Genomic DNA, 70,222 nt, shown 5'->3' with positions numbered 1-70,222 from the left:
ATAGGAGAGTTTCTACAAGGGACTTCTCCAAAAAAATCCCCAAATGGGGTTTCTGTTATTCTAAAACAAAAACCCCTAAATGCAGGTGAATCCCCCCAAATATTAGGGGACCTGGGCTTGGTGGCCCACACCTATAATCCCAGTGGTTTGAGAGGCTGAGGCAGGAGGATTGCAAGTTCAAAATCAGCCTCAGCAATTTAGCAGAGTGCTAAATGAGTTAGCAAGACCCTGTCTCAGGGAAAAAAAAAAAAAAAAAGAAAGGAAAGGCTTGTAGATGTAGCTCAATGGCAAAGTGCCCCAGGGTTCATTTGGGTTCAATCCCTGGTAACAACAATAGTTCAAAATACTAATCAGGGGGATTTACCTACAAAGGCTGGATTGCCCTTGTCATGAACAACAGGACAAAAGAAATTGTGCCCAGGCATGTCTGAGAGGAGCGGTTGGCGTAGGGAGTTTAAGTAAGCGTTCAGGGAGCAAGCACTGTGTGAATGAGCTGCGCTGTGGAGTCACCCACGGCACCAGGTGTGACCTCAGCCTGTGACCTGTTCTCTGGGAACCAGAACACCCCAAGCTGTTCTAGGAGAGGGGGTGGGGTGGTGGGGTGGGGTGGGGGGGTGGTTTCTAGTGTTTCATGACATCTGTGAGCTGAATCCTTTTGTCACGATATTGTTGCTACTTCCCAAGAATGAGAGAGGATAGGTTCCTTTAGTTTTAGACAGCTTTTCTGTTCTGTGACCAAAAGCTCTGACAAGAACAACTGGAGGAGGATCTGCCTCCACTGCTCGGGGCCTGAGGTGAGGCAGACCATCATGGCGGAAAGACGGGGCAACCAGAAAGCCGAGAGGGCCGGGGAGTACTCTGCTCACCAGGGACAAAATATGATCTTCCTCCTCCAGCCACACCCCACCTGCCCACAGTCACCACCATGTTTAATCCAGTCCAGTGGATTAATCCTCTGATTCGCTCCCACAATCCAATCATTTCATCTCTGAAATTTCTTGTATTATGAGCTTTTGGGGACACCCTACATTCAAATCATAACACCTCCATAGAGAAAATCAGAGAATTTAGAGCTGGAGGGTGTGACCCCTACCTGGCCCAATTTCTTCAATTTCTAAATGATGAGTATGGGGTCCCAGGATGGGAAGAAACCTTCTTTTATATTTTCAATTTTTTGTAGTTGTCAATGGACCTTTACTTTATTTATTTATATGTGGTGTTGAGATTCGAACCCAGGGCCTCACACCTGCCAGGCAAGCGCTCTGCTACTGAGTTCCAGCCCCAGCCCAGAAGGAACCTTCTTAATGACACAGTGTGAGTGAGTTGGGCATGGGCCATGGGTCCTGGGGTCACTATTTCAGCAGGTGACCCTAACCCTGCTGAGGCTCCCCTTGGTCCTGTCTAGAGAGGTTGGATGACGTTTTTCTCCTGGGCACCAGTTAGTAAGCTAGAGTGGGACTCAGCCGTCTACTGACTCCATCAGGGACATGGAACTCATGTGTCCTCGAGAACTCACATCCTTTGTTTTAGACATGAACAAAACACACCGCAGGGCTCGCCTTGGGTCTGACCCGTCCTTGAGTTCGAAGCCAGGCAGGATGGGCAGGTCCTGGCACATCTCATCCTTATTGATGGTGCCAAGGGCAGTGATGCTGTCTGGCTTGGGGCTACAGTTCCCCAAAGTGACCCTACTGATGGGTGCCCCTCTCTCGTCAGCTGAGGGGGGTAGGTAGACATATGTTTGGACCGAGTGGTGACATTCTGGCAGGTGGTGTGGGCGGCTGTGTCGGGCACCTGAAACCATTTCCAAAGGTTGTGCAAAGTCCCAGGGATCATTGTGGGAGACCCCAGTTTTAAGGGGTGGCTGACCTTCTGCTGTGCTTCTGGGGGGTTTGAACTCAAGCAAGGTGGTGGTTTCACTGGTGACAGTTCTATTTATTTCTCTTCTTGCCTGGTGTCTCTATTTTTGAACCTCTTCTACGGGTATGCCATTAACTTGCCCTTCTGGCTCCCTCTCGTTCTTCTCTTCTCTTCCGATGGGTCTCTGGGCAAAGGCGCTCCAATGTGTCTAGCTCTTGTCCTCTCTCTCCGTAGAACAGTGACCTTGGGAGAGCTGCAGAGCTCAGGGTGTACAACGACTGCCAGGGAGCACGTTTAGCCGCCTCACTGCCTTACAGAGACCACCCCCATCATTCTTCACCTCCCTGACTCTAGGGACCCCCACTCGCCCACCTCTGCTCCTCCATCTCCCTTGGAAGCACCTGTCACCTCTGCACAGATTGCAACAGAGCCCTGCTCACTGCCATTGGTGACTGAATGAAATCTGTTGTCATTGCTGTATCTAACGTCCAGTTTTCCTCTGAGACTGGTATATTTCATGCCTCGGTCTCTTCCTGCATTCCTTCCTTCCTGACCAGGCACCTCCTGCCCTCCTGGTGGCCTGACCTCTTGGGATCCCCACTTCCTGCCAATAGTTGTTCCCTCTGTGATGTGGTGAAGAGGACAGGGATCCTGGGTCTTTCCTGAGCTGCAGGCTCCTTGTCTGTGAATCCCTGCTCCGACTCCGGATGTCGACTGTGACCCTGTCCCCTTCTCTTTTGCTGCAGGTCACTAACACAGTCATGACATTAGTGGTGGCAGCATTGGTCCTGGCCATTGCTGTCGCCTTCAGGACTCTGCTGGCCAGAGCAAGGTGTCGTCTTGACAGCCCCAGCGAGGTGGGGGAATTCAGCCTGCAGGAGCAGGGTTGGTTGCTGGGGTTTTACTGTGGTGATCGTGCATGCATTTGAAGGAATAAATAAGTGCTGTCCTTCCTCTTGTCACTACCTGCTCCTCCTAATTACAACAATGATTAGGAATCAATGATTGGTGCAAAATGAAGGCCGAGGGAGGTCTTATTTGGGGGAAATACAGATAGTACCTGCCTTCCTTCTGTACCCCACATCCCTGCTCCCCACACCTGAGTTTTGTGTTTATGGGTTTTGGTTCATTAGTTTGGTTTGGTTTTTTGAGATGGGGTTTTGCTATGATGCCCAGGCTGGCCTCAAACTCCTGGGCTTCAGCCATCCTCCTGCCTCAGCCTCTGGAGTATCTGGGACTGCAAGTGCATCCTCATGCTCCTGCCTTGCCCTTTCTCTTTAAGTTTCTAAACACTCTCTTTGTATCCTGCATACGCTGTTTTGTTTGACATATTTGGAACTGTATTGAAAAATGATGTGTGGTGGGAGAGAATGTGACCTTCCCAAATTCATAGGCTGACATCTCAACCCCCAAGGAGATGATCTTAGTAGTTGAGGGCTCTGGGAAGAAACCAGGTCATGAAAGCAGGCCCCTGGTGAAGAGGATTAGTATGCTTACCAAGGAGGCCCCTAGAGGGCTGGGTATGCCCTTCCATCGTGTGAGAATGAAGAGGCGGCTGTCTGTGAACCAGGAGTTGGATCCACACCAGAACTGAATGTGCTATTCGGGTCTTGGGCTTCTCAGCCTCCTGCGGGAAATAAATCTCTTGTTGTTCTTAAGTTATTCTCTTATAACATACCAAACAGATGCAGAGAAATGGTATCATGCTGTGTCTTGCTTTGTGCAACGTTCTTCTTTCAAAGTCATTTCCATGATATACATGTATTGTTGTCTAGAACTGCAATTTATTAATTCGTTTTCTTTTTCCATGTTTTTTTTTTTTTTCCCGACAGCGGATTGAACACAGGGTGCTGTACCACTGAGCTACATCTCTATAGGAAACACTAATAAAAAATGGTTGAATAAATTCTAGTAGATCAAAGCAGTGGACTTCAATGGGTTCACTTAAAAATGGGGTTCCGAAGCACATTTGTCTATCTGGGATGTTTGTTTTGACATTGTATTAAGAGAAAATCCACAATATAATATTGGAAAATACTTGGAAATTATCTTCTTATTGATTTTCAGGAGCTCTTTGAATATTCTTGATATTCATCTTTAGTCAATTATAATTGTTTAGATATACAGTCAGCCCTCCATCTCTGCAGGTTCTGTATACTCGAATTCAGTCAAGCAAAGATTGAAAAAAAATTTTTTTTTTTTTAAATTAGGTGCTGAGGGTGTAACTCAGTAGTAGAGCATTTGCCTATCATGCAGAAGGTCCAGGTTGGATCCCCCAAAGTGCAAAAATCAAAAAATTGTGTCTTTATTGAATATTTACAGACTTTATTTCTTGTCATTATTCTCTAAACAATACAGCAACTGTTTACATAGCATTTGTGCCTTGATCTTGGACTTCCGGCTTCCAGAACATTCAGAAATGGAATTCTGTTGCTTAATCCACCAATCAGTGTTATTTTATTACGGAAGCCCTACACATGAATGCATCCTGTCTCTTTATTTCTTAGCAAACAGAACTGAATCTTGGAGGAGGAAAGGGTCACAAGATCTGCGATGCTGAGGCTGGGACCAGGATCCAGGTGTGGGGATTTTCATGCAGAGCTCCATGTCCTTGCTCAACTGGTCTCCACCTTTGGCTTTTCCTCCCAGTGTATGTAGATACTCTTCCTGAACACACCCCTGATCCAACTTCCCCATAGAAGCACCTTCAGCTGCAGGATCTGGACAAACTCCTGGGCTCAGTACCCAAAGCCCTGTCAGTTTTGCCCTGAACCGAAGCTTCGCAATCATTAATGTGCTCCAGAATGGCCTGGAGGGTGTGCTAACATGTACATTCCCTCCTGGGCCTGGCCTCTAGAGAGCCCTGTTCCTGGGGGCTGGGGGAGACTCCCAAATTTTGCATTTGCAACAACTTTCCAAGTGCTGTGAAGGTTGCCAGGGAGCACAGGCTCCAGGACCCTCGTGAACTCTCACTTCCAGCCCAGGAACTGCTGACTCTTGCCCCATGCACTTGACCCTTTGCCCCAGAGCTGGTCCTGCCAGGAATTCTACACTGCCAAGTCAGACACTGTGGTCAGATCCAGGGACCTCCCAACTCAGCCTAGAGTTGAATTTTGCTACTCTTTTGTGTGTGTGTGTGTGTGTGTGTATGTGTGTGTGTGTTTGTGTGTGTGCCTCTGAACTATGCAGGAGGACTGGTTTCACTGTGGTATTTTTGCACATACACAGAAACACAGTTTGATCAGTTTGACTCCCTGGTAGCCTTTCACCCGCCCCTTGTCCCTCCCCTGCTCTCCTCCTTTATCCTACTGGTCACCCTTCCATTATCCTGGCCTCCCTTCCCCTGTTTTTTTTTTCCGGTAGCCTCCATATGTGAGGGAAAAGATATGAATTCTTATTTCTTAGAGTCTGGCTTATTTTGCTCAAAATTATGTTCTCCAGTTCCATCCATTTTCCTGCAAAGGACATAATTTTGTTGTTCTTTGTAGTTTAAAGGGCAAGTCTTCCTGAAGGTTGAAGAGGACTGAAGGGCTCTCCTAAAACACCGAGGTCTGGGCCAATCTCAGACACCGGGCTGCTGTGAGACACTGCAGGGGTCACCCTGTTTGTATTCAAGTGAACAAAGGAAGCCCAGAGAGGTGAAGAGACTTGCCCAAGGGCACACAGTGCATAGGTCAGGGGCTGAGCAAGAATCCAGGTCTCCCAGGTGCTGCCACTGCTCCCCCTGCAGCTCCCTGCCTTCCCTGAGCTCAGGGGCCCTGCCTCCCTCCCCTCTCTCACTGCTCCTTCTTTTCTTTTATTTATTTATATATTTATTTTTTGTGACCTCAGCTGGTCCTTGGTATTACAGCGGTTGCCGAAATAGAGTCACAGGGGACCATAAAACTTGGAAAAAGAAGAGAGGAGAAAGGGCAGGGAAATGAGGGAAAGAGATGAGACCTGGTGGCCAGGGGAGGAAGAATGGGAAGCCGCCCCAGGCTGTCCAGGAAGCTGGGGGCGGGGCTGCTGCGGGAACCTGCACACGTGTCCCAGCCCTTGCTCTGACCCAGTGAGGACTCAGGTGAGCCCCGAAAACACAAATCCTCCCAGTCCCAAAGAGGCCACTCTCTGGTTTCCCTCCAAGTGACCACGTGCCTCAGACCCAGGGGCCCAGTTCCTTGGGGGCTTAGTGCCAGCGTCCCACCCCGGACGCGACACGGAGTTTCCGCGGGCCACCGCAGTCCAGCCAGAGCAGCAGGCTTTGCCCTGCTTCACCAGAGCTCGGCGGGGTGTGGCCCTGCAGGTGGCTCGCTGCCCCACAGATGGGCTCCAGGTGGCATTAGGACCCTGCAGAGCGCAGGTGAGACTAATAACAGCTGGAGGAGCTCCCAGGACACTGAGGACCTGGCAGGGGAAGGTGAGCCCATCCAGGGGAGCAGGGCTCCTGGAATCAGGATCCACAGCCCCACAAGGAGTGGCCCTGTCCCTCATGTCACCTGGGGAAAACCTGGACCTGATTCCTGACTGCTTCATCCTGCAGCCGCCAGTCTTCCACCCGGTGAGCAGCTGCCCTCACCTGGGACTTCCTGGGTCCCAGGGGTCCTCCCTTTCTCCTGGGCGGACTCCCCCTGCGTGGGGGGTGGGGTGGTGGTGAGAGGACCTCAGTCTTGGGCCCAGCTTCCCCAGGACCTGCCCAGGGTTCTGGAAGGCTCTCTTGAGTTTAGCACAGTGGCTGAGCAGCTAATTGAATGTGAGTGACTGATGGACATTTTAGCTTGGTGAAGCCTGGGAGCTGAGGCTGCGCCTTACTGGGCTGGGAGTCCAGCAGGAATGGGGAGTGGGTGAGATCCTTGAAGGGGACCCTGATTAGTAGGAAGGGTAGCCTCATCTCCAGCCTGGAAGGGACAGTTCCAGGGGAACCTCCCAGTCAGAGATGCGGGGGGCCCTCTCCTCCTCCTCCTGTTCTGAGAACTTGAAGCCAGGCAATGCTTAGAGAAGGCTGCCCCCACCTCCCAGGGGACACCCCCACTAGCAAGCACTAATTATCCTTTTCCCTTAATTGGCCCTCTCCTCCCAAGGGCAGCTCAGTTAATTACACACCCTGCCTGGGCCTGGGAAGTGGAAACCACTGAACTTGAAGCCCTGCTAAGCTGTGGGTGGCCAATGGCATGCTGACAGGAGGGGGCCCTGGGCTCCTCCCAGGAGCCTGAATAATGGGCTGAAGCAGCTGCACAGGGCCCCAGGGCTACTTGCTTCCCAGGCTGGAGCCTGTCACCAGGAGGCAGCGCTGGGGACTCAGCTCTTTCTGGCTGGTTTGGGCTTCTGTGCACTGCTGGGAGTTGGCAGCAGTGCCTGAAGGCGCCCTGGGGATGCTGCCCTGTTCTGCTATTCACACTCCTTCTGCAAACAGCTCTGCAGAGACCTCACTGTGCTGGGCTGGGCCTGAGCCCAACAGAGGGAAAGAGCAGGCTTCAGCTCTGGAGGGGCTTGTGGCCTCCCAGGGAAAGCAGCCAGCCAGACCCGCTGCACCAGGGCCCAAGGGCCAAGGCAGCCCTGTGGACAAAGTGCCCTGGGAGGACAGGGGAGGGAAGGAATAACTCAGGCACCAAGAGGATGATGCTTGGAGAAGGCATCAGGGTGGAGGGAGGGCGGAGGAACAGCCAGGAGAGGCAGGGGGTTGGGAGAGTGTGGGGGGTGGGAGAAGGCCAGGAGAAAGGGACCAGGAGAGCAGCAGGGCCACTGTCAGGTCCCCGTCAGGGCTCCACATAGGGTCAGCTCTCAGCTCCAACTTGCCATTCTTTCTGCCTCCAGTTCCCACTCTGGCCATTAAACTGTCCCAAGAAACTTCAGTACCAGGCTCTGGGCACCAGGTGGCACTGAGTGAATGACAAGCCTCACTGGGGACACAGCAGCCTGTTGTGTCCTAAGAGCTGGGGACAGCTAGCTGGCTGCAAGGGAACTGAAGGGGCGTCCCCAGTGTGATGTAGCTTAGACTCCTCCATGACAGGCATTCGGCGGAGGATTTCAGAGGGAAGGACTTTTTCCTGGAAGGACAGGTTCTGTTTGGGGTAGGGAAGTGGAGTTGTCCTGTTTTTCCCTCCCCACGCACTGGACATGGGGTCCCTCCGGCCTTTCTCCAACCTGCAAGCATGGGTCTCTTCCCTCGTTCAGGTGATTCCGTATGTCACAACCATTTTTGGTGGCCTGCACGCAGGCAAGATGGTCATGCTGCAGGGAGTGGTCCCTCTACGTGCCCACAGGTAAGGGGGTGACCAGGGGACCTGGAACCCAGCTTCAGCAGTGTCAAGCTGGGGGCTCCTGTCTGCCTTTGGGATCTCTGTGGTCTCTGACCAGACAGCACTTGAGAGCCGCCCCTCCCCTCAGGTTTCAGGTGGACTTCCAGTGTGGCTGCAGCCTGCACCCCCAGCCGGACATCGCCATCCACTTCAACCCTCGCTTCCACACCACCAAGCCCCATGTCATCTGCAACACCCTGCACAGTGGACGCTGGCAAAGGGAGGCCCGCTGGCCTGGCGTGGCCCTGCAGAGAGGGGCCAGCTTCCTCATCCTCTTTCTCTTTGGGAATGAGGAGGTGAAGGTGAATGGAAGGGACAGGCGTCGAGGGGTCCTGAGCTCGTTTCCTTGCACCCATCCTTCCCTCAGCCAGTTCCCCCTGTCACCGTGGTGGGTGGCATTGTGAGGAGAGGACCAAGGAGCTGCCACACCTGGTTCCAGGCTCCCTGCATCCACAGGCTGCTGGACATCCATGGAGCCTGGGTGTGGAGAGGCCGCCTCTGCCACATCAAAGCCAGCTGACTCCTAGGCCTTTCCTTCAAGGGGAGGGGCGGGGGTGTGCTGGGGCTGAACCCAGGGCCTGTGCGTGCTGAGCGGGCGCTCTGCCCTGGGCTACACCCTGCCCCTCTAAGCCCACTGATGTCTTCACTCATGGAATCCACCCCACCCCATGAGGGGGCACTTGGTCCACCCCCATCTTACAGCAGCTGCACAGGACAGGGAGAGGGGACTTGTCCACTAGACTTTGGCCTCTGAGAGGACGCCTGCCAGAAAGATGAGAGGGTCTTCAGACAGCTTAGGCGGGAAGGGCGAGAGGGACTGAGGATAGGACAGCACCAGCCTCTTCAGCCTCGGTGTCCCCCCTGTCAGTGGGGACAGTGATGATGCTCTGGGCCTGCTGAGAGGAGAGGGGCTTCCTCGGGGACAGGGACGGGCACTGACGGGGCCAGCTCTGCCGTCTACCAGCTCTGTGACCTTGGAAGCTCTCTTAAACTCATCTGTAAGTGTCCTTACGCTGCAGAGCTGGTGTGAAGCCACAGAGGGAGTCTCCAGGTAGAGGTGCCTGCAGAGCTTGGGACACAGTTATGGGCCCAGCCAAGCTCAGCTGCTGCTGAGCCTGGCGCTGTCTGCCTCTCCAGGTGAGTGTAAACGGACGGCACTTTCTCCACTACCGCTACCGGCTCCCACTGTCTCGGGTGGACACCCTGGGCATATTTGGTGACATCTTGGTGAAGGCTATTGGGTTCCTGAATATTAGTGTAAGTCCTGGGCAGACCTGGGACCCTCACACTTACCCCAGAGCAGCAGACAGAGGAGGCCTGTAGGTCAGAAATAGCCCAGGTGTCCTATGTGAGGGAGGTACATGAGAAGGTGACAGTAGAAAGGGAGGCCAGAAGCTGGTGGCAGGAGTCCATTCTGACTGTGGGGTCTGGTTTACACTAGGAGCTAAGGACAGAAGGAAAGAACCGGCACGTGGGGCCCAAACAGGCTGAGTTCGCCTGCTCTGTCATTCTCTCCCGATGAATTTATTAAAAATGCAGAACTTTGTGACCTGTCACCAGAGAGTCCCGTTGAGTAAGTCTTTGGTGGCCTAGAATTGGTAGGTTCAACACACCAGATTCAGGAGCCACTGAGGAGCTGTGTGGGAAGCAGGGCAGGTGGGGGCCAGATGAGTGGCTCCTGGGCTTGTGGTGGTCTGAAGAATTGTTTTCCTCTCTTTCTGGACAGCCATTTGTGGAGGGCAGCAGAGAGTATCCCACTGGATACGTGAGTCTCTGGGGGCAAGGTTGGCCTTGTGGTTGGACAAGACTCATGGGGTCAGCCTCCTCCTCTCCCTGCATGACCTGCAGCCACACTGAGGCCCAGCTGGCCACCTCCTGCTGTGGTTGTCATGGATAGGACCGGCTCCTTTCAGCCCAAGGACAGCCTGGATGTGCCTCTCCCAACCCTTCTCCAGGGCCAGCTTAGGGAGAGCGGTGAATGGGTGGCTGGCAGGTGGGGCCAGGATCCATAATTCCTACTGGGAGATGACTTTTGCTTGGAGCTTTCAATCTTCAGAGTGACCCTGAGAGGTGACTGGGGTTCGCCTTGTGTGACAGAAGGGGAGATGAGGCCCATGAATTGGTCAAGGTGTGGGATGACTGACCCACTGGCCAGTTCTCCCCATTTCCCCAGAGCTGGTGGGCCTCCGGACGCAGGAGGATCCCACTGGGGCTCCAGTCGCTCACCTGTTGCTGTGAGACACAACCCCAAAGCATCCCCAGTGTGGAAGGATAATGGCAAGAGGGTCCCTCCCAGCCCATGACCAAGGGCTTCCTTGTGCCCCTTTCTTTCCTGACAGCCCTTCCTGCTGCAGAGTCCCAGGCTGGTGAGTGAAGCTCCTTCCTTGTGTCCCCTGGAGGTGTGGCCTCTTCTGGGCTCCCTCAGGCCTGGGAAGACACCTGGGTAGGAGGCCAAGGAGCTCCCTGTGGTGGGAAATGCCCTTGGTCTCAGGATTTCCCTTGCTTTGTGGGAGCCTGCAGGGTGTGGGTGGGCCAGGCAGCTGCAGCTGAAACTCCACCTTCATTTGACCTTTTCTCCATTTATTCTGCAAAAAGATATTTGATGTCCTCTGTGCCAGGCCAGTGCCAGGCTCTACGACAGAGGGACAAGCCGGTCCTAGCCCTCCATGCAGCCGCTGCAGCTCAGGACACAGCCATGGGAGAAGCACTTGGTGCTCAGACACTGGAGCACTGAGCTCAGCCTGGGGGCAGGGGACACTCTCAGCAGGCCAGCAGCAGGGGTTTAGTAATGAAGAGAGCTGCACTTCCTGCTGCAAGCCCATGGCAGAAATTCCCCTGTCCCCGTGCGCTTCCGTGGCCCCTGACAGTAGCCCTTGCAGCTGTTCCTAGAGGCAGGAGACCCTTCCAGAGCCTTCACAGCCATCCCCTTGTTCCTTCAGCAGGTGCCCTGCTCACGTGCTCTTCCTCGGGGCCTCTGGCCGGGGCAGGTCATCATAGTTCGGGGACTGGTCTTGCAAGAGCCAAAGGAGTAAGTATCCAATCAAACATCACCTCCTTTAACCTCCCAGCACTGCCATGTCACCCCTTCTTACAGATGGGAAGGCGGAGGAGCAGCAGGTAAGGTGTCCAAGGTCACAGAGCTTACGAAGGTCAGGCTGGGACCAGCAGCCCCACTTGCAGGAGCATCTTCCCTCCTGGTGCCTCTGGTCAAGCCACCAGCCCTGCATCTGGATCCCAGGGGAGACACAGACAGAGACCCAGAGAGAGGAGGTGGACTCCCAGAGTGACACATGCTTGGTTTAGGAAAGAGCCAGAACGCCCCAGAGAGGAGGGCTAGCTAGTACTTGGAAGCCAGGACTGGGAGGGAGACCATTAATAAATGGGTGCTTCCTGGCTTGTCCTCCAGGAGGCGCTCAAGTCCTGACAGTCTGCTCAAATCTAAATAGACCAGAGCCTGCCCGCCTCCCTGGAAGAAAGGCATTGGATGTTATGGCTTTGAGAAACCAGACTGCTGGCACACTTACTACCTGTGCAAACTTAGGGCAGTGGCTTTTCCTCTCCATGCCTTAGTTTCCTTATTTGTAAAGGGGGTAATAATAAAACTGATCTCAGGTTGGTTTTTAAAATAGTACATAATGTAAGATTGGAAAACGCCGCACCACACGACACAGATTACCAAAGAGGTTTCCGCTTTATTACAAAAGGCTTGTATTTATATAGGTCTAAGGAGAGGTCGCAGGGCTGAGGTAGATAACAGGTCGCCCGTTTATTGGCAAGCTCTTCCATATGTCAGTTCTGGAGCCCAAGAAGTTAATTCTAATTGGGGTTAAGGCTTCCCACCAGCAGGGTTTCAACATGGGGTTAAGGCTTCCCACCAGCAGGGTCTGAACATTGGTGCCGGCGCCAGTGAAGGAAACAAAGAGCGGAAAGAGGGCCGTTAGATGCCATGTTGGTTTTTTTTTTTTTTCTGGGATGCTGTTGCCGTTATGTTTTCCCAACACCTGACCCACTGTGGGAAGCAGAGAAGGGGAGTGGGGGCACCATCCTCTCCACTCTCGGCTTCATTTTCATGTATTTTTAACTTGCTGAGGGTGCTACACCCTGCCCTGAGTGCTCCTGGTCACACGTAAGAAGCTGGCATGAAGCACATCGTGGGTAGCAGGGCCTTGCAGAGCCAGGAGTGACTCTTGTAAACTGTGTGTGCTTGGGAATGTCACTGCACCTCTGAGTTTCCTTATCAGATAAAGGAGAATGTTGATGCCAAGGTGATGGGAAATGATAAGGTGTTCCAAGATCAGGACCACACCTCCCTCCCCAGACATACGGAGGGATATGGCCAGGTTCATATCCTGTCTCCAGATCATGTCGTTGTTATTAGTGACACAGCAAATAACCTGAATGCCGTTTCCCAAGGGCCGTGAATGCACATGTCCTCAGAAGTCAGATTGGCCACATGAGTAGGGAGGACCAGAGTGGGAAGGGTGTGAAGTGGGAGGAATATTTCCAGGGCCCAGTCACGACAGATCCTCTGGTGAGTTCTAAAGAGAAGTTGAAAACCCTCTTTTACATAAAGTCTATTTTTCAACATGGAGTGAATTTGAAATTGGAGAGTACTGTGCCCCACAGAACCTTCCTCCAGGCCCTCCAGTACCACCCCTGGGCATCCTTCAGCACCTTGCCTCCAGGCTCCTTCCCAACACTAAGCCCTTGCCTTCTCCTCTCCAAAGCTGGAAACATGTGCGGCCCTTTCCTGGTGGGGATCCATGGAAGTCCCAGAGGCCCTCCCCAGGAGGCTTCTACAACTGCCCCCCATCCCCTCGCATCCCGTCTCTCTTGCTCTCAACTGCTTCTGCTGGGATCCAGCCCACAGCAGCTGCAGGGCTGGTATTTCAAAGAGGGTCCCTTCAGAAGTCATGGAACAGAGTCTGGGGGTGCTACTGAGAGGAAGATGTCAGGCACAGAAAGACCAGCCCCCCAAAATCTGGAGTCATGAATCCTGGTTCACGTCCCAGTCTGAGGCCGCACTGTTGTTCATAGTAAAGCAGCCAGTCCCCTCGCTTGCTGTCCTCGCCACTGAAGTGGGCTCCTAAACCTCTCAGCTCGGGCCGTTTGTGAGGATAAGGCAAAGGCAAATCCTGGCTCCTGTAAGACCCCTATTGTACTCTAGGGTCTTGCTAGTCTTCAGGTACATTACCTTCTGGGTTCCTCCTTGTTTTCTGTGTGTGTGTGTGTGTGTGTGTGTGTGTGTGTGTGTGTGTGTGTGTCCTTCAGAGGAAAACTTTGTATTATGTAATAATAGTTTCAAATGAAAGGTCTCATTTCAGTACTGACTGTGTCCCAGGCACTGTTCTAAATTAACACTTTACATGTATTAATTCATGTAATTCTAACAATCCCAGAAAGCAGACACAGCACTGTTACCATCCCTAAATCTCCGTAAGCCGGCACAGAGTCAGTAAGTGACATGCTCTCGATCACAGGACTAGAAAGCAGCAGGGTTAGGGGGGAACTGCCCCAGCCTGGCTCTAACCACTAGGCAGCTTGCAAATATTGAAGACAACACTTGACACAGAATTAAACACACAGTAAAGGTTAGCTACTATTGCTATCATCATGATCACCCATTTTCAGGAGAAGGAATTGAGGCCTAGGCCAGGTAACACCCCTGACCTCCAGTCAGTAGACAGCAACCCGGGGATTCAGACTCAGGTCTAAGCCTCCTGTTCTCTCCACTCCTCTAAGCTGTGGTGGGTCCCAGGATCCAGCCCTGAGCCTGTGGGAGGAGCCCAGCCCTGGATTCTGAAGCATCTTCCCACAGCCCTGCTGCTCCCTCAGGGTGTGCCGTGGCCTGAGGGCAATGGAGGCCAAGCCCCTTCTCTGGCCTGTTCCTGCAGGTTCACTCTGAGCCTGAGGGATGAGGCCACCCGCACTCCTGTGATGCTCAGGGCGTCCTTCACAGACAGAACTCTGGCCTGGGTCTCACCCTGGGGATGCAAGAAGCTCATCTCAGCCCCCTTCCTTTTTCACCCCCAGCGATTCTTCGAGGTGGGTCTGACCCCAGCAGCCACATCCCTCCAGGAGGGAGAGCACAGCTGAATCCCCAAAGTGGTCGGAGACTGGGCATGTCCTGGCAGGGTAGAGGTCATGGGGCCAGGAAGCCAGGCCGGCCCAGCAGAGGGTACATCTAGGCATTGGCCCTCAGCTCTCCACGCTGATGCCAAGGTTCCTGTGCCCAGAAACTCTGGCATAATGAATGCAGGTGGGGCCCAGCATCCTTTTGTTCAAAAGCTCCCCCGATGATTCCAACAGGCGGCCAGAGTGGAAAACCGCTTCATGAAGCAAGCCCAGTTGTAGAAGGTCAACTAGGCCCAGGGTCGGTTAAGAGCTCTGTGGAAGGCCACAGTGCACTGGGGACATCTAGGCCTTCCTCTAAGGGAAGAGGGTCTCGATGGGCAGCACGGCAGGCAGGCAAGGGAGGGTCTGCCTGGAGTCCCACACCCACTCAGGCCCTCCGTACCAGGTGCTGCTCCTGTGCCAGGAGGGAGGGCTGAAGCTCGCACTCAATGGACAGCCGCTGGGGTCCACCAGCCTGGACCAGCAGACCCTGGAGAGGCTGCGGGAGGTCCGCATCAGTGGAAGCATCCAGCTCTACTGTGTCCACTGCTAAGGAGGATTCCAAGGGGACCCCAGCCAGTCCACTCCCAGGGCCTGTGGTAGGGCCCTGCTCTGCTGCCTTCATTAAACTGTCCTCCTGTCACCATCGTGTCAGGCCTGGTTCACTTCCGGGTCACAAGCCTAACTCTGCAGAGGAGCTGGGGCCCATAGCAGAGGAGGCACTGGGTGTGAAGGTGGCCCCAACTCTGCTCCTACACCAGGGGCCCGGATTGGGCTCCATCTTCCTTCAGGGCCTAGAGTCCACTCAGGCGGACAGGTTCTGTGGCCTAACACGAGGACTAAAACACACACTTTAAAGAATTCAGACATTGTTTTCACTCCTATCTAGAGGTTTTGGGGAAGTGGCCCCTCCTCCCCTGGAAGTTCCAGGCCTTGTCTTTGACATCACTCTGCCATGCCCAGGGCACAGGCATTGGCCTGTGGTTGGAGCTCTGCTGCTGCCCTGTCTAGGTTTCAGCCACTGAGAAGCCAAGGAGAGACAAGACGCCCTGATTTCATAGGCCCAGGCCCAGGATTGACGCACACCATCTACTCTCCCACTCCATGGGCTCACAGAGCCTCTGTCCACAGTGACACGTAGCACAGCTGCTCATGATTTTGGTCAAAATAAGTCACAGGGCCACACTTCAGAGAAGCACGCTAACAACCAGCCCAGAAAGGGAGAGAACCCCATGTCTGCCAGTTAGCCACAAGGTGCCATAGCTCCTGAGTACAGTCACCACGTGCCGCCGGAGCACATGTCAGTCACCTGGGTGCACAATCCATGGAGGTCCCACGAGATTGTCTTCCAGGCTGTGCACATTGTGCCGGACCATCTGGGTTTGTGGGAGGACACTCTGTGGTGTTCCCACGATGACAGAATTGCAAACAATGCATTTCTCGGAGCTTGTCCTCATCATTAAGTGACATGTGACTGTATTTTGCAGATTAAATAGAACAGGGAAAAAAAGGAAGGATATAGAGAATTTGAGTCATATAATCAAACAGCTGAGGTGAATAAGTACTTTTAAGACTTGGTACCCTACACACAGAGAGCAATGCTCTCAATATCCTGCCCTGTATCCACTTTCCAAGGCTGACCAGGAAAAATCTTAGTACTTTCCCCAGAGCAGAGGTTCCATAGCAAATATGCCCTGTTTATAGTCCAGTAAAACTTGAAATCAATGAGAAAGATAACTGACAAGTGGCCACCTAGAAACTGAGGCACAGGTTTCTGGATTCAGGTCCAGGTCAAAGAGAAGAAGATAAAAGGGTGGAAGAGCCAGGGACAGGCATATCCCCAGGCCCAAGCAAAGCAGGGAGCAGGCAGCTCAGCCCCGCCCAGCCTGCTGAGCTGGGCGCAGAGCCCGTCCTGTGTCCTCATTCCCTTAAAGTAAGTCTTACAACACCAAGGCCTTCCAGATGTTCTCAGCTGTTTTTGACCTTTTAATTCTCTACCAGAATTTTTGGAGTAAACCTTTCAGTTTCCACCAATATAGTTTTTGTTTGGTTAGGTTTGGTTGGAATTGAATTGACTGTGTGGACTTTGGGGCAGTGCTGGGAGCCATCAGCCAAGTAGGTATGACAAATTCCTTGCCAGCTTACTCCCATGCTGTCTAGTGGAAGGACTTCTGAAAGGTGACCTTGCTCAAGGACCAGGGCAGGATCCGTGTTTAGGGTGTTCCCCCTTTAGAATAGGGCGGTTTAGCATAATAGGAGATTAGGGTGTTCCCCCTTTAGAATAGGGCAGTTTAGCATAATAGGAGATTAGGGTGTTCCCCCTTTAGAATAGGGCGTATCCTGCTGCTGAGTTCCTCTTGAGTACTTAGGGTCAGACAGTATATTTTGGGAGACAGAAGCCCATGCGGATTGGATTTGGGCAGAGAGTGGATTTTGGGAGAAGTGGATTTGGGCAGAGAACGTGGATTCCCCCAGAACATGTTTGTAGACGGCCGGTGTGAGTTCGGGAATAAAGAATTGCTGTTTGAATCTACAAGCTGTGTGGAGACTCGTGATTTGTGCCCAGCCAGAGACTGCGGCATCTGGTGGCTCGTACACGGAACGTTTAAAAATTGGAAGTAAGTGAAATTACTCGCCCCTGAAGGAGAGCGAAAGAATGGGTGAGCATTTCAAAAAACAGTGTGTTCTTGTTTTGATTCATTTTGTTTTCATTTCAAGTTGCCTGTTCCTAGAACTTTCTCAGGCAAACTGGGGAAAATGGTTGACTCAAGGTTTTAAGTTGTTCTCCTCCGAGGAAGAGAAATTGTTAGAGAAAGGAGGCAACCCAGTAAGACCAAGAACAATTAGGGCATATGTTGATACAACACAAAAATGTAGCCCATGGCTTTTTAAAGACGAGTTATTAAATATATCAATGGGACCATCATGGTATCCTGTAGAAGGATTTTTCTTCAACAAGAAAGAGATGGCTAATTCTGTTTACTACATTTGTCTAAGATCTTGGTTTTTACAGACATCTGATTAATTTACAAAGCTAAAGTGTTAAAATATCAACCACTAAATATGAAATCAAGTACTCTTTACTTATTAAGTTCCATAAGGTAATATATTTAATCATTATGTGTGTTTTCATAAATTGGTGAATGGAAAAAAGTTTAATATTGCTTTGGTCTATGTCTTTGCTGAAACAAGGTTACTAAGTGTTAAGATTCTATCAGGTGTAATTTGCATACAAAGAGTATAAGAAGTTTCAGTTGGGTTTCAATTACAGTATTATAGTATCATAAAAAACATGAAAGTCTTTCATCTTCTTAAAGTGGAGTAATTTGTCTAAATCAGAAATTTTATAAAGGTTTTTTTCAGAATGTGAATTTATAAAAAGGGTTAATGGCTAGAAAAGAAATATTAAAAGATTGAAGATGTGAAAATATATTTTAATATGGAAGGTTAAAAGAAAAAGAAATGTTTCTAGATGAGATAATCTCTGTGTGGTAAAGTAAAGAGTTGTAAAATAAATGCCATTTAAAAAGATTTTGAGGAAACTAAACTTACTTTAAAAGCTTGAGAAAAGGGAAAAAAAAAGGTATTTGTACATGGCAGATTGAGACAAAGCTTCTTAATGGAGTAAAAAAGGCCTTTGGTTGAAGGGCAGCCATGTAAACTAATATTAAGCGATTTAAACAGAGTCTAAGCCTCGTTTAAAAGAGTAAAACTGTAGGTGGTGAAAAAGTACATTTAAAAGTACAGTATAGATGATAATTGGAAGGCTTTAAAAGGTTAATTTGAAGGTGGTTAAGATGCCTTCATGACGGAGGAAAGATTGCGTGATTCAAAGCCTAGTTAATCTTAAAAATTGGAAAGGGGTATATATCCCCCAAAGATAAACTTAAAATAACCCTTTTTACTCTAAACTTTTTAAATTTGGATTCATCAGGACTTAGTGCTGCGGAAAGGCATATGTATCCAAAAAATGTACATAAGCCTAAGGTACTTTGGAAAGATATTCTAACAGGACAATGGAAAGATCCTGACCCAGTGATTTTCTGGAGTCGGGGTTCTTTTTGTTTTTCCACAGGAAGAACAGCAGTCGATTTGGATTCCAGAAAGACTAACCAAAACGATTTCTACAGATCGAAAAGAAGATGATTTGACTCAAATCCATAACAGCTGATATCCAGAACTCCAGCTTGGCCATTCTTACATCTGCGACTGTGATTAACCAGGATGCTTTTTTCAATATCTATTTTATTATTGCATTTTTCCACATCATAAGGTTCTATTTTTATTTTTTGAGCTCATACAAACCTAGGTTAATGTTTTTCTGATCAGTTTTATTTTTTTGACTGTGGAGTTTTTAAACATTGCAATGGAGATTTCACCTAGGTAAAGCTACAAGGCCTTTATTATTATCTTATGTGTTGTACGTTTGTTTGCACATTTGTGTTTTGTGTTGTATGTCTGTGTGTGCGTATTTCATATATGAGGAGCGCTCATGAGAAAATGGATCCGAATTATTTTTTTTTATTCACGTGATTTAAATGGCTTAATTTAAATTAGGTAAACAGCTGTTAAAGATTGTTTTTAAAGGTGGTTAACAGATCTGCTTGTTTACTAATTTAAATCAGGTAAACAGCTGTTAAGGATTGTTTTTTAAGTAGGTTAACAGATCTGTTTGTTTACTTTCACCTTTCCTTTTCATTATATTTAATAATTCTTTTCAGGTTAATGTCTTTTTAGCATCATTGCCAGAATTCCTATCTTCATCCCAATGAATATAACTCAACAAGTATGCTCAATCAAGGAGTCAACTTACTTTGGGAGGAAACGGACTTTGGGAAGAGACGGACAGATTGATAGATTCCTCCCCTTTGAACTGCTTACAGAACTTGCCTGGACTATGTAACTACGTTTAGTGTAGCAAATTGTGGTAATGCTGGCATATCTTTGCTGATGGTGTCACCAGTGATCTTTGCTGATGGTGTCACCAATGATGCAATTTTTCCAAAGGAACTGTCAATTGGCTTGGTGTCGTGGCATTTCTGTATCCTCCTCCCTTCTGCTAGTGATGGTCTAAAATTTGGGGGCCAATGGCTATATGCTGGACCGGCAGTCAGTGACGGGTATGATCCAATTGCAGTGGTATCAACCTAAGACAGGAGACTGACGCCTAAAGGTCAGTTGCCTAAAGGTCAGTTTTCCGATGACGGGTAAGAACCATATGTTGAATTGGACAACCTACCAGGCGCGGTCCTTAAGCCACATTAACCTCACTCCCCCACTGGCACCAAGGCCAAATTTGGGGGCCAACAGAGGTGAGGCAAAGAACCTCACCCCCCCACTGGTGCATAGACCTATCCACAAGTATGGCTATATGCTGGACCGGTAGTCAGTGACGGGTATGATCCAGTTGCAGTGGTATCAACCTAAGACAGGAGGCTGACGCCTAAAGGTCAGTTTTCCAATGACGGGTAAGAGCCATATGTTGAACTGGACAACCTACCAGGCACGGTCCTTAAGCCACATTACTTGTTGTTTAATTAATCAGAAGGGGGGAGATGCTGGGAGCCATCAGCCAAGTAGGTATGACAAATTCCTTGCCAGCTTACTCCCATGCTGGAAGGACTTCTGAAAGGTGACCTTGCTCAAGGACCAGGGCAGGATCCGTGTTTAGGGTGTTCCCCCTTTAGAATAGGGCGGTTTAGCATAATAGGAGATTAGGGTGTTCCCCCTTTAGAATAGGGCGTATCCTGCTGCTGAGTTCCTCTTGAGTGCTTAGGGTCAGACAGTATATTTTGGGAGACAGAAGCCCATGCGGATTGGATTTGGGCAGAGAGTGGATTTTGGGAGAAGTGGACTTGGGCAGAGTGTGGATTTGAGCAGAGAACGTGGATTCCCCCAGAACGTGTTTGTAGACGGCCGGTGTGAGTTCGGGAATAAAGAATTGCTGTTTGAATCTACAAGCTGTGTGGAGACTCGTGATTTGTGCCCAGCCAGAGACTGCGGCAGGGCAGGGGACATGCATCTCTACATTGTTTTGTGTCAACCATAAACATAGGGCCTCAGCCAATTTATTGAGGTCATCTTTTATATGTATCAATTAAGTTTTATGTATTTAATTTTTTAACAGCACCTGGTACAGTAGTAATTATATTCATGTTCAGGCTCTTTATAGCTTATTATTAGTGCTTTATTCAGAATCTCAGGGTGCATTCTGACAAGATCATAGAATCACTGAAGTGGCACCCCCTTTCTCCACAGAAAAGCCCTCTTCACCATGGCTGATTTTAGGACTTTCAGCTAAAGAGTCCATTGTAGATAAACTTCCTATTTTCGTGTCACCCTGTTTACTTGGCCACTGGTCGAGAAGATACCAGCACTCCAGGTGCTGGACACCCCCTTACTAGTTTTCACAAACATATCCAGAATAGTACTTTGAAGAAATGTGCACACAAGGCCTCTGGCCTTGAGCTGGGCTTCACAGAGATGTCTACATTTTTAAGACAATTTACCAATTGGTCTCCATGGTGACAGCTGGCAGGGGGAGGAAAGAAAGGGGAGAAGAAGCTCTCCCCTTCTCAGGTGTTGTCCTTGAAGAGTGAACTTGCCCAAAACAGTGAAAGAAAAAGCTGCTTTTATGTGAACTTCTGCAGACTGTGAACTTCTGAGCCCCTCCCCTTACACGCTGGGTATAAAACTCTGAAACTCCCTGAACTCGGGGTTCAGGGGATTGATTGATTACAGCAAAGGCTGTACCCTCTGAACTTGGCTGTAGCCAAATAACACTGTTTCCTGCTCTCTTTGGTGCCTGCCTCGTTTGTCCCTACAACATCACAGAACATAAATTGCTCTACTCCACCCCCAGGACTTCCCCTCTCCCTCCTCCCCTCCCTTCCTCTGTTCCCTTTCCCTTATATATTCATATATATTTTTTTCTTTTTAAAAAGTATACTGGGTTGGGTTTGAGCTGTAGCTCAGTGGTAGAGCACTCGCCTAGCACATGTGAGGCATTGGGTTCGCTCCTCAGCACCACATAAAAATAAATAAATAAAATAAAGGCATTGTGTGAAAAACCAGCCTCTACCTCAGAGCAAAGCCTGTCCAAGGAAGGGACATGACCTTTGTCCTTGGAAAGACCCACAAAGCACTCCTAGGCACATTCCCACCCTGCTAAGTTGTTTATCTACAAATAACAGGAGAGATCTGCTGCTCCAGGTGTCCCTGACTCAGTCAGGCTAGGTGGGGACCCATAGCAACCCCCTAGCAGCCACCAATCAGCATGAGACAGGGAAATACCTGGGATGCCAGATGACCCTCCCAGTAGTTTATGGTGTTGGGAAACCATGTAGTTCAGCATGAACACCCCTCTTGGCTTAAACCAATCAGTTCAAATGAATCCCCCTCTTGTAGTAACCAATCACCCCTACCCAACTTGTTCCCGCCAGTGAATGTGCTAATCATGTTCTAGAGTTGTTATTTGATTTTCCTGCGGTGTGTGATGGTTTGCTAAGAGATGCCATGATGTATGTGGGGGTCCCTGCCTTCTCCAAAGAATGTATGAAACTGCTGCAAACCCTGGGCTTGGGGCCTCTCATCGTCACCAGTTGGTGTGTGTGTGTGTGGAGGACGGAGCTAGCTCGCGATAAACACCTCTTTGCTGTTTACATCGATCTTGGTCTCTGGTGGTCTTTTGGGGGTCCCGAATTCGAGCTTAACAGTGTCCATCAAAAACTAAAAAAAAAAAAAAAAAAAAAAAAAAGCAACATTAAAATGATGCTGGTACACAAATGTACCTGATTCATGAATAATTATCTTGTTTCTAGCAAAGTTGCTGGATTCTTTTAGTACTTCGAAAAGACAACCATACCACTTTCAAAAAATAATCTGATTTCTGATTTCTTCCTTTTAATCATATCCTCCCCGCAACTCAGTCTACCCTCCCCACTCCTTTCCTAAATGCCCTACATTGGCCAGGATGTCCTGACCACTGTTGAATAGCAGGCCTGTTAGCCGGCATCCTTGACCTATCCTTGACTTTAGAGAAATGTTACTAATATTTCACCATTAAATATGGTGATTATGGTAGTCTGGGGATAGAAAAAAGTTCTAGGACAAAAAAAATTTTTTTTGGCTTTTTTCAATTCACTAGAAGATCCCCCCTCCCCCATTTTTTAAAAGTCATGAATGACTGTCAGGTTTTATTGGATATCTTCAGCATTTGTTGATATAGCAAATTTAGTTTCTCTTCTTTGATGGGTGTATTCATCAGGAATGGCCGTCTGCAGGCCAGGGAGTTGGGAGAACCAGTAGCTGCGCAAACCCCAGAACAAGAGGGATCAACGGGGCTATGCTGAAGGCTTCTGGAAAGTCCCTGGAAAATCACTGGCACAGTCTGCTTTGCAAGAGTCTGATATCCTCAGGCAATTACAGCAGCAATCAAGAACCCGGTCAAGAATAGAGCTGGCATCTGTTGCTCTTCCTTGTTTTTCTAAATTTCATTCATCCAAGCCACCATCTTGATGGCCACGCTGCCCTCTCTTAGGGAGGGTCTCCCTTTAGTTCACTATCCCACGTGCCGATCATTCCTGGATACGCCCTCGGACACGTCCAGAAGCCTCTTAATCATCAGCATCTCTTAATCCATTCAAGTTGACAATTCAAATTAGCATTACAATCTGTTAATGAGATGAATCATGTTAAGAGGATCAAAGACCTAGATGGAAGACCAGAAGCTTCGTGACTGCTAGAGGAAAACACAGGAGAAACGCTCCAGCTACAGGTGCCCGCCAGCGCTTCCTGAATAGGACTCCTCTAGGTCTGGAAATAACACCAACAAGCATCACTGGACGCATCAAATTAAACAGCTTCTGCACTACAGAAAGATAGGGGTGGGATGGGAGCAGGACTCTGCCAGCTGCTCCTCTCACCAAGAATTGCTATCCAGAGAATATAATGAACCCCAAAGACTCAAAAAAGAAAAAAATGATAGTAACCAGTTCAATACACAGGCAGATGAACTGAACAGACATTTCAAAAACAAAACAAAACAAAACAAAAAACCGCCAACAATTATAGGAAAAAATAAGTCCACCCTCTTTAGCCATCAGATCCATGCAAATCGAGATTCCAATTGCCTGACCCTGTGAGAACAGCAATCAGTCATCAAGAATTCCGATAGTATTAGACAGCTGGTGAGGGTGTGAGGAAAAAGGATTCCTTACGCACTGTCGGTGTAAATTAGTACAGCCACTGCAGCAATCAATATAGTTTCCTCAAAAAACTAGAACTACCAGGAGATCCAGCTGTTCCACTCCGGGGTGTGGAATAGTTGAAGGAATTAAAGTCGACACATTCTAGAGATACCTGCATACCTGCGTTTATCAGGGAAGATTCACAACAGCCAAGTCAAGGAGTCAGCCAAGGTCAATGGATAAATGATAAAATGTGGTGTCTGTACCTAATGGAGTATTATTCTCGCACAAAGAACAAAATTATGCCATTTGTAGGAAAATGGACAGACCTGGAGACCATCAAGTTGACAAAATAAGTCAAGCTTGGAAAAATGTATCAGGTTTTCTCTCATATGTGAAGGGAGGAGGGGGAAGAAGGAAAGTAGAAGGGCAACCTTGGGGGTAGAGGACGGAGGAAGAGAGGGTCAGGAGAGGAACTGGGGAGTGAAATTGACCAAGTCGTGTTATATGTGTGTATGATTAGACCACAATGAAATCCGTTATCCTGTACCATTAATATGCACAGATAAAAAATTGACAAGACTCTCTAACGTTATCCTACCTTAAAGTTCCCAGAATAAATCCCACTGGGTGTTGATGAAAGTTTAATAAGTACATTGCTGCAGCCCCAGTCTTTTTTTCAGTCAGAATTTTTAGTTTTCAGCATATATGTGGTGTTAGATGTATGTCTAAGAATTTAATTTTTTCAGTTACTTACAGTTAGCTTTAGGTTTTTGTAGGTGGCCTTTAATAAGTTGAGGAGGCGATCTGCTAGTACTCATTTGCTAAGATTTATTTGTTTTAGTGCATGATGTGACACTTTGCCAACTATATTTTTTAGTAGAAAAACAATAGTTTATTATCATTTTATTATTTTGTGTACTTGTTAGTCCATTATAATTATACATGCAGTGGGGTTTCATCGCGACATATTTGTGTACATACATGACACAATTCCCCCGTGTTTCCCCTCCTCCTGTTTCCCTTCCTTCTACTCTTCAGGGCTTCTTTCTATTCAGCACGTATATTTTTTTTTTCCATTGATGCTGAGAATATTTTGAAATCAGGAGTGGATGCTGAATTTGTTAAAGGCTTTTTCTGCATCAGTTGATATGACCATGTGGCTTTGTTCTTTATGTGGTTAATGTGACATATTGCATATTTGATTTTCAATGATCGGGTCACTCTTGGGTTCCAGGGATCAAGTCCATGGGGTCATGTGGGAGTGTTCCTTTTGAAAAGAGCTCAGTTTGATCCTCTGATGTTGTCTGAGGATTTTTTACCTCTGTGTTTATGAGAGATGTTGATCTCTGGGTTTATTTTTTAATACTCAGTGGTCAGATTGGGATGCCACTGTAAATGGATGAGACGAAGTGTTCCCTTCTCTGTTTCCCCAGAAAGTTTCATGGAATGGGACTGTTCCTTCCTCGTTTTGCTGGGACAGCCATCTAAACCTGGATTTTATTTTTTCAGTGGTGATAAACTAAAAATGCACTCCAGTCAATACTTGCAGAACTATTCAGAGTATCTATTTCATTTAGAATCATTTTGGTCATTTGTGATTTTTAAGAAATTAGCCCATTTAATCCCAGTTCTTAAATTTTTATTATGGTATTATTTTTTTCTCATTTAATATCTGCCAAAGCTTTTCTGAAAGCCCCTCTTTCACTCTTCATATTGGTAATTTGTGTCATTTTTCCTTTTTGCCTCTGTGAGTCTCACTAGAGGTTTATCTTTTGTTCTTTTAGAAGAGCCAGCTTTTGGCATTACTGAATTTCTCTATTGTTTTCTGTTGCTCACTTTATGGATTGCTGCTCTTATCTTCATTTTCCCCTTCCTTCTGCCTATTTTGCACTTATTTACTCTTTTCTAACTTCTTCAGATGGAAACTCAGTATACTGATTTTCAATTTTCTTCTCTGCCAAAATATGCATTTAGTTCTATCAAGTTCCTTATCAGTCCTGCATTACCTAAACCACACATGTGTTGATAGTCTGTATTGTGATTTTTTTTTTTGTCATTTAAAATATTTTAGTGTCCATGGAGACTTCTATTTGACACATGGGTTATTTAGAAGCATGTTGTCCAACTGCACATTGGACAAGTATTGCACATTATTCTTATATTCTTCTGTTATTGAGTTCTAGTTTAATACCATTTTTGGGAGAAAGTATATGCTGGATGATTTCCTGTTTTTTAATTTGTAAGGTTTATTATTATTTCTTTTCATCATCTAGAACAAGAGCACATTGTGTACGTTCTTGGGCACTTGAAAGCAGTGTGTGTTCTGCTGTTGTGGGTGAAGTGATCAGTGAATGTCAGTTAGGTCCGATTACTCGGTGGTGGTGTTCAGTTCTTCTGGGTCCTTGATGGTTTCCTCCCATGAGGTCTATCAGTTACATGAGAGGAAAGTCAAGTCTCCAGCTGCAGTTGCTTATTTGCTGTTTCATTTTTCCAGATCCTTCTGACTGCACCTGTGTTGAAGCTGTGGATGCCTGCACGCTTGGGATCGCTGTGTCTTACGCATGATGGTTGAACATACCAGACTGGGGACAGGCACTGCTAGAGAGACCTGCCTACAAGGTTGGCTTTTAGCTGAGTCTGGAAACTGGGCAGGTCAACCGTTGCCTGCACTAGTATAAACCTTGCCCTCAGTGATCACAATGACTCAGCATGTCTAAACCACCTGTATGAACAGTGAGGTCTACACTGCATGCTGCCTGCCTTCTGGGAGTCCAGACCTCCAGTACAGGCCAGGCAGAGGGGAACTAGGTGACTCTCCATGGACCCAAACCATAGACTGCTACTCTTGGGATCTTCTTGGGTAGACAACCCTCCACACGTGTTGTCACGACACATTGATGAAGAAGTTGAGTGATCCCATGTGAATCCTCTGGAGAGGCTCCGGGAAGCTCACACCTGGCTTCCTCAGGACCTCTCCCCATGGGACTTTCCCTCTTGCCCATCTTGCTTTGTGTCCTTTGCCTAAATAAATCTCAGCTGAGGGTGCAATTATACACAACGGGAGGAAGATGGTTGAAGTCTCTCCTTGTGGAGGTGCAGAGGTTGGGGCTCCAAGGGGTGGAGTGATGTGCTCAGGTCACTGTGTGCAGAGGCTGAGCTGGACCCTCCCCTGCCTGTAGCCCTCATGAGTCACCCCAGGGCCTCCCTCTGCTCCTCGTTCCCCGCCTCCGTCCTCACTCTCAGCACTCCACCCAGGGCACCTCAGCATCACGAATCAATTCTTTTTCTATTCCTCTTCCCTCTTCAGGCCTGATCTCATGGATGAGCTCTCCCTCCCCAACCCTTATTCTAGGCTCCCCAATACCAAAAGAGGGGTCATCCTAAGCCCTCCTCCTGCCCCACATTTCTTCTCTCAGCCCCACAGCCCAACTGCTGCCACCTCCAATCGCAAAGTCCAGTCCCTGCAGACCCCAGGAATCTCTTCCTTTCCTCCTCCACCTCCTGTCTACTAACTTAATCAGGGCAGTTCCCTTCCTGCTTCTCTGACCCCCATAGCCTCCTGCCAGCTTCCCCACCTCCTCCCCTGCTGCCCCATACCCAGTCCCCAGACCACATGCCCTTCCTCACCAACACTTCCTCCCTCCCTCCCCTCCCTGGGCTCTGCCCCCAGGTCCACCCAGGGCCTCGACCTCCACTCACCTCCTGCTCCCTCTGGCCTCTGCTCTTCTGCACTCCTGGGTCTCCCTGCCCCAACCCCCTCCCCAAGCCCACTCCCCCTCTTCCCATTCCCATCCAGACCCCTTCCCACCTGGTGCCTCACTGCCCTCTGGATCAACTGACCCTCTCGGGGACCCAGGTTACAGAGTCCATCGTGCAAGGAACAGGATGGGCCACAATTCCCTGTGCCTGTCTGAGCTCCCTCCAGCCTCCAGGAGGAAAACTCCTGGGGGCTTGGCCTCCCTCCCTGCGTCTCCAAGATCCATCTCGGGCCTGACTTGGACTGGAGCAGAGCCAGGCCTCTGTCCACCTCCTCCTGCACCCCAGCCTGGGGCAGCCCCAGCAAGGCTGAGACAGCAGGAGGGAGTTTCCCTACCATCCTCAGTTGCCCAAGGTCATGGCCAGGGCACTGTGAGCAGAAAGGAGCTGAGCTCTGAGGTTGAGCCTCTGCCTCCATGAGGACACAGGGCAGGAGTTTTCCTGGGGACAGGGCAACACAACACCCACAACTTCCTTTTTCCAAATTATAAAACATTCCTTCCAGGAACTGTTCCATTTCTAATAATTACATGAACCTGGCCTCTTCTTTTTCTAATTACCATGAAAGAGCTGGATTCAGCCCTGCTGAGAACTTCTCTAACAGAAAGTCAGGGTTAGACACTTCAGGGATCACAGGGTGAGGCGAGAATCACCTTGAACTGGGAGGAAAAGCTTGTGGAAGGAAGAAGAGGGACAGGGGTGTTCTCTGGGGCTTGGAGAGACCCAAACTCTCCTCCCAGAGAGGCAGGCAAGGAAGAAGCTCAGCAGCCAGAAGCCCAGAATGCAGGCTGAGTGTGGACGGAGTGTGAGCCCAGCCCCCAAGGCCCAGATACTCCATCTCTGGGTGCCAGCCACTTTTAATAATATCACAGCCCCATCTCCTGAGAGGGGGACTTGGTGGGCCCTGCCAGCTGAAGAGATGGCAGGGGAGTTGGGCGCAGGAACTACCTGAAGTGTGCAGGGTAGAGGGAGAAGCAAGGGAAGGAAGAGCTGGTCCTTCTCCCCAAGCCCCACAGTGTGGATGCTGAGCTGCCCCCAGTCCCTCCCACCTGTTGCTGTCTGGACTGTCCAGGATGTGAGGTCTCTAAGTGGGTGTCAACTTATTTGGGGCTTGGGTGGGGTAGCACACTGGTGCCTCAAAGAAGCAGCCTCTTCATACCAGCTAGTTAGGGATTAGGTTCCCTGCTGGGCTAGAATGAATGAGCTTCTGATCACACTTCTGCCCATGCAAGTTCTCGGGGTTTCCCAGTGTGGGGATGTGTCTGTGGTGGCCTGTTCCAGGTGGTGTGGTTGGTTTCAAAGTTGGTGGAAATATTTGCCTGTTGTGGGGATGTTACATCCTCATTGTGGGGTGCGTCTGTGTGCTCAGAGGCCCTCCCTCCTTGAAACCCTCGCCTACACCCACCAATAGTGTGTGGTCGTTTTTGGGGGGTTTGTTTTCAGTATCAGCACTTGCTTGTTTCACTTTCTCTCCTCTCCATCTGAAACTTGGGCATTTTGGAATGTTCCCTGACCACAGATGCCACCAAATTCTCCTGAATGCACATTGAGCGCTGATCTCTCACCCCTCCTGCTGATTTCCATATCTAATTGACTCTGGACCTGTGCCCTGTACTTGTTGGAGGATTAAAATTTTTATGTGAACTTTGACCTATGTTTTCCCCTATTGGAAGGCTTGGGTAGGTGGAGTTAAGAAAAAAATAAAACTCAAAGCTAAATAAAAGAACCTGGACATCCGGCCAGCAACACACAACACTTCTGGACAGAACGATGAGTGGGGTGAGTCCCCAGAAAGGGTTTTGAAGCTTTCATTTAAAAAGCAACAGTGACAGTCTGTTAGCGTGAATATGTGTGCTGCCCTTGTTGGCTCCAGCTCAGGTGTAGAGGGGACAGGGTGGGTGGTGGGCAGGTGGGCTGCAGCTCTAGGGCTCTCACGCAGCAGGAAAGGAACCATGGTTTGGGTTCAAGAGCCCAGAGGCTTCCCTGCCTCAGCTGCTGTGTGGGGTTTGGTCTGCTGAGTGCTGGCTGCCTCCTGGCACCTCGCTGAAGGCTTTACTTTACCCAAACCAGGTTTCAGGAAACACCTTGTGAAGGAGGAAAGAGGGAGTGAGATTCCAGTTAAGTCAGAGTGGGGAGTGTCCACAGGCTGAGAAGGATTTAAATTCCAAACCTTTTGTTCTGTTTTTTATTTTAATTAATTCCACAGTCATATGTGAATGTATTTGCCTTGTTTAAAAAACCAAAAGCAGAAAATCAAAGGGAGACCAACAGAAAAAAGGGACGAAGGTGTAGGAGGAGGGGAGTGAGGGGGAGAGGTTAGGGAGTGATATCAGCCAAAATATATTGCAATACTGGGTGCACGTGTGTATAGGCAACAAAATGCTCATCATTATGTACAAGTGTCGTGGACTGTAAGAAGATGTGGAAAGAGAATTTAAGAAGAAAGAAAGAAAGGAAGGAAGGAAGGAAGGAAGGAAGGAAGGAAGGAAGGAAGGAAGGAAGGAAGGAAGGAAGAAATCCAAAGCAAAGTCGAAGCCATGAGCAAGAAGGACGGCAGCCCTTCTCCCAGGCTCCCTGCTTCCCCTCTAGCAGCTTGGGGTGCGCTCTGCCACATATGTTTCTGTGCATTTGCACATGTATACAGCCACCTTAAGTATCCGTTTGTAGCTTTAGGTTTTGTGGTAGTTTTTAATTGGGTTCCCTGAGGACGGTTCATCTGAGACATCATTCTATCTTTCCTTTCACTTATATGTGTTTACTAGAACCACTGTGGTGTGCTTCAGTACATGTGTGGGGTTTTTTTTTTTTTTCAGTACTAGGGATTGAAAGCAGGACCTTGTGCAAGCTAGGCAAGTGCTCTACCACTGAGCTATATCCCCAGACCTTTTAAAATCTTCAATATGAGGCCACATATCCCTAGATTACAAAGCTAGCCACAGACTTGTGATGCTCCTGTCCCAGCCTCCAAAGTCACTGGGATTCCAGCCATGCCTGACCACTGCTGGCAGTTATTACCTTTCTGATGCTCCAGTCGGCCCACCATGGGTCAAGCTGACTCCTGATCCTTGCTGCCAAGGACTTGAACTCCCAGGAGATCTCCCCCCATCTCCAGGCAGCTGCACCCTCACTTCTCTCTGCAGCAGCTCAGCTCCCTGGCAGGGTGCACTGGGCCCACAGGCTGGGCTGGGGAGGGGTGCTTTTGCCTCAGAGTATCCCAGAAATGCAACTCGCTCATGTGAACTTCAGAAGAGAACCCCTCCCCTTCTGACTCCCACCACATCCTGCCTTTCTTGTCTTGATTTTGGCCTGGAGCCCAGATTTGAGCTTCCCCAGCTTGTCTGGAACCTTCTGGGATTGTTCAGGCATAAATGTTGGAAACCCTGAGATCTCGGTTTCCATCTGGCTCTTCTGCTCTCTAGGCAAGTTCCCTAGCTGTGCTGAGACCCATTCTCCTCATTTATCCAGGAGGGTGGTGGTAGTTATTGCTTGAAGGATGATGAACAGTGGGGGTCAAGTGTTCTGCAGTGTTTGGCAGGTGGGGCTCTGTACGTGGGCGCTCTGTAACTCACAATGATCACTGAGGCCCAGGCACATGGTTGGTGGCCCTTAACAAGGTGATTTTGACATCCTTGGGAATCATATCATCATTTGCTGCTACAAACGTGCTCTGTGCATAAAATGTGCTCTCTGCAGCTGGTGCACATCACTGCCCCACACTCCTGTGCTGCAGACCGACTGCCATCGTCCCTCAATGTCACCCTTCCCATCTCCTTGTCCCTGAGCACCTTTCCAGGCTCACAAACACAATGTAACCCCAGAGGGGAGGCTTCCCACCAGGGAAAGGAGAGGTGTCTCTTCTTTGATTCCTCCAAGTGATGAGCAGAGGGATTCTGTAGGCTAGAGCTGGGGCTTCCTGCAGGTCAGCTTCTACAACATTCCTTAAAAGCCCCCCACCCCAATCTGTGTCTTGTTTTTCTGTTACAGAACAGAACACAGCCCAAACTTGGAGACCTAATTGAAATTTTTCGCTTTGGCTATGAGCACTGGGCCATCTATGTGGGAAATGGCTATGTGGTCCATCTGGCTCCACCAAGTACGTAAGGTTTCTCTATTAAACACAAGGGCTGAGATCAAGAGTATGTACACAGGCACAGTTATGTGCTGGTCCTCACTCTGCCTGGCAGAGCAGGTGCTCAATCAGCATTTACTAAGTGAATCATGCTCTTTCCCTCTGGCCTATATTTCCTGATATTTCTCCTTATCAGTGAGGTCAGGGAGAGAACACTGACCTGTTTCCATTTTAGAGTGCGTTTCAGTCTCAGTTGGTCACCTTTGGTTGATGAGCATCCCTCCAAAGGTCCAATACCCTGTGTCTGTGGAGTTCTGCAAGGTCAAACCACAGCGGAAGGAATTAATGCTTCCACGAGTTTATACCTGGCTGCAGAGTGCAATGGACAGGTGGGGGCCTCCAACCTCCCCAGGGCCAGTCTGGAATCCCGGCTCTTGGGCCTCCTTTGTGACTTGGGCATTCGGCTTAGCTTCTCCTCAGAAGAGCAGGGATAGGGATTCCTGTCTCCCAGGCCGTGAGGGAGAGAAATGAAGGAGGGCAGGGAGAGCCTGGTGCAGGGCCTGGCCAGGTGTGGGGCCTCCTCCCTCTCTGTCCCAGCATCATGGCTTTAAGGGACACGCGGACATGCTGGAAACCCCACTCACCTGCACACAGAGGAACACTGTCCAGTCCTGCAAGTCACTAGTAGAGTGGTGTGGACATGCACCTGTGTGCACATAAGGAAGTCAGTCAAGTGAGAGACATTGAGACCTTCTGTGGCACCTACAGCAGCTCACAAACTCAGAGACTTTGAACAGAAAATGACAAAGAGCTCAGCTCACAGCAGTGCTCACACTCAGTTGTTAAAGCGTCATTGAGGGAGTGCATTTGTCCCTGAGCCTGGCCAGAACCTGCCCTCCTTAGGCTGTGCTGCTGCAGGTGCTCCCTGGTTGGTGTCTAAGCCCTGGGACAGCAGCAAGGTCCTGCTCACAGCAGGAGAGGGAGGTCTATCTGGGTTAGAGCTGGCTCTGGGGAAATCAGGACAGTGTCCAGTTTGGGCTGCATGTGGTGGGCCCTTTGTTCTTGTTGGTTTGTTTTGTTTGGATGAAGCCCTGTGGGTTGAACCCAGGGTGCTCTAACCCTGAGCTACACCCCCAGCCCTTTTTAAAATTTTATTTTGAGTCAGGGTCTCACTGTGTTGCTTGGGTTGGCCTTAGAATGGCATCCTCATGCTTCAGCCTCCTGAGTGTCTGGGATTAGAGGCAGGTGTCCCACACCGTGCCTGACTACGGGGTTTTGGTCTACATTCAGTCTGCTGCCTCCTCTCTATTTCTGTTTAACAATCCCCTCTGTTGGTCAGTCTCTCATTTGGACCAGCAATGGGACTAATCCCCAAGATTACTCTTTGTCTTCCGATGTTTGTCCTTCAGGGGACGCCCTAGATGGTAAACCAGGACTCAGCAGATCCTTCATATGGTTTTTGTGAATACAGTTTTGGTGGCTTAGTGCTCATAGAGGTCATCTGAAGAGCACGTGGCTGCTGACAAAGTTCATGTCTCTTGAGGATACGCCACATGTAGGGAGTGTTGTTACTGCAACTAGGTGAGAATAATACCAAGGGCCTGGAGAACATTCCAGAGCCAGGTGTCCAGGAGCCCAGAGTTAACCAATTGGTTTGGGAGGTGGGTCCACTGATCACATCTCCTTGGTCACATGAGGTACCTGGATCCACCCTTTAGATCTTTAAGATTCTGGGCTACAACCCTGGGTTTATTATCTTAGAAGCAGCATCTTGCCCAGTAAGTGCTTTGGTTCCTTCCCATTGAGCAGTCAGTCGATAGAGGACCCTTTCGTTATGGAGTATTGAAGCTAAACTCCTTATGTCAGGCTGCTTTCCTTGAAGAGAATTTAATGTATCGTGAGAACTTGTTTCAGGCCTTGTAGAAATATAGGTCATGGATTTTTCTAATTTAGAGACTCCCACTAGAGTCTTGTGCTCCCATTAGAGCTCAAGAGCTGGGGTTCCAGACTGGTTCTGGGAGTGCTGACAGGGTTTGCTAACAAAAAAAACAAACAAACAAAACAAAACAACAACAACAAAAAAAGCAACAACACACAGAGTTTCTCTTCATAATCAGCTTTGGAAGTTCTTGAAAAATTCACTTATGAAGGAATATTTCATGCATAGTGATCTCAAGGTGAGAATTTGTTTGGCATTTCTAATTTGTATGTTATTATTGGGGGTGAGAAATATTCCAGGCTGCAGCATCCAGATCCCTTGGATTGGAAATATTTGTATATCTTATTACCACAAATAATGAATAATCCAGAGACACAGAGAGAGAGAAGGAGACAGAAAAAGAGAGTGCATTTCCAGGTGGATCCCATTACCCACCACCAAGTGTATTAGGAATATCGTGATTATTCTTGGCATCTTGACATTGGCACAATGTCAGTTTGAACAGCAGTGCGTTAAACCAGGGTAAAAGCATAATACATTTTTATAATTATAAAAATGTTCCACGAATTCTATACCCCAACAAAATATGATTAATTCCTTCTCCAGACATGCCCTGAATATTGATCTGTACCGTGTGCATACTTGCCCTCTGCCTCATATAATACTACGACAGAAACACTCCATGTACTCACAGAGATTCTATTGATTTCAACTATGGTTTCAGTGAGTTTCTTAGTAGCATATTTGAAGGTATCATTTTCATTTTCTAATTTTAGTTCTGAATCAATCAACACTGAACTCCAGGACCTCCCAGGTGAATCATATGAAATCAATTAATGATAGAGCAAATCCAGGACATGCCTGAGTCAGGCCCCAGGACACTAAGATTCCCAGGTAGAGGGGTGGACAGTGAAAAGCATTGCAGCCTCCCTGAGCCGCCCCTGGGTGGAGGGCTGCTTACAGCACTGCTCCAGCTGGGAATGAGCGCTGGGGAGGACGCTGTCCAGGGGAGGGGGACAAAACTTTCTGAAAACCACTTACTCTCCCAATTTGGCACTGAGGCTCTCTGGCTTGGGGCCAGCTCTGAGCCACTGTGGCCCTGCCCAGGCCTGAGTCCACTGTTTCCACAGGTGAAGTGGCAGGAGCTGGTGTGAGCAGCATCATGTCCATTGTGGCTGAAAGAGCCATAGTGAAGAAGGAGCTGCTGTCCGTGGTGGCCGGAAGGAACAAGTACCAGGTCAATAACAAGCATGATGCCAAGTATGACCCACTGCCACCCAGCAAAATTGTCAAGCAGGCAGAGAAAATGGTGGGGAAGGAAGTCCCCTATTCATTGACAAGTGACAACTGTGAGCACTTTGTGAATGCGCTGCGCTATGGAGTTTCCCGCAGTGACCAGGTGTGTCCTCAGCCTGTGTCCCCTTCCCTGCGATCAGATCATTCCCCAGTAACAAGGGCTGGGCACCTGCTGAGGGCTGGCAGTGCAACCTGAGTTGGAGATTGCCCAGGAGTGGGGGTCAGGGAAGCTGGCAGAGTGAGCAGTGGGGTCCAGGAGAAGGGGACTCTGGTCATGTTGTGTCCATTTTTTTTCTGCACAAGGTCAACAGGAAACACTGCAGCTTTCTTGGGCCAGCTGGTTCCTCTCCTTACTCTGCCAGGGTCACTCTGTAGCCTGAGAGTAACCATTGACTCTGTGTAAACCAACAGGCAAAGCTGTGTTCCAAAAATCTTGATTTCTTTTCATTTATTTATTTTTTGTAGAAACATATGGCAGGCTAGATTTAAACAGTGGGTCAAGGCTTGGTTTAGCAAGTCTTGGTTTAAAAGGACTTGAAGTGCTGGGGCTGAAAGTCAATGGTAGAGCACTTGCCTAGCGTTTATGAGACCCTGAGATCAATTCCCAGCACCATACACACACACAAAAAAAAAACTTAGACAAATTATGTCATACATTTTTTAGTTGAAAATCAAACATTTCAAAAATCATGCAAAATATGAAATATCTGTGAAGGATGGATTTTTTTTTCTTTTTGCACCCTTGATTTCAGTACAGATTTTCTTGAAAACCTTGGTATTGCAAAATTAGCTTATTTAACGAATGAAAAATGTCTTTGAGGTAATTTAAATAGTCAAGCCAGGTGTTATGGTAAAACTGTCAGTCAAATCAGATCACTTTTTTAGTCAAAAACTGACAATTTGCCAGGCACATTAGTGTGCACCTTTAATCCCAGAAGCTCAGGAAGATGAGGCAGGAGGATTACAAGTTCAAAGTCAGCAACTTAGTGGGTACCTAAGCAACTTAGTGAGACCCTGTCTCTAAATAAAATATAAAAAAGAGCTGGGGATGTATTAAGTGCCACCAGATTCAATCCCTAGTACCAAAAACAAAAACAAAGAAACAAACAAAAATACGCTGACAATTTTTCAGTTGAATTGAAGGTGTTAATCGTCATGGCCATGATGCCACCTCACTTTAGAATTCTAATCTCAGTGGGAGGTGGACCTGGCAGAAGGCCTCCCTCCACATGGATGCTTTGCTTCTGGAGGCCTCTTGTTGGGGAGCTCTGTGTTCTTGAATTTTCCCCCTTGGTGTCCAGGGATGTTTGAACCTTGGCCTGTGCCCCACAATTCAGGAGGGCAGGGGTTGGCTCTTTTTTGGTAAGGTAGGAGAAAGGCTGTGGTAAGGAAGGGAGGTGGGCAGGGAAAATCCATCCCTTCTGGAAGAGAGGGACCCAGGCTGGAGCCCAGGCTGGTAACTGAGAACTGCTCGTCAGCTCTGAGCACTGGGGTGAGACCTGCTTTGTTGCTGTGACCTTGCTGAATGAGTCCCTCTCCTGTTAGCTGGGGAGGGTTGATGTGTGTCTGGCCTAGGGGTGGTTGCTCAAGGGTGTGGTGTGGTGGGTTGCTTTGTCATGTATCTAAAACCACTTCCAAAGTTGCAGGAAAGCCCAAGGATCAGTTTTACCTCTGGGTGTTTTAGGGGTGGTTGGCTCTCTGCTGTGCTTCTGAGGGTTTAACTTAAGCAAGCCTGGGGTACTCGGTGGTGGCTGTTCCATTTAGTTTCTCCCTGGCCTGGGGTCCCTCTTTGGGAACCTCTTCTGCAGGTATCTCAATGACTCGCCTGTCTTCTCCCTCTCACTCCTTCCTTCCCTTCTGCCCTGTCTCCATAGGAAGCTCCCCGTCTGCCTCCTCTGTCTCCAACTCACTTTCTCCTTCTCTGTACACAGTGTGCTGTGGGCACTGCAGAACTCTGGGCCCCTAGTGACTCTGCCCACACTTTGTACTGATAGACCACTAAAGTATAACATGGCCCCTGGAACATGAAGCTCTGTCCCTAGAAAGTTCCCAATCCCCCTTCATATGACTGCTTGAGAAAGTTCACCTGTCAAGAGAATGTGCTATTATTTTCCCCAAATAACAGCAGATGTTAGACCCAAGACCTTTCTGTCTTAGTGCATTTACTAAAATGGGCTTATAATTATGCATCCTTCCTCTGACTCCGGGAGACTCAGATTGATAGACAGGAAGATCACATAAACATAGATAGAGACCTTACTACTCAGAAGTGTCTTTCTCCAGGGTCCGAGAGGGATGCCTTTGGAATGTACCCATCAGAAAACCAGGGCCTCCTGCCATCTCCACAGGACGGTACAATCCTAACCCCATTCGTGGCCAGGGAGCACACTCAGCCGGCCTCACTGCATTTACAGGGACCTCCCTTCATCATTTTTCACCTGACTCTAGCGACCCCCGTTTGCTCACCCCTGCTCCTTCATCTCCCTTTGAAACACCTGTCACCTCTGCACCATATACAACAGAGCCCTGCTCACTGCCAGTGGTGACTGAATGAAGTCTGAGGTCACTGCTTTGTCTGAGGTCCAGCTTCATTTCTCCTTAGCATCTGGAGGTGACTGAGTGTCTGTGGTAAGATGGTGCACTGTTGCCCTTTCTCTTCCCCCGCCTGCACATGGTGCACTCCCCAGAAATCTCTTCTCGCGTGACTGATTTTAGTTTCCTTCCCTGGCTGTGAAAGGCATAAGCAGAGCTGAGCCTGGTCACTTGCCAGCTGTGTGGTTTGAGTGAGGTCTCTCCACTGGCCACCTCAGTCGTCACCAGCTGGAAGGTAGGGATTAGAATGCCAGCCTCATGGGGCTGTTGAGGGAGGTAAGAAAATTATAGCAGTTGGACAATGACCAGCACAGGACAGTGAACTGGAAACAGCCATTATTATGGTGTTTGTGGCCCCTCTGCCTGAGTTCCACCTGTGTGCAAGGTGGCCCCGGGGTGGTGGTTGGCCATGTCAGTCATTTCACACCACCTGTGCCGAAGCAGCAACCATCAAGGTCCCCCTGACGTCCCCAGTCTGTCCTTCAGCAGGACCCCTTCCCTCTCACACACAAGCCAGGCCTCTCACTGCACAAAAGCCTGCCCTCAGCGCTGCTCCCAGTCCACCATTTGCTCAGCAGCTAAGTCACCAGGGTCCACCTGTGCCAGGCAGTGGACTGAGCACCAGGGACCCCAAGAACACCTAGGTGGGTCCCTGTCCTCAAGCCCTGGGCAGTGGGAGTTCACAGGGGTCATTCTCCAACTTGGCACCTGCTTCAAGGCTCCCTATCAGCCACCCCTGACCTAGAACATCTGAACCCTGCCACTGTGTCCTTTCCAGAGTCACCCACCCCCATGGGTTTATCATGCTTTAAACACCTCTAGTCTGTATCTCTCTTTCCTCCATTGAGACTCCCTTTTCATACTGAGACGCAGTCCTGCATTCATTCCTTCCTGACAGGGACCTCCTGTCCTCTTTCCTGGGTGGCCTGACCTCTTGGGATCCCCCCTCCCTGCCAATAGTTGTTTCCTCTGTGATGTGGTGACAAGGAACCTGCACCCCAGGAAAGAGGTTCCTTGGACAAGGATCTCTGCTCAGACTCCTGATGTGACCCCGCCCCCTTGTCTTCTGTTGCAGGTGACTGACACACTCACTGTGATTGCTGCTGCATCAATTGTCCTGGGTGTTTTTGGCCTCATTGGGATGGCGGTCGCCAGAAGCAAGCGGGAAAAGCAGTAAATGCAAGGCTTTATCTTGGCGGCACCAGTTACCTTGGGGGAGTTTGATCAAGCCAGTGGGAATGATTTGGTTTACAGATTTCACTCTTTTGTAATCATGAGCACTTGGTTTAGTGGAGCTCAATCAAAGCATAGGAAGCTGTTATCTGAAGGAAACGCTGCATGGCATCAATTCTATTAAAGAGCTGATTGCACAATGTCAGGGCCTCAATGTGTGTGTTCCCACCCACCCCAAATCCATATGTTGATGCCCTAGCTCCCATTGTGGTGGGGGGTGGAGGGGCCACTAGGTTTAGAGAGGGTGAGGGTAGGGCCCCTGTCCTAAGGAAGGGGGAGTGACCCTTGTCCTTGGAAAACCCCACAGAGCCTTTCTAGGTACATACCCACCTTGCTGAATTGTTTGTAAATAACAGGAGAGATCTGCTGCACCAGGGGTCCCTGACTCAGTTAGGCTAGATGGGGACCCATAGCAACCCCCCTAGCAACCTCCAATCAGCATGAGACAGGGAAAATACCTGGGATGCCAGATGATCCCCCAGTAGTTTGTGGTGGTAGATAACATGTCGGGAAACCATGTAGTTTAGCATGTACACCCCTCATGGCTTAAACCAATCAGTTCAAAGGAACTTGTACTAACTAATCACCCCTACCCAACTTGTTCCCACCAGTGAATGTGCTGATCAATGTTAAGAGTTGTTGTTTGACTTTCCTGTGGTATGGAATGATTTGCAGTGTGATGTTGTGACGCATATAGTACCCCCAAAACCTATAAATCTCACTGAACAAAGGGCAGGGACTCACTCCCTGGGACCGCTGCGTCGGAACGGTTGTGAGTTCAGTCTGGGGCTTGCAATAAAGACTCTTGTGTGATTGCATCGGATTCGGCTCCTGGAGGTCTATTGGGATCCCACAAATCTGGCATTACAAGACCAGAGCTCTCTTTCCCTCCCTCTGCCATGTGTGGCCCTAGTGAGAAGGGACCAACTGCCTGCGAGGAAGAAGGTGTCTAGACACCATGTCTGCAGCACCTTGATCTTGGATGTCTCAGGTGCTGTGGCTTCAATTTAGTCTGTTCCTTCCAAGTCCATGTTCTGCTGAGGACAACTGACAAGGTGGGACCAGGGCTGGCGGGCACTGGTCCTGCCGGCAGGCGGCAGGCGTGAGAAGTTACCGGGAAAAGCGGCTGGTGGCTGCGCAGCTGGGTGCTCAGCTAGGGTGGCTCTTCCTGCGCTGTCCTGGGGCGACCTCATGTGGAGTGGCTGCTGGGAGAGGCTGTGCTCCAGCCCCCCGCGCTCCCTCCACTGCAGAGCCGCTCGCTGGCCGGTCGGAGCGTTGGGCTGAGAAGCTATGAGTGGGGACTGGGGGCTGTTTCGTCCCCTCCGACTCCACAGCTCCCATGAAGCGGCTGGAAGAGGCTGTGGAGCCGCGGTCGCTGCTCTGGGACGCCGCCACCTTCCAGGCGTTTAGGTCACCCGTGTCCTCACAAGCCCTCCTTTTCTGCGTGCTTCCCGAGTCCTCTGGCCCAGGAGCGCCCATGGGAGGAGTTGGCCTTGGAGAGAAGGACCCGTCTCTAGGGGCCATGTGGAGAGAGCCTGCGCCGCTCCTCCCAAGGGCAAAGACCTACCTCCTGCTTTTCTAGCTGCCTGCATCGGGGACTCCGGAGTGGGGAAGCCCCGTGCCCTTTTTTCCTTCTTCTGTGATGACTTCTTACCACCTTTATGGCCTAGACTTTAAGATCAAACCCGTTGAATCACAAGGTAAGAAGGTCAAGCAGCAGAGGGGACGCAGCAGGAAAGGAGGAGTAAGTGACATCGCCAATGGGAGGAGTTTTGCAAACACCAGGAGGTGGCTTGGAAACGTAGATGGCAGGCCAGTGAAGAGCCGGCAGAGTGTTGCTAGGAAACAAATTGGGAGAAATAGAGTCTGATGTCCCTTTTCAGAATATAGTATTTAGCCTTAATTGGGATGTCAGATCCAATGATCGTCATTTTAACTATCGTCCTTCCCTTTGCCCGCCCCATTTTTAAAATTAGACAATCACAAAGACTGTAACCCGGGGCTCCTCCTATCAGATCAAGGGGGCGGTGCTTGCTGCGTTAGGGGTTAAAAACCCGCGGACTGCCTGCGCAGTGTGCTTACGGGCCCTCCAGGTTCGGAAGCGCACGGTTCAGCAGAAGTAATAGTTGGCCTTGAGGACCTACTTCCCAGCGCACTCGTTTGATTCCTTGCCCCTGGGTATTTCTAATAAAGGGTGCTGAGAAAGATAAGAGTTGTACTTAAAGGAGTACAGATGGCAAAGGAGCCTGGTATTAGATTTTTTTTTTTTTTTTGGAGACTATTAGAAACGCGAATATAAATATTGAAAAGCATTCTTTACCTTAGCTGAAGAGATCTGTCTAAAGGCCGCAGTAAAAGAGCACAATAGTGAAAATGTAGATCCTCAGCAGAGGAGGTGTGACAGGTGCAAGAGCAAAGGTTGCCCAGCCTTCTCCTGCTCCCCCTGTTGCTGCTTGCCACCCCTTTCTTTTCTTGCTACAAAATTAACCACTCTGTCCATTTGAAACTCTGTTAAACAGACATTTTTGTTCCCAGCATAACTATTCAATCTACCTATTTTATTTGTTCTTCCATGTGTGACTGCTTGCTGACTTTAGTATAATTTTCTTCAAAAAATGAATAGAAAAGCCATGTGTATGACCTCATTTTTAAATGTCCTTGCTCAGCCCACCACTGCATTTCAGCTGTATCATTGTCCAGTTCTTACCAACATCCAAACCTGTGTAGGTAAATGGATGGAACTAGAGACTATCATGCTAAGTGAAATAAGCCAGTCCACCAAAGTCAAAGGTCAAATGCTTTCTCTGATATGTGGAAGCTAATCCAAAATGTAGGGGGACAGGTTAAAAAAAAAAAAAAGAATAGAAGAAGGACCAGAGGAGAAGACAAAGGGGAATGAAAGAAAGGAAAGAGTAGGGAAAGACAGTGGAATGAATTTGACCTAACTTTCTTATGTACATATATGAATATACCACAGTGAATCTCACCATCATGTACATCCACAAGACACACTAATTAAAAAAACCAAGCAAACAAAAACTAGGGCTGGGGCTGTAGCTCCGTGGTACAGCACTTGCCTAGCATGTGTGAGGCATTGGGTTTGATCCTCAGCACCGCATATAAATAAATAACTAAAATAAAGGTATAAAAAAGCCAACATTATTAAAAAAAAGATCAATAGAGTAGAGGGAAGGGAACGGGGTGGGAGGAAAGGAAGGGAAGGGGAAATACTGGGGACTGAATTAGAACAAGTTACATTCCCTGCTTTTATAATTGTGTCATAGTATAGTCTATTGTTATATGTAACTTAAAAAATTGAAAAAAAAAACCCTATGTAGCAAGGAACATGGGGTTGGATTCTTTGGACACAAGGTGAGTGCAAAGTAACAGGATTTATTTGAGTAATAGAAAGAAAGAGGAGCTCTCAAAGGATGAGGGGTCCCAAGAGAGGGTACCGGAGATGGCTGTTGTCTAGGGGTTTATACGAATCTTCAGGGTTAAGAAAGCTAGTTCCATACCCAATCCTGGGTAAGGTGCTCAGAGTTTGTGAGCTCTTCATGCACTTTTTAGTCCAATCAAGTTACCATGCCCCCCCCCTTTTGGTGGGAGTTTAGGTACCAGGCAATGGATGTGTCATTATCAGTTTTTCTGCTTACATGGGAGTCAGCTTGACCTTGAAATGGCCTAGCTTGGGTCTGTAGTTTCTCAGCCCTGCTACACAGGAACCTGATCTTGAAGGAGCCCAAGTTTCTGCCTAGCCCAGGGATAATGTGCTTGAGTCCCTATAATCTATGGATGTGTGATAGCAAAAGCCCAAAGCCAGGAAAACACTCATTTTTGCCTCAACTATGTAAATGGGGCCAGTTTTGTCCTGTGCCTTATGTGGAAAGGAACTCTTTGGGTTTTCCATTTTTGTTCTGTTGGAAGCATGTGCAGGAGAAGTCATCCAAACATAAACCATAAAAATGTGTGAGGTTGGTTTGACTGTAATTTTCACAGTAGTTAATAGAAGAAAAAGGGTAATGTGGAAATGGTGACTTTGGTTTGCTGAGTCCTATCTTCCGTGGCCTTGATATTGAAAACTTTACCTGCCACCAGTTCTTCTCCTTGGCCACTTTTTCCTTGTCTGTCGTCTTCCTGAATGCTGCTTTATTTGGTTTCCCTCCCCCACCACCTCTTGGTATGTGTGACTTAAAATTAAAGAGGCACACTAGTAGATTTGTCCAGTTTAACATAAAGCATTGCTGTAATTTGCAAAGTAAACGGAAAGATAGATTCTCACTGCCAACCATCAAATGTCACTTAATTGCTGTCTTCCCTTCATATACTTTCTCCTCTAAAACCTCTGTCCCAGATTCCTTCACTGCCTGTTTGACTTTTTATTTTTGGTACCAGAGATAAAATGCAGGGGCACTTAATCCCTGAGCCACAGGGTTCTCACTAAGTTACTTAGGGCTTCGCTAAGTTGTTGAGGCTGGTTTTGAACTTAGGATCCTCCTGCCTCAGCCTCCTGAGGCACTGGGATTACAGGTGTGTTTCACCGAGCTTGGTGCCTGTTTACTTCTGTGTACCTCTTCTGCACTTTGTTCTCTTCCTGCCGATCCATTTCTATGAAATGCAAGCGTTAACAGCATGCACTAGTGTTGGAAGGTGTTATGGTTTGTCTTTCTCATTAGGTATAGATCCTGTCCACTCTCCTACAATCACTCTCTTAATCTAAAGATGCACTAGTCTCCATTTGGGCAACTCCTCTGGCAGTTTGCTAACCAGTAAAGATTATTTTTTTAAGGCAGGTAAGAGGAGTGGGTTTTATAAACATGTTTGCCAAATGTAGTGAGATTTGTCCTCTAAAGGACAAGTTTTCTGTGTTAAGTTGTCTTTACCTTAAGATTTAGAAATACTTTAAAGTTCTGGTAGCCTGAGTCTGTTGCCACCCACTGAGATAAATCAAGCTGAGTCATCGTGGCTCACACATAGAAATATTTGGCAAATAATGATACCCAACGCACTGTAGAATCTGAATGAGTTCATGTTAGCCAGGGCCCCAAAACCTCACCCTTAGTTATAGTGAAAGCACATTTCTGATCAATTTTCACGGAACACATAGGGATTAATTAAACAGGCGATCATTAAGGAGGCACTGGGCTGTTGTCCATCCTGTCCTGGAAGCCAAATGAAGATATGTCCTCTTGCCTTTTGGGCGCTGTGTCCATGCCTTGCATGAAAGCTCCACTCCAGGCAGGCTTCCCTTGCTCATATGTCAGCATTGGGCAACTTGAAATTCAACCCAGAGGCTGACCACAACAGGTGCACTCAGGTGCCACCCCTTAAGACACAGGCTCAGGCCCCTCTCTCCCATTCTGTTTCTGCAGGGGTGGGGAGGTATTATGGTTTAGACATGGAGTGACCCCTGAGCCTCATGGGTTGAAGGCTTGGCCCTTAATGTGGCAGTGTTCAGAGGTGGAGCTTTTGGGAAGTGGCTGGATCATGAGGACTCTGTCCTTATCAGTGGATTAATCCATTGATAGCTGAATGGACTACTGGGAAGCCGTGGAAGCAGCAGGAGGTGGCACCTAATTTAGGGAAGCGGGCATGGGGAGCATGCCCTAGAAGGGTATTTCTTGTCCTCAGCCCCTTCCAGTTTGCTCTCTCTCTTTCTCCATCCTGGCTGCCACGAGCTGAGCAGCTTCCCTCCACCATGCCTTCTGCTCTGATTCTGTGGCTCAGCTTAGGCCCAAAGCAATGAAATCAGTTGGTCCTGGACTAAAACCTCTGACACTATGATCCAAAATGTATCTTTCTTCCAGTTGTTTTTCTCAGTTATTTGTCACCAAATTGAAAAGCTGACGAATCCATAAAACCGGCAGCTGTAGCTGTGATTATGCCATGGCCATGTGGTTCAGAACCTCTGGAACTACTTTGCAGACCTTTGGAAAAGTTTGAAGATGCAGGCTAAAGACCTTAGATTGTTGTAAACCGAGCTTAATGGGCTATTTTGATGTGATCTCAAGAGACCTGAATGCCAACAGGAATGTAAATAATAAGACTGTGCTCCTCAGGTTTCAGGTGGGAATGAAGACTCTACTGGAAATTCGACTCAAGGTCCCATGAGTTACATTCTGGCACAAAATTTGAGACTTTTACTGAGACTTCATTTAAAAGTGATGGACTAATTTCAAGGCAGTACAGGGGAAATTTCAAGGCAATACAGCCTTCAGACTGTGACATGGGTATACCCGGTGGCAAAAAACCGAAATGTTTGAGATATTTGCAGTTCGGCCAGAAAAGTGCATGTAAAAAATCATGGCCAAGGAAGATCTGATTACTGAAGAGATTAACACTATTGCACCCAGATAATAGGAAAGATGCCTTGAGGGCATCTCAGGAATCCTGAAGAGCCTACCCATCCAGCTCAAAGGTGTAAAAGCACAAACTCATTTGAAAGACTTTGCTTTAGGAAGAGAGTTCATGGTACACTGCTCCCACAGGGCTACCTTGGAAGTTGTTTTCCCGGGATTCATTTCACCATGATCAGCCATCCAGGAATTCAGAGGTTTCTGCAGCCATGGTCTAAGGGCCCCAGCTACTGCTCCTGCTGGTGGCAAGTGTTGGCACCTTCAATGTGGCACCCATTTTGCAGGCATGAAGAATTTTAGGGTAACGGAGGCTTCCACCCAGATTTGAAAGGAAAGTTTGGGAGGTTTGCCAGTGGAAAGAGGGATATGTGGAGTTGTGGAAGTGAAGTTGACGCTGCAACAGAGACCACAGGACGCTGTATATGCCAGAAATGTGGAACATCTGCAGGCAGTGGGCAGAGTCAGTCCCAGAGAGAGGCCATGTTGGCTGCAGTAGAAGCCAAGTCTCTTGGAATTCACATCTCTCTTGGTGCTACCAATGCTGGTCACGGAGCTATAGAATTTAATGTTTGCCTTACAGAGTTTCAATCTTTCTTTGGTAACATCTCTTCTTTTTAGAGCCCTATTCTTACACAGAGTGCTGATAGACCCAACCTGATCTTTTCTTAAAATTGGGAGCCATCTCGCCACAAAGCCATGAAAAGATAATTTCGGCTTTACTAAAAATTACTGCAAATTCTGAACCTGCTTGGAATGCTTGCCTGTGCCTTGAACTCACCCATGCCTGGCTCTCTGACCAGATAGCAGCCCTCTCTGAAACTTTAGTGACGCCTCACAAATCTTGGCCTTCCCGGGCCAGATAACAACCCCTTCTGAGGCTCTAATGACCTTCATAAATTCTGATATCGAGGTCAGCAAAAATGTAAACATGATTAGTGTTATGCTCGTCAGAGTTTTGTTATCTGTAACTCCCCTTTGTATAACTTTCTGGGCTATAAAGCTGGGCTGCAGGAAAGCTGCTGCTGCTGTCTTATTCCCACGGTTTTGGGTGGGAGAGGCAGCCCAGCCGGTGGAAATAATAAGCTTGCTTTAATTTGATTTTAATTGGAGTCAGTGGTCTTTTCTTGCATCCTGGTCTAACAGTGCCATTCTATGTTGGAAGTATATAACTTTCTTTTTGATTTTATAGGGGGTCACAGTTATGAGTTTGCCTTTGGTCTCAGAGGAGACTTTGGACTTGGACTTTTGAATAGTGCTGGAGTATATACTGTTCAGTATTTGGTGACACTTGGAAATGAAATGAATACATTATGCATTGTTAGATGAATATGAGCCTTTCAGGGACAGGGGAAGAACCTTCTAATTTGGATATGAAGTGTCACCAAAAGATTCATGGGTTAAAAGCTTGGTTCCCAATGCATCAATATTTAGAGGTGGAACTTTTGGGAAGTGATTGGATCATGAGGCCTTTTGACTTCATCAATGAATTTTAATCCATTGATAATTGAATGGACTTCTGGAAGGTGGTGGAAATAGTAGAATGTGGGATCTAATAGAAGGAAGTAGGTTACTGGGGGCATAATCTGGAAGGCTATTTAGGATTTTCTTGTCCCTCTCTGTGCACTCATCTCTCTCTCTCTTCTCATGGCCCTCAGCTGACAGATTTACTCTCCACAATGTTCAGCCTCACTTCAGGTCAAAAGCAACGGGGTAAACTGACCAATGACTAGACATCTGAAACCAGGAGCCAAAATAAATCTTCCCTACCTAAATTATTTTCTTCAGGTATTTGTCACAGCAATAACGATGACACAGGTCTCTAAAATATTTTATGTAGGGCATGATGTAACGTGGGGCATGTTGCATTAGAAAAGAGGAAACCTAACTTGCTGGCTGCTACCTGCTTCCCAGTCCTGGGGCCACAGGTGGCTAAGATAGCGCCTGGCGATTAGCCAGAAGGCATTGCCGTGGGTTGTGATGAAGAATCGGACCACCTCTAGGATAGGCTCAGAACCCTTCTGCCTTCACGGACAGCTCCCATTACTGCCTGTGGGATGGGTGTGCACGTGAACTCTCCCCACCCTGCTCACCTTTACCCTGAGTGGCTCCTGTACATTATATTAGCTGTGTGTGTTTTCTCAATAAATGAGATCCTGCTTTGACTCTTCTCCCTGGCGCCTCTGATTGTCCTCTGGCGAGGGAGGGCTGGGTATGGCGGCCAGTTGACCTTTACCTTTCATGGCCCGTCCTGGTCGGCGCGTGCTCCCCCAATCTCTCCCGCAGGTCAGGAGGGAACGGGGGCTAAAAACCCCGACAATTAAAGCCAACGCACGTCCCAATACTAACACTAAAACCATCATCACTGAGTCGTCATTTCTAGTCTCCGATTATGCTGGTTATCAAGTCCTTAATATTTCCAAGAAAAACTCATCCCCAATATTCAGTGTGCTGACTAGAAAAATATCTGGTGATCAGAGGTAAATACAGTAACCACCCTTTTCAGCACAGTGCCCCTCCTGAGGAGATTTCAGGGGGCAATTAGCCTCAATCCTTTTTATTTTTATTCTTCAGGCACTTGGGAAATGAGCACAGAGACTGAGCATGCTATCTTCTAGAAAAGTCTCAAGGAAAGAGCCTGACTGGTCCTGCCCAGAGAGAAGAACTAAAAGGGAATGTATAAAGGGGGCAACCTGTGGGTGGCAACATCTGCCCTGGGGGTAAGTGCCGCAGTCCGGCTGCAGCAAAATAAGGGGTGGGGTGGGGTGGGGGGGTGAGGGGTGGGGTGACGAGCAACTTGTGTAGATTGGTACAGCAGGAGTGGGAGCCCTTTATTGTAGGACAGGAGGGGTACATATACATTCCACACAGCTTATCTTAATTAACATAAACTAGATACAGCAGTCAACCCATCAGGAATCTCCACACTTAATGGCTCGCTGGCGTTACTTCACAAACCACTCCCTCTGCAAAATGCCAGGCGCCATCCTGACTTGTTTACAGACCCTAACAGGTAAGAGGAGACGCTGAGGGGACCCCCCACCTCTGACCTCTTGCTTCCTCTCTGACCATCCCTCCTTCAGGATGGGCACAGGCCACTGTGCCTCCCTCGCCTTTGCTAAAACCCTTCAAGCCAGACTTCCCAGCTGTTGAGTAGGATGCTCCCCAAGCAGCTCATTGCCCCATATTACAGAGGAAGGAAGTCAGCCCCGAGGTCGAGCTTTCCCCCAGGTTACAAAGCTGGAAGTTGCTGGAGCCACCCAACAGCTGCTCAGTCAGTTTCTTTCCTCCTTTCTGGTTTTCAGACATCCCACAGCACAGAAGGATAAACACATTTATTGATTCTCCTTTAGCCATGAGGGAGGGCTAGCGAGAAAGGGGAGGGTCTAAGGGCTGCCATGCCGACAGCGGGGATCAGGAGATCAGAGGAGCTGGTGGGTGGTGAGGTCCGTCTGGACTGGCGTCTCCACAGTCACTTCTGGCACAAGATTTCTGTGGCTGCTTCAAGTTTTCACTGTTTCTTGGTGTCTGCTCCTCAAGGAAAAAAAAAAAAAAAATTCCTCTTCAGCTGCGCCCAGGATCCTGAATAACAGAGGGCTATTCTGTCCCCATTATGAGAAGTTCCACCTGCAAAGCAAGCAGCTCTTGTAGCATCCTCCTTTACCCTCCCAAGGACCTGGAGGTCCCAGTCATTGTCCTGCCTTCCTGAGGCCCTATTCACTGTCCTGTCTCCCAGGGGAGGGGGACCCACCTCATCTTCTTCTCTCCCTTCCCCTGGTCAGCCCAGATCACTCCGTCCTGAGGTCTCCATTTCCTGAATCATGGCCACTTCTTCGTGTTGGGCCTATCTGGGTTCATCCTGATAATGGGCCCATGGAACCCTGGTGAGTCAGTTTCCTGGATCAGGACATTTGTTCCTGATTTGGGGCAGACAGCAAGAGCATTTGTGTCTGGCTTCCTGGGTCAGAGGTCTGGGGTCAGACTGGAGCCAGTTTTCTAGTCTGGGCTGTACCTGAGCTTTACCCCTGCAAAGAGAGGACCAAGGCAGGAGCTGAGGGGAGACAGAGGAAACCTCAGACACCAGTGGTGCACTGTGCACTGCTCACGAGTGCAGCCGGGAAACTTCTGCCTCAGTTCATCTCAGTCCTAACCTCTGACTCCTCTCCACAGCTCCACCTGGATGTCCATGGGACACTTCAAGCATCCTGTCACCACACAAACTCTTGGTTTACCTCCCAGACCTTCTCTTCCTGCCATCATATCCATCCTATGAAGGCCTCCCATCCACCCCATGAGTCAGGCCTGGGGTCCTGGAGATGCCATAATGTGGCGATAAGAGGCAGCACTCCAGTTAGAAAGAGCTGGGGTTTGAATCCAGTCTTCCACTTCTTAGCAATGTGTCTAAAGGCAACAAAGTTGAAGGGCTGTGGAGGGGTAAGGAATGGCAGCTGGACACAGATCTTATGTAAAAATGTTCCCTAGCTCTTGCTGCAGATCCATGAGGCTTGAGTACCCCCCTTGCCTGAGTGCTACTTGGGAGCTCAATAAAAATGTCATGCTTCTGGGTATCCAGAAGGTTCACAGGGCTTTAGGAGCTATTTCTGGGGTGTCTCTCAGAGGTGAGGAAGCCCACACCAGAGCTGGCCAGGCCCTCTGAAGTCCTTGATCCATCCTTTCCTCTGCACATGGGAAACTGAGGCCCAGAGGGGGAGGTGACCTCCCTAAAGACCCCCTGTGGATTAGTAGCAGGTCTGGGGTTTGAGAACAGTCATCCTGACTCCCAGCCCACAGGTCTCGAAAAGAACATGTTTACATCACTCCTGGTGATTCTCCCCTCTGGCTACAAAGCCCACTCAGCCCTACCCAAGCACCCGCCCCCTCCAAAAGAGACAAATCACCCACACAGGGTCTTACCTGCTCACTGTGCGACTTGCCATATCTCAGATGGGTGACAAAGTGCTCACAGTTCCAGCCCAGAACGTTGTACCATATCTCCTTGCCAATCAGCTTCTCAGCATAACTGATGATTTTTTCTGCAGACAGTGGTTGGTACATGTCATCCAAGTAGTTGTTGATCTGATAGGAACAGCCCCGTGCCACATCCTCTAGCTGCTCCCGTTTCACCATTGCCTTGCCTCCCTGGACGGAGAAGGGGCTGGAGGAGCCACCTATAGGGTTCTTACCTGCAATCAGAGACATGCTCATTGGGAGCTGAAGAGGAAGGTGAGGCACAGAGCGATGCGCGTAAGACAAGAAAGGACAGAAGGAATCCGCTGTTGAGCTTTCGGGTTTATCATTTCACCAATGTGAGTGAAGGACCCACAGATTTTTCTGTTTTACCGTTAATAAGACATGAGAATTTCCTCAAGTCAGTGGACGCTGTGATTGTCAGTGGTGGCCACGGTATTCTACCATGAGCAAGTGCATCCTTTGTATGTCCATCTCCTCTTGCTGGTCATGTAGGTATTTGGCTATTACAAGTGATGATGATGAAGTGTTTCTTATTTGGTCATCTTTGTATGCTTGTGTGTTCAGAAGGAGAGCAAGTTGGTTTCACTAGTCACCATTTGCCAGATATGATGCTGTGCTGGTTTTTCATACCCGACTAGATTGAATCTCCTTTTTGATTTTTCAATGGAAAATATGATCTCCATTTAACAAGCACTATTGGACCCAGAGAGAAATTATCAGTTTTTTCTGGGCTAAGGAAAGTATTAGAATCAGGATGTGAAATCGCTTCTCCCAAGCCCTAGAGGTCGGGTTCCTTCCACTGGGCTGAGCTCTGACTTTAGGGAATTCTTGGTGCCAGTGTCTTCTGTCCAATGACTTGGTACAGTTCTGGGCACCTAGGATCACAGAAGAGCTCTCACAGGATGGAGTCCAAAGTCCGTCCTAAGGTGTGTCCCGATTTTTTAGAGATAGCCACTAATAAGCCTAATGGTTAGGCATGTTCCTCCCCTCCTCCCATTTCCATTTTGAGCCTGATGTTTACACTCAGAATCCTCTAAAGAAAATCCTCTTTAAAAGCTATCCACAGCCTGGGAAGCAGCCTGTGTCCCTACTCCCAAGTGCTGTCTTACCATTCCTCTAAAGTGTTATCTGGATTAATCGATTTACCATTTACCATCAATTCAGGCATTTTTATAACTTTGCTCAGGGAGGTGATCTCTTGTGAAAAGCTGATAAAATGGCAATATATTGTTCTGAGAGTGAGGCAACGATGTCCTGCACATGCAAATATGGTGAAAAAAGAATAGCCGTGGTTATGGTGGCATTGCCCTTGAGGTCAGGAGCCAGTCTGCACTTCATTTGGCAGTCTTATTCCAGCATCTGATTTTTTCTTTCACCAACTATTGTACATCTGCCTCCTGATTTCTCCTCTTAACGGGCTTTGCTACCCAGCTGCATCTACTCCAAGAGTTAAATAAGTCATCAGCAAAACTCAAGGTGGCCGATTAGAGAAAGGCTGCAGTTCCAGTTGCTCGGGAGCTCAGGATCCAGCAGTGGGAATGCCACTTCTCAGCAAGTTGGGTGAAAGAAGGAATTCACTGGAATTGACTCCCAGACAGTCGGAGCCTCTTAGAGACCCAGAAATTCAGGTGCATTGAACAAAGGACGAGAACGAGTACAGTGGAGCCAAGCTGGTTGTGGAAGTGGTAGCAGAACTGGGTCTCTGCAGAGGAGAGGGACAACACAGAGAGAGAGACACAGGGGACACATCCAGCACCTGTGGAACGGAATAGCAGTCTGACCTGGTGTTGGAAATGTGCTCTGTTTCTCAACTGGCAAATGGACAACGGAGGCGGAGAGCCCTCCCGAGGCGGCCGCTTGGCAACTTGCTAAGGATCCTGGGAGATGCTAGCAATATCCCTGCTGACCTGGCAGGAGCCTGCTGGGTGGCCCAGGGTGTACTAGCAGAATGTGACTAAGGCAGACACCGAGAAGGTTGTACTCGGGGGATTCGCGCAGAGATACGAAAAGGACTGCAAAGGACTGCAACTTGCTTTCCCTCCGAGTGACCAGAGGAAGAGGCTTGGGAAACAGAATAGGTGGGTGATTGCACTCAGGGACCGAGCCTGGGAAGGCCACATTCATGGGTGTGCAGACCTTGGAGGGTTTCTTCCCCACTCCACTAGGAGAATTCTCCGGAAGCCCCAGCCGCGATCAGCATCTGCCCAGCTCTCCACAGCAAAGACCACCAACAAAGCCACAAAGCTGGGTTAGAGCTGAACCCCAGTCACTGCAGCTTCCCCTCTAGCGCTCTGCAGCGCCCCACCCTGCGAGTGCGAGGATCTGGTCTGCGGGACAAGCTCCAATCATGGGTCCTTTCCCCTCCATCCTGCCCCCTACTGGTGAGAAGGGAAGCTGAGCGCTGCTTCAGCAGCCGCAGTGGAGGCCGCTCCAGCAGGCAGCTCAGCGAGAAGCACAAAAAGAGGAGTTCCCAGCCCCTCCTCTCTCTCCAAGGGGTCAGTACACCCACAAGAAATGCAAAGAAGGGCAATTGTGTGTAGTCAGGGGACACCATCCTTGCTGACAGTTTGACCACTCATTCTATTTTTCCCTTCTCTTCTCTGTGTGTGTGTGTGTGTGTGTGTGTGTGTGTGTGTGTGTGTGGTGTTGTGTGTTATGCTGATTGGTTCATGGATAAACACACACAAATATACTTGTTTCTTTTTTTCTCGTTTTTAACATTTTTTTGTTTGTAATTTTTCTTTGTGTTTTGAGATTTGGGGGTTTTTGTTTGTTTTGGGTTTTTTTAAAAATTGTTTTCCTTTCCTTGCTTTCATCTTCCTCTAATAGCCAAGTTCTCTTCCTCTCTATTTTGTTTTCTTCTTTTCATTTCTCCTCTTCCTCCTTTATCGCCATCACTTGCTGCGTCTCTTTTGCTGTCCCTGTTCACATTTTGAATATTCTAGATTTCTTCTGCCTCCCTCTCGTATTTCTTTTCTCTTAATGACCTGTATTTACCATCCTTTAGAACTATTGGGTTTTTTTTGGCGGGGTGGGTGTACTGGGGATTGAACTCAGGGGCACTGGACCACCGAGCCACATCCCCAATTCTATTTTGTATTTTATTTAGAGACAGAGTCTCACTGAGTTGCTTACGCCCCACAGTTGCTGAGGCTGGCTCTGAACTCACGATCCTCCTGCCTCAGCCTCCTGAGCTGCAGGGATTACAGGCGTGCACCATCACACCCAGGGAACTATTGGGTTTATTTAATCCCTCCCCCCACCACTCCTGTCGTGATTTTTGGTTCTGTGGATGGGGTGGTGGACGCCTGCTCTTTGTTTAATGTCAGATCTAGTTCATGGCTGCTCCTTGTTGTCGCTCTTGGCAACGGCTCACCCTGCTCTTTCGGTTTCCGGGTAATTGCTGTTGTGGCTGGCATAGTAAGCACTAGGTATCTATTCAGTTATTTTAATGCTGTATGTTGTTCACTGTTTGCTGTTGTTTGTTTCTGCCTTTTCTGTGAGGCGCTGGGACACTATGGGGACAGTACGAAACCCAAAACCCAGCGAAGAGATGATGCACATAAAATAACCAAGTGCAAGTTTCAGTGATACTTTAATATAAGGAAGAGGTGAACAAAAACCCCAAGCCAGGCCCCAAGGAGGAATGTCTGGTGGGGGGGCTCTCTGTTCCCTCTCATGGACGTCCACTCCTCAGCAAAACAGAAATAGCACAGACACTGTGGACACCACCTACAAGGGGCTCCAGACTACACCACTCCTTTGTCCCTGTAGGGTGCACCCACCTACCCTGCTGTACACGACACAATTGCTAGATCTACAAGAAGGACCCCACTCTTGTGACACCTACCAGGAAAGTGGGACCCTCTGGCTCTGACTCAACGCACACGTCAAAGTATACTAATCATCGCCAGAGGAATAGTAGGGAAGCCATACTACAAAACCCATTTGGAAATATGTTGAAAAATCCACAAAACCCAACCCCGATATTCCGGAATACTTTGCCAAGAGAAGACTGTGTGTGTCTCCACAGATGCACAAAATTCAACATTAAGAGACCAACATTAAGATAGACATGAGAATACATGAAATTTGAAAAAAAAAACACCCCAACATGATGATATCTCCTAAAGTTCATGATTCACCAGCAACTGACTCTAACGTTGTTGAAGTAGATGAAATACGAGACAAAGAATTAAAAAGGATGGTTATAAAAATGAATCAATGAATCCCAAGAGGACGCAGAAAAACAACTAAATGAGTTAAGGAAGTCAATGCAGGATATGAATGAGAAGTACAGTAAAGAAATAGAGATACTGAAAAAAAGCCAAGTAGAAACCTTGGAAATGAAAGACACAATGCATCAAACAAAACATCCAGGTGAAAGTTTCTAATAGAGTAGACCACACAGAGGACAGGCTCTCAGCTGGGCCATTCAGGCAGTATTGGAGACAATAAATAACAACCAACAGCCTGATTAGGAGAACTCGGCAACATTAAAAGACCAAATTTATGAGTCATTGAAACTAAAGAGGTCCTGGAGATAGAGGCTAATGGCATTAAGACACTTTTCAGTGAAATAAATAATAGCAGAAATGTTTCCAAACCTTAGGAATAAGATAGACATGTAGATGCAGAATCATTCAGAACTGCAAATAGACAGAATCAAAAAAGAACCTCTCCATGACACATTATAATTAAAATGCTTAACATACAGAGAAAGGATACAATTTGAAAAGCTTCTAGAGAAGAATGTGAGGTCACATTCAGAGGTGAGGTAATTAGAATTACCTCTTGTTTCTTCTAGACAAGTATGACCTGTCAAAATTGAATCAAGAAGAAAACTTAAACAGATCAATAACAAGCAATGAAACAATAGCTAAGCTATGGAACCAACCTAGGTGCCCTTCAACAGATGTATGAATAAAGAAAATGTGGTATGCATATATAATGGAATATTAATTTGCCATAAAGAAGAATGAAATTATGGCATTTGCCAGTAAATAAATGGAACTGGAGACTATCGTGCTAAGTAAAATAAGCCAATCCCTCAAAATCAAAGGCCAAATGTTCTCTTTAATATGTGGATGATGACTCATAAGAGGAGGAGGGAGGGAGGGAGGGAGGAGTGAAGGGTCACAGGACTGGATGGGGGGAGTGGAAAAGAGGGAGAGAGTGGGAATGGGAAAGACAGTATAATGAATTGGACATAACTTTCTTATGTTCATACATGAATACATGACCAGTGTAACTCAACATCATGTATAACCACAATAATGGGAACGTTATACTCCATGTATGTATGGTAGGTCAAAATACATTCTACTGTTATGTATAATTCAAAATAACAAATTAAAAAATAATAACAAGCAATGAATTAGAAGTAGTAATAAAAAGTCTTTCATCATAGAAAAGTCCAGGATCACTTGGATTCTCAGCTGAATAGCAGACCTTTAAAGAAGAACAAATGTTAATACTTCTGAAATTATCCCATGGCATAGAAAGGGGTGGAACACTTCCAAAGTCATTCTACGTAACCAGTATCACCCCAATGCCAAAACCAGATAAGGCACATCAAAGGAAGAAAACTATAGGCCAATATTCCTAAAAGATTTAGATCCAAAAATCTTTGATAAAATATTAGCAAACCACATTCCAAAACGCATGAAGAAGATTGTATACCATAATCAAGTTGAGTCATCCAGAGATGCAAGGATGTTTGAACATATGCAAATGAACAAATTAATTCATGACACAAATAGAATTAAGGGCAAAAATCACAGAGCCATCTTTATAGATACAGAGAACCTTTGACAAAATTTATCACCCATTCATGATAAAAACACTGGGATGAGTAGGAATTGAAGGGCCTTACCCTGAATCATAAAGGAATAAGATAGACAAAACCAAAGCCCAGCATCGTAATAAATGGGGTAAAACTGAAAATGTTTCCTTTAAAATCTGGAACAAATCAGGGATGTCTGCTCTTACCACCTCTACTCAACATGGTACTAGTGCTAATTGCCACAGCAATTAGGCAAGAAAAGGAAATAAAAGGGAGAAAAATAGGAAAGGAAAAAGTCAAATTATCACTGTTTGCAGATGACATAATCCTATACTTAGAAAACCCATTTCACTGAAGGAGCCAACGGCCCCTTTCCCTGTTCTGGCAGGACCGAGGGAATCCACTGCACCTACCCCACGGGACATACACATGCATAATCTCGCCTAGCATTCCCCTGGAATGGGTGTCCCCACTCCCATTTCCCTTGCTCATCTGTCTTTCAGTGGTTCTCATTGTGTTACTCCCAGGTATTCTGGAAATTGCATTTCAACTGGACTTACTTGGGGTAGTCAGATGGACCACATAACCATTTCCAACATAGACGACCCAGTGCTGATAGCCGAACCGAAAAATCTCAATCAAATCTCCAGGTTTGGGCTGAAAGAGAAAAGCCAGAGAAAGTCAGACAGGCTTCCAGGCACCCGGGGAACCTTCCACTGGGGAGCAGAGGCTCAGCCAGGGGGCTCCTCCTTGCTCATGTTCGTCACCTGGTGAGAACGTGTGGAGGAAAGAGCGCTGTGTCCCTCGGGATCCACAGCCCCACTGCCACTTTGTAGGGCTCCCTCCCCTCCATGGGGGACCTTCAGTGTGGAAGCCTGGAACATGACCTTGTGGAATGGGAGAGGGAGGCTTGTCTGGGTGGGTGTCAAGTGTGTGTGCACTGAGGATGCAGATGTGCACGCGCAGGTGTGTTGTACCTGTGCTCCTAAGAGTGCTGATGTACTGTTAGACGCACCAGCGCCCTTGCTGATGTGGGAGGAATACTGCAAAGGTGAGGCTCAAGCAAGCTCTCTGTCCTTTGCAGGTGGACTCTCAGGCCCTCATCCGTCCTCCTGTCCTGTGCTCCTGCATGACAATATCAGGCACCTCATCCTCCCTCCAACCTGACACCTATCCCTCAGATGCCACCTGTGAGATGAAAGTACCAACAGCCTCATGGGTTTGGAGCCTTACAGTGGGGTCTTATGGGGCCATTTGACTCCCAGCACTGAGGGGTGGTCTCCAGGCAAGGAGAAGGCCTCTCAGCCTAGAGTAACTGTGATCCCACATCCTCCCCTCTCCCTGCCAGGACCAGGCTGGGCCACAGCTCCCTCTACCCAGGGAGGGCAAAGAATCCCACTGAACAGATGAGGAAACTGAGGAACAGAGAGGGCCTTGCCCAAGATCATCAGCGGGAAGACTGTGCCCTTCTCTACCTTCCCTGTCTGCTTCCCCCGTGGTCCTGACTCCCCTCTGCCTTCCTCACGTCCTCCTCCCTCTCTCCGCCCACCCTCACCACCTTGGGCACTGCAGCTTCAAAATTTGAGAGAATTTCAGCTTTTCTCCCACTTGGAGCCTGTCGTCAGTGGATGACAAACCCCCCTCCATCCGCGAACCCGGACTGTCCATTCAGAGATGAGGGGTCAACTTTGCCCTCTTTTTCATGCCAATATAAAGTCACAAGGTCCATCCAGTGCAGACTCCAGAAGTTTCTTCTGATTCATTTCCACACCCAACTCCTATTCCAGCCTCTGTGACCTCTCACCCCAGCCTTCTGACTGGCCTCCCCATCTCCTGTCCCTGTCATTACACATCCAGTCCCAAGAACCACAGGGGCCTGCCGGTGGGCACGGCTGGTCATGAACTTCCTCTCACGTCAGGGTACCTGATGCCCACTGCAGGCAGCCTGCAGGCCTTCCTGAAGGGCACTCCCTCACCATCCTCCCCTCCCCTTGGCTCTGCCCAGCCCCAGGACCACTGGGTGACTTGTCTCCCCTTCATCACAGCACCCGCTCCGGCCTCTGCTGCTGAGCATGTCTGGGTCTCACCCCCACAACCTGCCCAGCCTGGCTCTCTGGGCACCAGGCCGTGGAACCTCCCCTCTCCCTGCCAGGACCAGGCTGGGCCACAGCTCCCTCTACCTGTGTGAGCGCCCTCTGCCCTCTGAGCTCAGGAGCAGGTCCTGTGTGCTCACTTCTCCTTCCCGTCAACACCAGGATCCAGCCAAAGGCCAGGCCTGGAACGGGGCAAAGGAAATAAGCACAGGAGAAGGGAGGATCAGCAAGGCCAGGCCCCTGTCCAGCTCCTCCTGCTTCTCAGCCTAAGTGGCCACGTCACTCAGGCCATAGCAAGGCCAGAGAGCCTCCATCTGGGAAGAAGGAGGGGTTTTTCATTCCATCTTCAAAACGTTCAAGGACATGGCCAGGGCATTGTGGATATGATGTGGAGCTGGAATTCCAGTGTGGGCCTCTGCCTGGATGAGGAAAGAGGGCAAGGTGTGGCCACGGGTCAGAGCAACGCCCTTCCAGAACCTCCCTTATTCTGGATGAGACAGGGGCCTTCCAGGATCTGTCCATTTCCAATAACTACGAGCTCAGCTGAACTCCACGGAGCTGAATTAAGTCTTTTCCTAGAACTTCCCTGACACAGAAAACCGAGGTTGCTGGGACTCCATACTTCACAGAGCACAGGGGTGAGGCAAGAAGCATCTTGACCTGGGAGGAAAGGACCGTGAAGGGAAGAGGAGGGACAGAGGGGATGATGTCTGCGACTTGGAAGGATCCAAACCCTCATCCCCACAGCTGGAGGCTCCCCTCATCCTCACCAGCTAGAGCCTAGATTCGAGGCTAAATGTGTGAGCCCAGGGCCCCAAGCCAGATACGCACCTTTTAGAGCAGGGACCGGTCTCCCCTCACACTCCCAGCCCAAGACCCGTAATCAAGCCCCGTGGACACAGAAAGGAGATGTCCACGGGAAAAGAACTCATTGTCTCTCATGGAAAATTCACTTTTATGTAATAGCAGAATGGTTATCCAAGACTTCAAAATCAAAACTAGTACAGCTGCACGTGGTGGTGCACCCCGGTAATCCCAGTGACTCAGGAGGCTGAGGCAGGAGGATCTCGAGTTTGAGGCCAGCCTTGGTAACTTAGCAAGACCCTACCTCAAAATAGTAAAAAATACAAAGTATTGGGTATGTAGCTCACTGGTAGAGTGCCCCTGGGTTCAATCCCTAGTGAAAAATATATAAAAAATATATATATTTTATATATAATTATTATGTAAAACACATATAATTATCATTACATAATAAATATGTGTGTGCGTGTGTGTGTGTGTGTGTGTGTGTGTGTGTGTGTGTTCAAAGCTAGTACTCATCACTGAGACCAGCAAACTGGACTGTCTTTCCAGGGGGCAGTCGTCTCACTGTAGAGCCACTTACCATAGCCATTCTGAAGCCAAGGCCAGCCGTCGGACACCTGTTGACCGCCTGCACATGCATTTGCGTGAACTCTGAGAGTTTCAGTTTCAGTTCTTTCTGCTCTGCTCAGAGTCAATTGTTTATTAGCCGGGCATCGAGAAATAGCCACAGCCTGGGAACTAACAGTGTGCAATCAGTTGGCCCAGCAACACGGAAACAGGAAGAGAAATATTGTCCCCTAAGTAGCTAAAATCCCCTCTCGCCTTGCCATCCCCACCAGGGGAGGGGCTGCTGTGAAGTCAGCGCAGTGTCTCCCAACTGTCACCCTGATTATTGAGTCAGCTTTTGCTGTGGTCACAGGCAAACCTGAAATCTGCAGGACTTCAGACAAAGAGATTCACTTCTGACTCACGTAGCACGGGGGCATGTGTCCGTTGCGATTCTTCTGGGCTCTCTAGGTTTGGGCTTTGGGCAGAGGTCAAGTTCAGGTGTGTACCACCTGTGTTTGTCCTCTGGGCTCCAGGCAGGTTAAAGGAATGGCCTGAGACACATCCTGGGACATAACGTGGCAAAGGGCACACAGGGAAGAAGCGGAGTGCAGCCACCTCATTTCATCTGAAACTCCCATCTAGATGTGGTCATTGACTGGTCATTGTCAAGCCCAAAGCTGATGAGGGACATGGATGAAGTACTTCACAAGGGCCGCAATAGATAATCCACAGCCATGAGGGGACAGGGTGGAGGGGGAGAAGGGCAACAGTGTAAAGCAAGGTGCACTTTCCAAAGTCATTCAGAAGCTGAACCCCGAAAAATATCTGGCTGGAAGAGTTGGACAGTGACTAACCGTGGGTACATCCACAGGAAAAATCAAAGCAGGTGGAGTGAAGGTGGGGTCCTCTGGGTCAAAGCATGCCCTGCATTCCCTTCAACAGCTTGGCTGCCAGACGCGACTGTATTAGCCAAAGTCCTCCAGAGAAACAGGCGATATGGTGCAGTAGAGAGGACACACAGACTTTGGTAATATATTATAGAGTGACATGATGAATTGTGTGTGCGTGCGTGTGTGTGTGTGTGTGTGTGTGTGTATACATATGCATGTGTACGCGGAAAGAGGGAGAGAGAAAACTCATCATGAAGAATTGGCTTGAACCATTATGGAGGCTGAGAAGTCCCATGATCTTACCTCCTGTCTGCAAGCTGGAGACCTGGAAAGCAGAGGTGTGATTCAGCCCAAGGCCGAAGCCCGTGTGGACCGGCGAACCCCAGCGTAGTCAGCAGGAGGAAACGGGAGGAGAGGGAAGCAGGTGTTCAGAAAGACGAGAGGGTCAGGGGACAGATGGCGGGAACGGGCCAACACAGTTTCAGATTGGGCCAGTGTGAACCCTCCCCAGAAACCTCTAGCAGCGAGGCCTCTAAGTGAGCTCGAGCCCCCGGAACCAGAAAGACCTGATTTGCACCTCACGGGCCTAAAGAATACTCCCGCAGGGGCCACAGCTCACTGCCTGCCCTGCCCGGACACCCCAGTTCTTGTTAAGATGTCAGGGTCACCGCAACTTGGAGGGAAAGAGGTAATCATTTTAAAAAGAAGAAGAGAAATGCCCCCAAACCAAGGGACCAGCACGATATTATAAACAAGAAAGCTTCCCAGCCCCTGGCGGGGGTGTGAGAACCTTCTTGGGGGTGGTATGAGTCTCTGAAAAGGCGAATGATTCATTTGTCCAGTTGTGACAGTGAGTGAGTCAGAACATCTGCTGCAAATTTTGGAGGAAGAGGGCAAGTGAGAGGCCTGCCTTCCTGCATGGCACCTGTCCACGCATGACCGCCCTCCACGGAGCACCGCCGTGTGTGGGTGCTCACCAGGAGAAGGGCCAACCCCGATTTACCACACAGTTGGGGAAACTGAGGCCCAGGGAAGAAACTGACTTTCCCTCAGTCCTGCTGCCACAGAGGGACTAAAACCCACCTTTTAAGAACACTTCTTTTTGAAGTAAAAACAAACAAACAAAAAACAGGTATTTTTTTTTTCTTTTCTGTGTTAATGGTCTGATTCTCCTTGGATCCAAATAAGTGATGCCATGCTCTCTGAAATTTTTCTGCCCCTGAGAGGCTGGGATAGGGGATTTTGTAGAACAGAAAAGAGAGAGAAGAAGAAACCAATTTAAAAGGAGGATCAGCACTTTCCGTCATAATCACTTCCAGAAAGTAGACGAGAAGGAGACACCCTTCCTTTATCTTATGAAGCCAACATTACCCTGAAAACAAAATCAGACATTCACAACACAAAGAGACAAAACTATACACCAACATCACTCGTAAATATTATGCAAAAATCCTTAACACATTATTTTCAAATGAAAATCAACAATATAAACATACACAAAGAAGCTGGGCATGGTGGCACATGCCTGTAATCCCAGCAACTTGGGAGGCTGAGGCAGGAGGATCACAAATTCAAGGGCAGCCTCAACAAGTTGGCAAGGCCCTAAGCAACTTAGTGAGACCCTGTCTCAAAGTAAAAAATAAAAAGAACTGGGATGTAACACAGTGTTAAAGCATCCCTGATTTCAATCCCCAGCACACACATACACCCAATTTTATATCATGATATAATGAGTCTTAATTCAGAGATGCAAGCTTTAATTCAATATTAAAAAATGAGACAATGTAATCTACATAGCAGGCCAAATAAGAAAAAAAAAACCCACTTAATCATATCAATTAGGGAAGAAAAAGCATTTGTCAAAGTTCAACACCTGGATTCAAGGTTAAAAAAACAACAACAACAAAAAAACTATCCAGCAGGGCTCAGTGGTGCACACCTGTAATCCCAGTGGCTCTGGAGGCTGAGGCAGGAGGATTGCAAGTTCAAAGCCAGCCTTGGCAACTTAGTGAAGCCCTTAGCGACTCAGTGAGACCCTGTCTTTAAATAAAATATAATAAAGATCTGGGGATGGGGCTTAGTGGTTAAGTGCCCCTGGGTTCAATTTGCAGTACAAAAAACCAAAAGTCAAAAACAACAACAACAACAACAACAACAAAAAAAAAACCAAAAAACCAAAAATCCCCCAAACAGACAAAAACTATCCAAAAAACAAGAATGGAGGTAGAGAGCACCCACATAAAATGTGCCATTAGCATCATGAAAAAAGGCTGAACGTCTTCCCTTTAATACTGGGAATGAGGCAAGGATGTCCTTTTACTTCTGCTTTGAAATACAAAAAAATACAGTTGTCACAGCAGAAAAAGAGGCAGCAGTGGTATAGAGGCCAAATCCAGTGGTTTAGGGCCTCACTAAGTTGCTGAGGCTGAGAACAACAGGCTAAGGGAGATAAGCCAGTCTCAGAAAGTCAAGGGTCCTGTGTTTCCTCATGTGGAAGCTAGGGAGAAAACAGGAAAGGACAGGGACCCCGTGAAAATGGAACAGAGAGCACTCAGCAGTGGGAGGGAACGGGAGGGGGAAGGGAGGAAAGGGAAGGTGTGGGGGACGAAACAGACCAAATGAGTGAGTCCCACTGTGTGCGCAATCATAATAGACCAATTTAAAAACAATAAGAAGGGCTGGGATTGTGGCTCAGTGATAGAGCGCTTACCTCGCATGTGTGAGGCACGGGGTTTGATCCTTAGCACCACATAAAAATAAAAAAAATAATAAAAATATTGTGTCCATCTACAGCTAAAACATTTAAAAAATAATAAAGATAAGAAAAATAAATAAAGGCCAAATCTCAGAGAAATCCTGGGGTTCTCCTTTACCATCTTTATAAACAAGAGAACTAGTCCAGAACTGTGCTGAATGAATCTTGGAACACCAACTGCAGGTATCCTACTGAAATTTCCAGATTAGGGACAGCCTAGCCTTCCTTTGAGTTCCACTTAGAACCCGGGACTTTATCAAATCAGTCCTGAACAAAAAATAAATACAGGATGCAGTCAGAACCGGTTAAGGCTGACCTTGTTTCTTTGAAGTTCCCGAAAATTCTTGGCTATGGCAGACATGGGCACTATTAGGAGGAAGGAAAAAATGTTATGGTAAAGGTCATCAAGAAAAAGCAGAAGCATAAGGGCCAATGCACTATTAGAATACTTACAGAACAAGTGTGCAGCAAGTCAGATTTTAACTTCTCCAGCATCTGTGAATGGAGAATCTGGATGAAGATTCTGAGTGCACATTAGCCTCTGATTTTGAAATTGGACAAATTTGATCTCGTGACTTCATAGGAGATGATATAAAAAGGAATTCAATATCATTTCTGATCAAGTGAATGCAAATGAAAATCACAAAGATACACACCTACCCTTCTTCCAGAGGGACTGATATTAAAAAGAATGACAAGAAAAAGTGTTGTCAAGAAAATAAATCTGCTAAAGTCAGGATGGTGGAGTAGAGAGAGGAAGAATGACCCAACAGGTCCTCAACACCAGACACACGAAGCCAGGAAAACTGCTCCTCGGTGAGACGAGTAACAAAGGAGACTCACTGAAACGTAATACCGAGCTGTAAAGTTCAAAAAAATTCATAGAGCTACAGAAAGTTGAGCATAAGAAATAATACCTTAGAGATGTGCCAACTGTGGCTGGCAGGGAGCTCAGACAGAAGAGGTGTGTGGCTGGTGGATAAAGAAATGAAAGCCGAAGAAAGGTGGACCCAGGGAAACTTGGGGTTTGCAGAGGAAGGGTGATTTTAATGGACATAGGGTTGGCGGGGAAAATGCTTCAGAGAAAACAAATCCAAAGCAGTCGGCTGGGGAGAAAATGTGCCACGGGCCCGGCGAGCCCTCCATGGGTGCAGCTTCGTGGCACATGCCAGCAGGTGAGGAAAAGGTTCCCAGGCGCTGAAAGCTGTCTCTGTTCAGCTGGTGTGACCCATAAATAGGAACTCACAAGGAAAGTGAACAGCAGCTCAAAATTCCCAGAGGGTGTCTGAATCAGAGAGACTAAAACAGCACAAACAATCTTTTACTTGGACCATTCAGCCTCTGGATCCCAAGGGAGAAAAGTCCTATAATAGTTGGCACCCCACAAGAGCTATTGGGAAGATGCTCATTGAGGCCGTGCAAGGGCATCTGCACTTCAGGGTGGACACTGGGAAGGCACATCCACAGAGGAGAAGTAGAATCTGCTGGAGACTTAGTCGCTGTGCTGGAAAAGTGGATCTTTCCCAGAAGTCCCTGAGGTCCAGAAGCCCAGCAGGGATAGGAAGCTCCATACCAACAGGGGGAGTGCCCCAAATCTCAAGTACCCACCAACAGAATTCCAAACCCTACTGAAATCCAAACACCAACAACTGGGTTCTCCAATCTCGAACTCTGCGTCACCCTGCTACGGGATTAGGCAGTTCATCAGCACTCCCCAGTCTATCCCACCCAGTACTGGGAGACTGGAAGCTGAGAGCTCCTATCTCATCTGGCAGCCAGTCAAGGAACACGGGACAATGTCCAAAAGCACATGGCCCAAAACAAAGATAAAGAATGATAATCCAAAATGTGGGGGGTAAAAAAGAATAAAAATCTATCTCTGCCAACAGATTTGACCACCTCAGTGGAAATAAGCCCTTTCTTGTCTCATCAAGATTTTTTTCTTTTTCTTTTTTTCTTCCTTTCCCCCTCACTCTCTCACTTTTTAAAAACTCTCTTTAAATTTTAACTTTTTTTCAAACATCATTTTATCATATTGTATTATTCTTCACTTTCTTCATTATGCATGATTTTGTGTGTGTGTATGGGAGTGTACATGTGTGGTTGTGTATGCTCGCACCGTGCAGACGAGTTTGAACGTATATTCATATAATCTACCCATCAGTAGCTGTCTCTTGCATGGGTTCATTATTTAGCCAGATTAGACTGAGATGGGGTGCAGTTATGTGGGAGCTCATCTTGTTTCCACCTGACGTTTGCTGGTTCATTCATACCTAGATGCTGGGCCCTCACACCTCCCCTCCTTCACTCTCTTTCCCCAGTAACAGCCCAAATCTCCTATTGCCTCCTCTTTTCTTTTTTCCATTACTTTCAGGTAACTTCTTACTCCTTCTTTACATTCCTTGACGCCTGTTTCCTATCTCCGGTCTCTCCTCTGATCAATTTTTCAAATACTTCAAACTTTCTCTTACCTTCCTACCCTGTTTTGTCTTCAGAAACTGTAATCCCACCAAATAATGAAAATCTTATAGATGATGTGACTGCTGCCTCATTCAAGTTGTGATTTTTAACACAGCAGACAACATAGTACACACCTGCTAAAAAGCCTGATCTAGTTCACAATTTCTTTTTATTGTTGGTACTATTGTCAAAAACTGACCCCACCATTCCTATATTGGTGGCAGTTAGTGTTAAAAATGTCCAAGTGGATACCAGACATTTATATTAAGGCGGTACGGCAGTCGCAGACATTAATGGCATTCCTGCCTTCCCCTCCCTCTGGGAGGAACAGGAAGAGATGGACACACAGAGATCACAGAGTAGTGATCCTGCTGCTGAGAAGTACGTCTTAATGAAGCAACAGTGAATCTCACTGCACCCCCAATCTAGCCCCACCTGAGCCTTAACATTACTCCAACTCAAAGAATGTAGGAGACAAAAACCCCAAACTAACAACAAGGAGGAACAATCGGAGAGGGACCTCTGGTTCCATTCCTTGAGGTCCCTACTCAAATACCAAAAAACCAGAGAAATCTTAGAATAAACACACACACACACACACACACACACACACACACACACACAGCATACAAAGAAGAAGAGAAATCCATCTCGTGAGGATTTTTGTCTTCACCTTTCACTAAAGGATTTTTTCATAGTGAGAACCCAGCTTTATTTAGAGATCTTTGTTCTCTTTCCATAATTCTCATTGTCTACAGCTGGTTTTCCTTCCTCACACAGACATTCAAATCCTAATTCCAAACTTTCAGCGTCAATATCTAGAAAAATATCCCCCCATCTCCATCACTTTCTGATACCCAGGGTCCAGCTCCTAAGTCCACTACTTTGACTTAAAAGTTTTATCTTCATTCCTGGCCCTTGGTTCTTTCCTTTTTATTTTTTTTCTATTAAGCTCAGTTGTAGATATGTCCAATGTTTCTAGATGCTTTTAACTAGAAAAACTTTATATGTGAGACAGTAGATTCTGGGCCACAATAATGAGGAAAAGGTAGCTGACCACAGGGAACAACAATTCTTGTAGGAGGAATAGATGCAAATCACAAAAACACAAGCCAAATTAAGTCACACACATGATACGTGCTACAAATAAGGGAGGTACCTGGAGTCCTGAGAGCTTTGACCTAATCCTAGAGTGAAAAGAATGTTTTTGAGGACAGGACCCAGTGTTCCAATGAAGAAAATGGGTATTCATGTTGTAGATGCCCTGGGAAAAAATGGGCCTTGGTGCAGGTACTGGGACATGAGTTGTCCTGAAAGAGGGAAGGTCTTCCTCTCCATGTGGCCAAGCGATATGGAGCCGTGACTCTGGTGAAGCAGCTGTGGTAGAAAGCACTGGTATTGTGGTCGGTGAGCTGGGCCCTTGGATATGTGGGCAGAGCAGGGACAATGCAAGGTTCACCCTTCAGGACTCAAAACAGGTTAATCTGGGCCTGGGATTCAGAGCACACTTACATTCAGTGGGAGCAAAAGTAACGCATTCCCTTAATTGTTTTTCCTTCCTGGTAATTCAGAGCTTCTGTTAAATTCCCTTTATTAACTTAGATCTGGTTGTGCTATGTTATGGGACTTAAGGAACCAGCTTGCCGCCTCTTTGGGATAATGAGCAAAGTATAGATATCGCCTCTCTCCCAGAGCCACAGTGGTAGTGGCCACAGTGACCCCTCTGGTGGATCACCCTATCTGGGTTGGGTGCTCTCTGGGGAGGGTGCTGGTGGTAAAGGCAGAAAGATAGCAGCCTGTGGGATGAGTCTGGAAGACCACAGGGGCCTTGCCCTTTCTGAAAACACAGTCAAAGAGTGCAGGAAAATAGCAAGGAGCCTTGTGGAGCAAAATAACTTACTGGAATCAAACAGGGCCAACACGATTCCCCTATGCTTGGGAATATAAAGTGACTGCAACTTCACATACTGGTCATAGGTAGGTGAAGCCTAGACTCTTTGTTACAAGTGAACATTCTTTATAAAAAAGAGCTGACCAGTAGAGGGCACTGGAGATTGGTGGAAGGTGTCCTTCTGTCAGGGATGTTGGACTCATGTAGAAGATGCTGGAATTACCCAGGAGTCCTAGTCCTCTACCCACCTCAAGAATAAACTAAAGCAAGGCAGACATAAAACACATTGAATAAATTTATTGAGCATCTGCTATGGGTCAGGGATTATTCTAAGATATCTTTCTTATGTCATCTCAGCAAACCTGGTGAATCAGTCATTATTACCCCTAACTAAAGAAGAAAAAATCGAATGTCAGATTTTGGAGTTTTTTTCAAGGATGTGAAGTTGAAAGAGCTCAGTGAGTGGTCAGTTAATAGTTCTTGCTTCCTTTTCAATGATCCATAAGTATACAATCAAATAGTGGAAATATCCCTTGGAATAAAGAAGCTTCTCTGGATCTGGGTTCAACTCAGACTCTCCATGACATCCCAGAGGATTTCTCAGGAGCTGCCTCACAGTTGGGCTCAGTAGCAAAGGATCTCTTGTGGTCAGGGTGAGTTGGGATCTCATAGATCTATTCTCTAGTCCACCATTCTGCACCCAGAGTACTTGACCCAGAATGGGGTTCCACCTGTCTGAAAGCAGCCAGAGGTTAGAAGAGAATTCGTGATTTGAATTCTGGTGTTCAGAGAGCTTCTGAAATACCCTGTGGTAACTGGTGGTACCTCAAAGGGAAGAGACTTTGAGTGACTGGTGAGAATACCAGCTTTGCTGTCACTATTTAAGAACCCTTTGGAGGGGCACAGGAGACAGAGTTTGCTCCTAGTGTGTGTTTCATAGCTTTGGTGCCATGCATTTAGGTACGTGCCCATGATTGCATTTTTACAAATGTTCTAATGCCACGTGAGCCTGCATGAAAGATCAGCACAGTGGAATATGCAAGAGGCATCGTCTGTGTTGGAGAAACTCACCAAACGTGGGCCGAATTTGTGACTGTGGAACCCTCTCATTATGCTGGCCCTCACGCCTCATAGTTGTTGTGTATTAACTGTGTTTATCTTTTATTTCCTGTCCCAAGGTTTGGAAATGGAGGAATTGGAGAGTCTCCCCACCATCAAAGGGATACACAATTCCTAGAGTTGGCCATCAACCCCCAGCCCCGAACACAAGTGAACTAACCAATCCTCAACCACTCTCCCAAACACTGCGTCACTATTTTCTCACACTCCAGGCCACTGCTGTCCTTCTCTCACCCCGTTTGCCTCAACCAGACCTTACTAGCCATGCTGTGGTCACTGCTTCTCTCCATGGTCACTCTCCTCCCAGGATGGAGGGTGCCACCCTGCAGGTTCCCTTCCCTGCCCATGCCTTGGAGCCTGCCTTCTGCCCTCTCTCCTCTTCCTGTTCCCTCTCTCCTCTTCCTGTTCCCTCTCTCCTCTTCCTATTCCCTCTCTCCTCTTCCTGTTCCCTCTCTCCTCTTCCTGTTCCCTTCCTGTTCTCAGTGCACAGACCCTGCCTCCAGCACAGCCTCCACTCTTCCATCAATTCCTGTGCTCCTCTGTCACCCTCCTTCTCTTTCCCACCTGCATTCAATGCCCAAGTCCCCTCCATCTGGCTCAAGAAGCTTCTCCTGAATCTGTTAGCTCATCCCATCTCACCTTTCACTAACAAGGGCCACTTCTGCTACAACACAGCCCCTGCTGGCCTCCCTCCCTCCTGTCCCAACCACTCCTTATCCAGGTTCTCCATCATCCAGTGGCACCATCCACAGGAAATTTCTGACCATGATCCATCCTTGCCATTGGGCCCTTCCTCCCTCACCCTCTTACCCTCATCCCTCTGCACTCCTCCCGTTCTGCTCTAACCAAGCTACCTGTTTCTCTCGCCTCAGGTTTTCTAACCCCTACTCCTTTCCCATCATCTTCTCTCTGTCTTCACACACTTTCCCAGGCCCTTTCTCCATAGCACAAACCATCCTCCATGGAGACATCCCTCCCCTGAGAAGCCTCCTGCCCCAGGTGGCCAGCTGGCCCTCCTCCAGATCCCCAGGCCTGAAGCACCTCCACCTCTGTGCACACATCACCTGGGGAGGTGCTGTTCTACCTCCCTGAGCCCTGGGTTTCAGATCTATTTGGGAATAGTAGGATTGGGTTTAGGATTCACTGCTCAGCTCATTCTCCATTTTGACAAAAGCTGATATGGATCAGGACACAGCAGGGCTCCCAGAAGGTTCAATCTGGGAGTGCCATTGTTGTTATTTTATTTATATTTAAAATTTAAATTTGATTTTTTAAAAAAATGTTTTCTTAATGCATTATAATTGTGCATAATATTGGGGTTTCTTTGAACATAACCAAATATGCATGGGTTATAACTTATGCCATTCTGGTCCCCAGTACTTCCTCTTCCCACTCCTCCCCTCCCCTGTTCCACTTCCTCTATGCCATAAAGACAGCATCCTCCTGCCTCTACCAGTTACTTTGGACTAGGATTGGCAGCCTGGGATTCTCCCTGGAAAGATCTTGGGGCAGGCAGGAGGCATTTGCATAAAAACAGAAGTAAACTAAGAGCAGCTTCAGCAGCCTGGACCTTTGCTGTCTCTTTAAGAGGAAGACAGGAATTTGATGGGCCAGGCTCAGTTAGCAGCTCATCACCAAAGACCCAGGCTCTTCAGGTCACATTGATCCTGTGTCTACAGTGTTATGCTGCATGGGCCACTATGGCCACAGCAGCCTCAAGTGGCACATTTCACCTAGCAGTGTCCACAAGAAAGAGGGCAAGATGTTTCCCACCATTTATCTCCTTTCTCAGGAAATCAAATCCTTCCTCCCAGGGCTGACTTGCTCCCACCTTTCATTGGCCAGAAACTGGAGCACATTTTCATCCCCAAACTGTGGGCATAGCAGAAGGGGATCCTCTGACAGTCTCAGATACCCACCGTGCACCACCTGGACCTGGGGAGGGCCTCCTGCTGCCCTGTGAACACCAGTGCTCAACCTCTCTGCTCCCTGGAGGATCTGGCAGGAGATACTGATGTGAGGCCTCCCTGGCAGCAGGCCTGGGGAATGGGCCGGGCTCCATCAGAGGAAGCCCGTGCTTCCTGGGACTCTGCAGGGCACCATCCTCCACAGCTCCATTCCCCTCCACAAGACCAGGCCCTGGACGCTTTGCCCAGTATCCGTGCACGCTTCATTCTCAGGCTTGGGCATGAAATGATACATTCTTACCAATTTATATTGCAGA

The 70,222-nt window shown here is 48.1% G+C and overlaps 2 protein-coding genes and 1 long non-coding RNA gene across 9 annotated transcripts; all 3 read left to right on the top strand.

The window, feature by feature from the left end:
- The first annotated feature begins 5,911 nt into the window (after window positions 1-5,911).
- On the top strand, window positions 5,912-14,892 carry LOC143392972 (galectin-12-like). 6 transcript variants are annotated; one of them, XM_076847410.2, is made up of 9 exons: window positions 5,912-6,397; window positions 8,011-8,099; window positions 8,224-8,437; window positions 9,273-9,392; window positions 9,862-9,900; window positions 10,475-10,501; window positions 11,075-11,163; window positions 14,030-14,180; window positions 14,656-14,892. In XM_076847410.2, exons 1-9 carry the CDS (start codon window positions 6,329-6,331, stop codon window positions 14,800-14,802), a joined length of 945 nt encoding a protein of 314 aa, XP_076703525.2. In that variant the 5' UTR covers window positions 5,912-6,328; the 3' UTR covers window positions 14,803-14,892. The 6 variants fall into 6 exon arrangements, with proteins under 6 accessions (XP_076703525.2, XP_076703522.2, XP_076965028.1 ...); XM_076847407.2 differs by having other exon boundaries at window positions 6,225-6,397; window positions 11,078-11,163; XM_077108913.1 differs by lacking the exon at window positions 9,862-9,900 and having other exon boundaries at window positions 6,225-6,397; window positions 11,078-11,163.
- Window positions 14,893-28,966: 14,074 nt separating this feature from the next.
- On the top strand, window positions 28,967-38,269 carry LOC143390567 (phospholipase A and acyltransferase 2-like). Its single transcript, XM_076842937.2, has 4 exons — window positions 28,967-28,975; window positions 31,181-31,289; window positions 34,335-34,603; window positions 38,168-38,269. Exons 1-4 carry the CDS (start codon window positions 28,967-28,969, stop codon window positions 38,267-38,269), a joined length of 489 nt encoding a protein of 162 aa, XP_076699052.2.
- A 1,237-nt stretch (window positions 38,270-39,506) lies between these two features.
- Window positions 39,507-57,255, top strand: LOC143392971 (uncharacterized). Of its 2 annotated transcripts, none has more exons than XR_013090433.2 (3): window positions 39,507-40,025; window positions 47,253-47,398; window positions 56,519-57,255. It is a non-coding gene; the product is annotated as an uncharacterized LOC143392971 (long non-coding RNA). The 2 variants fall into 2 exon arrangements; XR_013090432.2 differs by lacking the exon at window positions 56,519-57,255 and adding an exon at window positions 48,849-50,172 and having other exon boundaries at window positions 39,508-40,025.
- Window positions 57,256-70,222: the final 12,967 nt, after the last annotated feature.

This window comes from Callospermophilus lateralis, chromosome 2, assembly GCF_048772815.1.
Source record: "Callospermophilus lateralis isolate mCalLat2 chromosome 2, mCalLat2.hap1, whole genome shotgun sequence".
Classification (NCBI taxonomy): domain Eukaryota; kingdom Metazoa; phylum Chordata; class Mammalia; order Rodentia; family Sciuridae; genus Callospermophilus; species Callospermophilus lateralis.
This window is presented reverse-complemented; position numbering and strand designations above follow the sequence as displayed.

Bases quoted from the DNA above. Each gene is read 5' to 3' on its own strand.
- LOC143392972 (XM_076847410.2), top strand. From the start codon at position 6,329: ATGTCACCTGGGGAAAACCTGGACCTGATTCCTGACTGCTTCATCCTG. The intron at 8,100-8,223 runs GTAAGGGGGTGA...CCCTCCCCTCAG, and splicing joins GTCCCTCTACGTGCCCACAG to GTTTCAGGTGGACTTCCAGT. The intron at 9,393-9,861 runs GTAAGTCCTGGG...CTTTCTGGACAG, and splicing joins TTGGGTTCCTGAATATTAGT to CCATTTGTGGAGGGCAGCAG.
- LOC143390567 (XM_076842937.2), top strand. The intron at 31,290-34,334 runs GTACGTAAGGTT...CTGTTTCCACAG, and splicing joins GGTCCATCTGGCTCCACCAA to GTGAAGTGGCAGGAGCTGGT. The intron at 34,604-38,167 runs GTGTGTCCTCAG...CTTCTGTTGCAG, and splicing joins GAGTTTCCCGCAGTGACCAG to GTGACTGACACACTCACTGT.